Consider the following 72,089-nt stretch of genomic DNA (forward strand, 5'->3'; position numbering starts at 1 on the left):
AGCAGTGATGCATTCTCCCCTTTATCTCTATTTAAAAAAAGATCCCATCTTCCACTATCCCAAGCTACCATGTCAATTACTTGGTATCTGTTCCTTAAACCCTTGCTGTGCTAGGAAAACAAGCCTCACTCAGAGATTTGTAGCAGATGATGAGATCAGTAATACATGACAGCAGTTCTGGCTAATGAAGATGAGCTGGCAGGCTGGGGTTCAACAGGGAAAGCACACTGCAGTAAGATAACTAATGCATGACAATAGCACTACTCAAAAGTTACAGTGCAGCCTAATATCAAAACAAAGCTGGCCAATGCTAGCCAACTTCAATTGCAGTTACCCAAAAGAGTTTCTTTAACTCAAAGTACAACACAAACTCCTGAGGCCCCTGCATTTCATCACAAACAGGAAGCTTAAATGAAAGCACCTTTCAACCAAGAGTACTTATTCTATTTTACAATCACTTCCCCTGCTACTGAGAATGTGATCACCTACTGGGGAGGTCCCATTTAACATAAAACAATTTAGGACAAAGTGAACACTGCTGACCACTGGAACAGGATGGCCCACAAGTACTGGGCACTATCCTGCACTGAATTTACCTTACTCAGACTAACAAACAGGGGAAAGAGAAGAAGAGGCTGTTAGAAAGCATTGATAATTTGCTTTAATACAAGACTAGTAGGAATATGATTTCTGCATCTCTTTCAACAAGATGACCAACTATTCTGCAATTGTCCTAGGCACTGCCCAACACTTACCATGCTCAGTTCACAGACAAACAGCTAACCTTTAAGAATGGCCCTTTTCAGAGTTCCAGAGCACTTGAATTTGATTTGTTTTTCCCCTCTCATGCTTCTAATATTCTACATTTCAGCTCAACATTAGGGAAGCCAAAGACCTGTCCTCTCTGGGCTGCCAGTTGGGGAAGTTTTTGTGCTAAATAGAAACAAGATGCTCTATCTAGGTTTGAGAATTGAGTAAGGTTGTTTGACTTGGTGGCCTCTGCTGACAATTCATGAGACCAGTAAAGCAACAGCGACCTCTGTAAGAGTAATTACTGTACTAAAAGAAAATCAAGAGTCCATGCTATATTCTTAAATATGGTTTAATACTCTTCTCCATTTCTGTACATCACAACACCAAGATACCACTGCTTGGGATCCCTCTGCAGAGGCTATATAGTATGCGAAGGTTAGGATTTCTCAGCCACCTTTTAATGTGTTTGTATGTGTAAGTGTAATACATATCAGTATATATTGATATACACATCAATATATAATGCAATATATATCACCAAAGAGAACACATTGATTAAAGAAATACAAAAATTTGGCATCATTTCCAAACTTAAATAGTAAAAATAAAAACTACAAAAAGGAGCTGCATACCCTAAATGTATCATGTGAAACAACAAGCAGTATATTCAAAAATGTAAATTTACATCCCATTTTTCTGGTCTTGTCATGTCACATTAGACCCATTTACAATGGCAAAATCCAAACATACTGCTTCGAAGACCGCAAACTCACTGGCGCTTGGGTTTTGTGCAAATCTATAGCAGACCCAACTGCAAAACTTTCATAGGAGACTCCAGCTTTGATGGGAATATCTGTTGTAGACAATGGCAAACACTGCCTGTTTGCTGGGTTATAAAACAGCAGTACAGGTTATATTGCTCACATTGACAGTCATTTTGGACCTCTAGGAGTATAGTGTGACAGTCAGAAGCTACGTTAAGACAAACACTCCCCTTCATTCAAGTGAAACAGGATTATTGGAACGATATGCAAGTATGCCATTTGGAAACAAAAAGCTGCTTCCAACCAACATGCTCAAAGTGACTGAGGAAGAATCAGTGAAGGACAGCAGTTAGGCACTAAAATGTCAGAGTACTCATCAGAAAACCCACTATCCCAAGAGAACAGAAAGGTCAGCTCTGTGCATTAGGTCTCATGCCAATGCAGATTTCAACCTTTGGCTCTAGGTAAACATAACCATTTCTACAGTTTCGAAATGCATTCTATTAACAGGCATTACACAGACATTGCTTGAGGGTCTGGGTATAAATCAGAAGTTTGAACCCACTTCTAAGGCTAGACTAGAGTTCAGTCTCAGATGTACATGACCACCTGCTGATCCATTAAGAAGTCCTTGCTGCTGGGGAGCTGGGATTTCCCAATGGGGTACCTAAGTGTTCAACAGTAGCGTCAAGTTTTCCAAATCCACCAGTGCCAAGGGTTTAATCACAGTCACATCTTGTTAGTTGCTCCTGTGAAATACCTGCTTCCATTTATGGGTTCACCAACAATCAAATTCACATAATCAAGAAATTTTATGCAGTCCTAAAGCAAAAAATAAAATCTTACCAAAAAAGAGACCCAAAGGGGTTCCACTTTACTTCCCTTACATCATGTGTTTATTTCTGTCAAGACTGAAAAGAGTGAAGGCCACAACACTCAGTTCCCAAATTAAGCCTCCTAAGACTCTGGCAGCATTTCCATTGCAATCAAGGAAGCATGCTTCCTAAGTTGTACAAGTAGTGCTTTTGCAAAATGGATTAAGCTAAGAGTTTGGCTTGTCAAAGCAGCTCCCCAAGCTATCTGAATCTTCCAGCCACACCTTGTCAGCTGGCACTCAAAGAGTGCCTTTTCTCTTATTCTTCCATTAAATAGAGAAACAGTAGCTCCAATATCTCACTACATTTCTTCTGCAGTCTAAGCTGAGAATGCCATGTAAATGGGTCATGTCACTGCAAAATGCAGCAATTGATTTTCTCCAATCAAAATAAAAAGAAACAAACCAGTATGATCTTACTTCTATTAATTTTTGAAGGAAGAAGGTTTACAGCAGTTAATGTATCATGACGGTTAAAAAAATCATTTTCATAAAATACAAGAGCAACCAATTTCACCATCGAGTAAGAGTAAAAACTGGGATTCTTTTAAATTAGTCCAAAGTGGCATATAGGAACTTAGTAGTTTGCTGCTGTACTGACACTATGACAAATCAAAGTGTAGGGTTTTGTTTTTTTAAATCCAATGCTTATGGATCAAGTTCTGGAAATGTTCCAATTCTAAGGCAGGGATCTGTTGTGTTTTCCACCATTTGCTCCTTGGGTTGGATGCTGGAGGGGTGAGGCACGTTTTGCCGGACCCAGGTCGACTACCTAGTAGTCATCAAGGTCAAAAAATTCATCATCTCCTCCTTGGTATTCCATTCCCTGGAAATCCACTCGGTACCGCAAGATACCTGGTAAAAACAAGATACCTTTTAGCTTCTTCCTAATTCAGTGTACTAGAAAGGCCTTAGTACAAACTATATCTTACAATACACTGTGGACCTATTTAACGTATGTGCTAGTCAACAACTTCTGGATCACGTCATCTCAAACTTTGACTTGCACCATGGAGATGGAGACCATGATTTTTAACAACAAAGTCTAGTACTTGGTCTGTGTGGAATTAAGATGCTACAGAACAAGGGCAGTCAATAGGTGGACCACAGGCTGGACTGCCAATGGACCATGAAATCTTTTTATTTGCTGCTTATTATTTCAGTGTGAAAAATGTTTCTCTGGAGTCTGGACCTTGACCAAGACATTTTGACCTTGACAAAAACTAATTGCCAACCCCTGCTATAGAAATTTTAAATGTGTATTTTCCAAATATTCCATGTGCTTCCAAGTCACTAGACTTCCAGGAACTCTTGGCACAGAAGTGGTACAGCAGAGTGACCTTCATTGTCAGTACAGCTGGAGACCCCGTAACTGAAAGACAACTGTCAACCACTACTCCACTTAGCACCATTGCTCGCAGTTTGAGACTAATCTTCTCTCCCACCCAACGCTCAGATTATGGCTGAGGCAGACCGTACATGGCAGGGAGCCTAGTGTGGAAGTAACCCCTACTATACATTCTGCAGCTAAAAGACAGGGTACAGACAAGCTGCACCAACGTAGCTAAAGCAGTACAGCTGCTTGGCATGAATGCCGTTATACTGGGATAGTTTATTCCCATACAGAAAGGGGAAGAAGCTATACTGGGTGTAAGAAACCTTTATCCTGGTGTAAATGGGTCCACAAGGTGGAGTGCAAAGGTATAACTACCTATAAATCAAATCCTGGCAGTTATTGCAGCATGAAATCATTTAGATTAGACCATCACCTGAGAGTCACCCATCAGCTCTGAATTCATCTCCCCCGAAGGAGGGCCTAGGTAAAACGGCTGACACTGGGGATCACGAGCAGAGTTCTATTTGACAGAGTAGTTCCTTCCCCACTGTGCTCTGAAGGCCATGATCCTTATCAATGCTTCCTTAAGTGAACAATAATCAGGAAGTCCATCCTTTTAGGACTATGGGCACTGGAGCACAGCAGTCAATGGGCAATAAAATCCCACCAAGGAGTTAAGTCTTTAGGTTGTGACAAAGTTCCTCCTCTATTCTGGTGGGTCCTGCGCTTATTGGCAGATTTGCTCCTCAGTGATCTTCCCCACAGTCTGGGTCAACTCCTCCTGTGTCTGATCAGGAGTTGGGAGGTTTGGGGGAAACCCGGTCCCGTCCTCTATTCCAGGTTCCAGCCCAAGGCTCTGTGGATCGCAGCTGTCTATAGTGCCTCCTGTAACAGCTGCATGACAGCTACAACTCGTTGGGCTACTTCCTCATGGCCTCCTCCAAACACCTTCTTTATCCTCACCACAGGACCTTCCTCCTGGTGTCTGATAATGCTTGTACTCCTTAGTCCTCCAGTAGCACACACTCAGCTCCTTGTGCCTCTTGCTCCCAGCTCCTCACATGCACTTCCTCTCCTCTGGCTTCCCCCAGCCTGACTGGAGTGAGTTTCTTTTTAAACCCAGGTGCCTTGATTAGCCTGCCTTGATTGGCTGCAGGTGATCTCAGCCTGTCTGCCTTAATTGGTTCTAGCAGGTTCCTGATTACTCTAGTGCAGCCCCTGCTCTGGTCACTCAGGGAACAGAAAACTACTTATCCAGTGACCAGTATATTTGCCCTCTACCAGACTCCTGTACCCCACTGGTCTGGGTTTGTCACAGGTTCAATCAAGCTTTTAGAGCTCCTGGACTTCCACAGCACTCCAAACTTACCCAGAGAAAACCTGTCTCTTTCACACTGGAGCTGGAGGACTGGGAAGATGGATAGGGGACAGATTTTCAAAAGGAAAAAAGTGGCAGATCCCCCAAAAATGCAGGTGTGCCTTTGAAACTCTCTCCATTGTCTCAGACACCTCCCTACAGCACCAAGCGTCATGTGACCAGCCACCTCTCCGTTGAGAGCCGAAATGCGCTTTGTGGACCACCAGTTGTTCCTGGGCCACAGTCTGATATTCCCTGCTACATGATGTAGCGTATACAAAAGTTGTTCTACTGAATGGGGCCCTTCCTACATAGATAATTGAAGACAGTCACTGACTCTCAGAGCAGAAACAAACATGACACTATGGGAATGTAGCCTCTCCTATTCTGGTTTCAGAACCAGATTAACAGCAGGTTACATATGGCCAATATTTTCAGCTTAGCCTACTTTCTCCTCTTGCAATTTACCTCCAATTCCTCCAAATCCTTTCACAAATTGGGATCCTTCCTGTGACTTGTCTGTAACAATTTCCAACGTTGCTCCAAATTTCTTGTAGTTGTTAGCAAACCATTCCAGAAGGGGCATACTTTCTATCAGTTCGTGTTCCTGGCCGGTCTACAGACAAAGAAAAAAAAGAGTAAGGCCTAGTCTACAGTCAAAAGTTAGCTTAACAGCTATGGTGCTCGGGGTGAAAAATCCACACCCCCAAGTGCCACAGCTATGCAGATCTAACCAGTGATGCAGATCCAGCCTAGCTACCATCACTCGAGGAGGTGGAGTTACTACAGCGACAGAAAACCCCATCACTCTAGGAAGCACCTGCATTACAGTAGCATAGCTACAGCACCATAGCTGTGCCAGGATAGCAGGCATAGTTTAAGTGAGGTTTCTCTGACTTCAATTTTCACAGCATCTACTGAGGGGTCACTTTCTTCCCAATTCACATTAACTTTATACGCACTCTTTGGTCTCACAAAGACAAGCATTGTTGGTGCTGTAGGAGTCCTGGCTCTATGGGCACACCATTGTTTAAGCATGTAGCTGATGGGCATCCAGGCATGCTCATGGCACAGGCCTGAAGAGATGCTTTGGTGCTGAGCATGCTAGTGAGAGCAGAGAACAGAGTGTCCTAGATGAGCACTAAGGCAGAGGGATCAGTGGTTTAAAGGGGGGAAAAAAGGCGTAATGTGCTTATCCATCACTGACCACTCTCACCACAGCTGTGAGCCTTGTGCCACCATTACCATCAGGGCCCTCAGCAAGCACTCCAATCGGCAACCATAACAGCAAAACAAAGCAAGACAGAAGTGGCTACACTAGCCATGTGGTCAAACTGCAGCAGTTCAGTCTCTTTTCAGTGTTGTCTTTTCCAACGGCACAGGGTCCTGCCTGACTTTCATGACAAAAAAGGGGAAAATTATACGGAAGAGCACTTAGGGTCCTCTAGCTAAGGATGGGGAGGCATCCCCAAATGCACACACTATGGTGAATAGTTGTCCATCAACCCTAATATCTAGAGGGAGATTCTCCATTGCTCTGCACCTTGTGCAGTCATTTAGACCAGAGCAAATGCCACCCAATCAGAATGGTGATGTTTCACACTGGTGTAGACTGCTGCACCAGGTGCGGAGCAGTGAGGAACGGACCAAAAAGAGCATGTGCTCAAGGAGATGAGCCAGGTTCAGTTGTGCTCAACTAGTCCCTTTTACTTCATCTTTCAAGCTCATTTGACCTGAGAATGAAGACTGAGCAACAGGGAAATCAATTAGGAAAAAAACAACAAGGTGAGACTCTGGAGTAACACTCAAGGCCAATAGGAAAGACTGTAGCGCAGCCCATCAAATCAAGACTTTGTAAAGGAGCCAGAGCATAAATTTGGTGCGAAACGTTCAAGCATTAGCTAAGTGTGGAGCATTAAGCATAGTCAGAGTCAAAGCCCTGCACCAGTACAGCATAATCATCCTTTGAGTGTACTACAAGACCAGGAGTTGAAATACCTCTTTATCTGTGAAGTGGGATTTATCTTTCTCTTGTTCTGGTGTCAAATATAGAATCTTCTCCTCTGAGAGAGAAAAACAGTGTTAGAGATTTGATGCAACCAGCAGCAGGCTAGAAACTCTATAGAAGCCAGTGCAACGCAGAGGTCTTAAAGGTCTCTGAATCCCTTCCTTTCTGTTTGAGGTCGCACAGTCAAGGCTGCACACAGAGGCACTGAGCATGAGCTGCAAAGTCAGAAAAAGGTCTCTGGGCTTGTAATGCCCTTGCTGGGGCAGGAAGAGAATTTTGCATCTGGCCAAAAGGAGGATGGAGGAATGTGGAGGGTGGTGGTGGGAAATGGGTGGGTGGCTAGATGCTGCAGGGTCAAGTCAATCTCCCACTGTATTATGGAAGTGTAAATACAATCACAACGCAGGGATTAACACTATTTCACAAAACTACATCTTCAAGGTCTGCTTAGCCAAGCCCACTCCCAGCATTGCTATGCCACCCCACCCAGTCTCTGCTTGTTTTCAGCTTCTCCTCCCACATCATGCAAGTGGGGAAGTGACAAGCTAGTGACTGTCTATAGGATTTCTATTAAAAACTTCTTAAAGGGAGGTTTTAAAGCACAGCTCCTGTCTAACAGCAGAGTTCTCCCAAGGAGCACTGAACAGCTAATCCCCTCCAGGCTCCTAGTCCAGCTTTGAATTAGGACATACCTTCCGTGCCTTGGCAATGGAGAACGTATCTCATTATATCCAGATTTTCATAAACTATCAGTATCTCTACTGCTCCCATTTCCAAAGCTTTCAGTGTATCTTCAACGCCAAAGCAGTACTTCCCCGTGTCCTGACTGATTTCGTCGAAGTATCGGCCTGCATTCAGGAGACAGCAGAGAAACACTCGTGAACACATGTGTCACATGAAATTTTACTAAGCCTCATTTGAGGAAAAGCTACAGTAAAGTGAGACTGTTTTGTGCCTGGCTATACAGGCCACACACTTGAGCAGGGGGTTGGACTAGATGACCTCCTGAGGTCCCTTCCAATCCTGATATTCTATGATATTAACTATCCACCACCAGCTAGGGAGCTGGCAACATGTCACTCAGAGCCCTTAGCTAGGAAGTCGCAGTGCCAGCTAGGCAGCTCTTTCAGGAGCACTGCGAAGTGAGACAGAGAGGTTGACCTCTGATGCCCAGCCACCAACCACAAGCAGGCCCTAAACTTTATTCCTCTTTAGTGTAAGGCAGCTTCTGTTACTGTCCCCCAGGATGGGTGTTACTAAGCTTTCCTACAGGCATGTGACGAGAGGATCATTTCTGTTGCAATTTCAAAGAAAAGCAAAAAAAAGTCTAATCTTCATTTTCTTGGAGATGGGAGAGATCAGAGAAGAGCAGGAGTTTTCCCTGACTGCACTGGGAGGCCTGAGAAACTAAAGCTGGCCCTGATGAAAGGATAAAGTATAGGGTGGAATGATAGAAAGACTGCAATGGAGGCAAACTAGCAGGAAGGGAGAGCAATCTCCATTATCAGCTCCAGTTGTATTTCTACAGGTATTTAAGGATCCAGTCACTCCCTAGCACCCAATTCACAATATCACGATGGTTATTGAGGCAGGTAACACCCAACGAGCTGTTTAGTCTGTACAGGCCGGGACTCCTTTTTGGATGCTATGAACAATGTGTTACAGCCAGAAGAGACTGTTTTACGGATGGGCAGCTGAGGCAGAGTTGATGTGACTTTCCCCAAGTCATGAAGCAAGTCAGTAGCAGGGCCAGGAATTGAACCCAGGTCACTAGAGTTGAAGTCCAGTGCCCTAACCACTACCCTCACAATCCTCTTCAGTACTCCATATGTTGACACGCTTGGGGGTCCTTGACTAAAGCAGCAACTGATAGCACTTCAGTATATCAGTGGACCCAACCAGAAGCAGATGTAACAGAGATACCAGGCCAGCTGCTGCGATGTCTCAGTTCACACCACGAGCATTCAGAGGGCATTTTTGTGGCCAGGCAGAAAGAAGAGTGGAGGATTTATTTTAAGTGGAAAGCAGTGTTTGAGGTGGTGCTTGGAGAATGGAGGTCATCAGTGACATCCTCTTTTGCCCAACTTTCACATGAGGACTTAGCTAGGGGTGAGTAGTAAAGCAGGATGGGTATCCAATTCATGACAGGCTAGCTATGTAGATCTATTCATACCTATTAGTTTCTTCTCTTGAATGAATTTCACGTTGGAGAGAACCTCTGTTGACAACTCAATTGCTTGATTGAATCCATTTTCTCCACCATATGAGATATCAACTAGTTTCAACACTTTGGACTGCAACCGCTATATACAAAGAAAGTCCGTGTTAGCCAACCTATTGAGCAGCATTGCCATAAAACTACTTCAGAAACCCATCAGAATGAAAATGCCTGACAAGCTACACTGGTAATCTGACTTCAGAACCTCTGCACGCAACTGAAACAAAACAGTTCTGAACATTCAGTGAGTAACTACAACTTTCAGAGTGCAGGGCTAGACAGATCAAGTGTAGAGCAGTTGAATTCTACTAAAGCCTCTGCTTTTCACTTTGGAATATAACAAAAGAACATGAATTCCACTTTTAGCTAGAAGAGACAAGCATCCCATCAGGTACGCTCCATTACTAAGTGAAATCCTAGCTCCTTACAGGTCACCGGGATATAGCTCCCTTTCTAGAAAGGGCCCCCCCTATAGAATACAACAATTTTACACTTTAATTGTATTCTTAAATTAAGATACTTAAGTTGGGTTTCTCCCAAAGAGCATGCATCAGCCATGAGCCACTGCCACCACTAGCACCATGAGGATATTAGTCACAGTCCTTAAGCAGGCAGGCTTATAGGTTTCATTTAGCACAGGAAGTCCACTTTCGCTTACCTGATCAAACATGTCAGATTGACTTAGTTCAGTTTTGAAGTCAGCTGATCCAGCTAAAACGAGACCAGCCACGTTCACTTTATCACCGGAAATGAACAGCTGCACAGCTGTCTCCGCTACTTTCCTCACATAGTTGTGTCGCTTTTCCATCCTCAAACGAGCAAAACGCAAGGCAGATTGACCTCCTCTACCTTTACGAGAAAACAGATGGGATGCAGCCATTTTGAGGTCTACTGCCACAGAAACTGTTGGCATGCGGCCCCAACGGAACCCAAGATATGATGCAAATTAGTCTACCACAAGTAGAGATAAGGGCATTCGATTAAAACAGCAAGAAGTGAACATGAAGGACCCACACATCAGGTGACTTTCTACAGGTCTTCTGAAAGTATGTCACAAGGCAACATTGAAGAATGACTAAAGATCTGGAGATGTGAGGCTTACACCAATGCAGTTTACTTTGGTTTATCACCAGACCATGCTGTATTAACTTAAGCCTGCTACTTACTAGCATGGTGCCTCTGCAGTAGAGGTCTGTACAGGTTTAGCTACATTGGGGCAAATTTCCTTAATGTTGATATGATTGGGGCAAAATTAGCTGGAACAGAAATGCAGTTAACTAAGACTAGTCAACTGCCAGTTAAGTACTTAATTCACAAATATTTAGAGATAAAAGGAAGTTAAAGATCCTTGCTTACATCACAGACACCAGACTGAACATTTAGAAGTCTAGTTTACTGAACTCAGTACCATTAAACCTTTTGGCATTTCTTGTTGCTTTGACAGCGCAGGGGGCCAAGTCAGTTCCACTGTGGTTCTCATGCAATAGGTCAGTGTCTGAAATGCACATACTTTCAGGGCAAGATTCAAAGGCACTTTCCACTGCAATTTACGAACTGCTGGTCTTTGTTTTGGATAATTCATTTGTGAACACCCAAGTTTCGGGCCAAATTTGACTGGAAAGTGTCTTTTTATATGGGTCATGTTGATTTGCTAACAGTTTATGAGACTCACATAAGATGGCAGGGAAATGGACTGCAGGATCTGAACGCTACCGGTTTCATTCTTTCAAATGTACCTGTGTCTTAATATTTCATTGTCTAAGTCAGCTAGATATTTCTTCCTGAGTGTGGACTCACTGCCTCAGTATCCCTAACTGTACTTCACACTCCTCTCCCTGCCTCCACATTCCCTTTCTGCTGGAGGCTGTTAAGATCTTTGTTCCTGCATTACCATGCTTCTTTGGGAGATCCACAGTGAATTTGTGCAAGACTTCTCTTGTGTTTCCTTGTAGAGTTCCGAAGAGTGCGCCACTACCATCTATTACGATAAAACCAAACTTGCTGTCATCAGACAGTAGTGCTGTCAGAGCCTGAAATGCGAACACAACATGGTTAGCAATAACCACTATCAGCCAACATCAGCACTTTGGTCTGATTACTAAGCAGAGCAGCAGTTCATTAAGGGAAAACACCAGCCACAATACAGATCGCTGAAACAATGGTTTGGTAATCATGGATGTTTTTATGATGCAGTCAAGATGAAATTGACAAAAATACCCAAGAAAATTCTTGATTACTGTCTTGTACCCGGTACCACTGAGTGCTGAAGCAACATGCCAGTGCTTTGAGTCAGACACAAGTTGTCCCCACCATTTGCAGTGCCATTGATCAACTGTTCATTGCTTAAAGGAACAGGTTTAGCAGGAGGGTTACCTCTGTGTATCCAAATTAGCTCTCCAAGTTAAAATCCTATTCTGTTTGGATGTGTGGAGAGGAAGCTCAGATAGTTTTCCTAATACTCCTGTCTGGGGGATTATGTCTCATGTAGTCCTCTGATCTGGCTTTCAGTTAGGTTTACTATATTAATCACCACAGCAACCCAATCTTTAGCTCGGCCGCTATCAAGGAATTTCAACTTTATCACATCTACTTAGCAAGAGATTCACAGTGTTGACAGTTATGAAATCCATGACAACTGTGACAAAAGCTCAGCCTTACAGATTAAAGGGGTATTTGTAATGACAGTTCTATTGATTTATTAGCTATGGGTGGAAGAGGGACACAGACAACATCTACTGGAAGGTCAAGTATCTCAAGCCTCCTTCCTACTGCGGTGTTGGAACTCTGCACCTTCCATTTAACCCATCAAAATGAATAGCAATTGTGGCATCCAGACATCAGTGGCTATTGGCATTACAGAACAGAATACAACATGCTCTTTCATAGCTATACGGACTCTGCACCACAAGCAGCGCTAGGAAAACTGGAACTAAGCACTACTCAGTGGAGACGGGTGAAGTAGACAGGCCAAGGAACAAGGTGCTAATATGTCACTGTCTATCTGTTATAATTTTCCAAAGTAAATGACATTCTCTTGCTGACCAGTGCAATGCCAGCTAAGAAGTTATTTGCTGAGCTGCAGCTACATTTTTCTGAAGGGGTTTAGTCCACTTGAAGCCGAAGGTTCTAACTTTGCTGGAGCCCCGAGTGTCTTTGACAGATTGCAGACTACTGTTCCTGTCTCAAACTTTAGGGTCCCCACACAGTATGCTGAAACAGCTGCCATCTCCCTGTATTGGGAGAAACAGGGAAGTCCCTGCAATGAATGGTATGATGCGAGTAAGTACACCGATTGGGAGAGAGACATGCAAATTGCATGGACAGCAAGAGTGATGCCTGCTCATGTGTACCGTATGGGTTATGTAAGACAATGTTTAAAGTTGATTGGATGGTCAGATAATGTGGAAAGGTATAAATATGCTGAACTGTTAGGGGATAGAGGGACCCTCGAAGGAGAATCCATTGTGACCTGCCTATGCCTCAGGAGAAGGTAACTGATCAATACCTTTTTCTATATATTTGTCATTGATTGCTTTTACAGTAACTGTAAATACAAACCCATGCTTTTGGTTCAAACAAAGGTTTGAACTGATAAACCTGAATGGCTCGGCCCCTGAGTGCATGGTAATCTTCACCCAACATGCTGCTCCATTTCCTCCAGCAAGAAAAGCTAGGAAAGCTTGGCAGCAAGACGTGTATGAGAACTAGTGACATTAGCCCAGATGTATCTTGACTCTTTTTTTACTAAACCTCACTTCAAGCATGGCTCAAAAGGAGCACTCTGATGCTAGACAAGGCCTGCCACCAACTCCAAAGAGAAGCCTGTGGATTATACAAACTCAGCCAAGTTATCCACTTCGGTTATTAAGTTTAGCTGCAGCTCCATGACAAAACCTCAATCAGCAAATATGCATTTCTGAACACAAGCCAGTTACAAGTCACCCCACAGCATTTACACAAGGAGGCTGGTTTCCTCTGTTAAGAGCTACTGCTCTAGGGAGTCTGGATACAAGTACGATATGAATTATTTAGTGAGTCTAGCACAGCTGTTTGAAATGTATCACCATGCTTTGGCTACAGCAAGACCTGTGAGCAGTACAGGATCTCTCCTACCTCCGTATGGAATTTGTTGTCGCACAAATACAACGATGTATTGATTGGTTTGAAAGGCTCAAAGTCAATGTTCACTTTCTTTTCTTTTCCTTCTTCTGTCACAATTGTTCCACAGTAAACAACCAGACCATTTGGAGGTACTGTAAAGGACACGAAATACCATAGTTTTAGATCACCAATTATAATATTTGGTATTGCTTACAATGAACATATGGATTTAATTTCAAGTTTCCCCACACACTACTACAGGAGTTACCCTCGCTCCCCAGCCCACTAACCACCACCCATCTCACTTGTTCCTTCAGGAAACTCAAAGGACTAATTTGCGTGTTCTTATCATAGCTACACGGGGAGCAATGCACAAATGCACTTCTAAAAGGAGTAAGCTTGCCAACAGGAGAGTTATTTATTGGCAACTCAATGCATTTGAGGACAACTTCGTCCCAGGCAAGTCTTTAAGAACATGTACCCAGCTCTTAAACCAGCTAGGAGGCAAATATTTACTGTGTGGAAGAGAGTTAAACAGCATTACCCCATAAAGACTACCAATTCCTACGTGGCAGCTCTCCTACAGCTGGCCCAATCCTGCAGCTCTTCTGTGCACAGTCCTACTGGAGCCAGACTACTTGCTAGAATAAGAGCTGCACAATTAGACCCTTTGAGGGTACACCTTAATGGCAGGTTTTACTTCCTCCCCAGATTTGCACATCCGTGTCACATTTCATACACAGAGGGGCTAAAAGATAAACCAAGGCCAAGTTAAGCAGAAAAATATGGATTTAACATTGAAGAATCCACACCATTTTAAACTGTTAAAGTTTCAGAATTGGGCTCACAAAGACAAAGAAACAGGCAATCAGGAGCCCACTCATGACAGTGCTCAGAGGTCCTCGCAGTGAGGACTGGGCTCCACTGTGCTGGCCATTGTACCAATACACTGTAGATTGCATAGGTTTATAAAAGGGGCTAGGGTTTCAAAGCAGTGGATTGGAGGAGCCACACCCCTCCTCCCCACCAAAAGGGTGACTTGCTTTAAACATCTTTATGGCAGAGGGGAAGTTTACTAGGGCAGAGCAGCAGCAGGATGCTGATGAGAGGCAGCAATAGACATGTTTTAACAGCAACTTATGGTCTGCCTTGGACAGCCTGCTGCAATAGCCCAAGCAAATATCGTAGTAAGGACAGTTTGCCTTGGGAAAACGTTTAGCAAGCAAGAGTGCCACACAGGCCATGTGTTACCTTTGTTATAGAGTTTGAGTCTTTGCTGTACAGATGTAATGGCTCCCAGCACTGAAAGGCGATTCACTCGAGACTTTATGTTTGACGCGGTACCAAACTCATCCGCTAACATTTTTGCCACTCGTGAAATCTGGTCTTTGGGGGGAATGATCAACGAAATCATGCTGGTGCCATTGCTGAGGAAGGAAAAAAAATGGGGTTAATCACAGAAATTAAGACAGCGCATATTGCTTAGGGTGGGGAGAATACAGGAATGTCTTTGGTATGAATACCACCCTAGGACTGTGGTTTTCAACATTTTTTCCTGGCAACCCCATTGAAGCCCATGATCCAACAGAGCTGGGGATGAGGGGTTTGAGGTGTAGGAGGGGCTCTTTTCATTTCAGTTTTTTATACAAAAGTCTAAAGTGAGAGAGACTCAGGAAAGAACCGTTTGCAGAGTAACTACAAGCCCCATCCCATTGCACACAACCACAGAAGCCATTTTAAGATAGAGTTTTAAACAAGTAAGTATGCAATTGCAAAGCAGCTACTAGACTGTGCGAGCATGTCTGCTAGTTCAGCATTGCTAACTCCAAGTGTTCCAAAAAATCATGAAACAGGCCCCCTAAAGAATCACAGATTGTCTTTAAATGGGGTTGGGATTCCTTTTTATCTGGCTCTCTGGGGTTTACTTTGAACTTCTCTAGTCACAAGGGCTGAACATTTACTTTTAAATTAAAGTGAGATTCTCATGTAATCACAGGAATCCAGGAGCTGGGGCTTGAAGACAGATACCAAGTATCATGAGATTCAAAATCCTGAGAGTTGGTGCTAAGTACAGAGAACGCCTCTTTTCTGGAACCTCCATCCCCGTTCTTTTTTTAAACTGACCCATTAGTAATTGCCTGGGACAAACAGGAGATGCATGCAGCGTCTAAATGAGTAGACTGCCAGAAAATCTGGACATCCCTTTTATTTTATCTATAAATTAGTGTTACTACTGACTTTGCCAAGAACAGTTTAAGAGCCAGATTGGTTTTTGCAATTCAGTTTGGGAGGGAAAGCAGGCATGTCATTTTCTCATCAGCTTCCTCTTCAGGTGTCTCAAGCACTAGCACAGTCCTCCGAAGTGCTGAGCTACAAACACACGGGAAGGTTTTTAAAAAAAAGCATAATTTCCATTAGCCTTTGAATGTACAGGTGTCCTTTGCTTACAGATAGCCCCCCCCAACCTTAAGCAAATACTCACCAGCAACCAGACGCCAAACAACACACACACTAACCCAGGAACTTATCTTTGCAACAAAGCCTGATGCCAACTCTGTCCACATATCTATTCAAGTGACATCATCATAGGACCTAATCACATCAGCCATGCCATCAGGGGCTCATTCACCTGCACATCTACCAACGTGATATATGCCATCATGTGCCAGCAATGCCCCTCTGCCATGTACATTGCCCAAACCGGACAGTCTCTGTGCAAAAGAATAAATGGACAAATATCTGACATCAGGAATCATAACATTCAAAAACCTGTAGGAGAACACTTCAACCTCTCTAATCACTCAGTGACAGACCTTAAGGTGGCAATTTTGCAACAGAAAAGCTTCAAAAACAGACTCCAATGAGAAGCTGCTAAACTTGAATATGCAAACTAGATACCATTAACTTAGGTTTGAACAGAGACTGGGAATGGCTCTGTCATTACACTAATTGAATCTATTCCCCACATTAAAGTATCCTCACACCTTCATGTCAACTATCCGAAATGGGCCATCTTGAGTATCACTTCAAAAGTTTCTCCCCTGCTGATAATAGCTTCTCTTAATTAATTAGCCTCTTACAGTTGGTATGGGTACTTCCATCTTTTCATGTTCTCTTTATGTATAAATATATCTTCTTACTGTATGTTCCATTCTATGCATCCAATGAAGTGGGCCCACGAAAGCTTATGCTCAAATAAATCTGTTAGTCTCTAAGGTGCCACAAGTACTCCTGTTCTTTTTGCTGATACAGACTAACAGCTCCTGCTCTGAAAAGTGTCCGTGTGTTTTCCAAGACCTATGTTTTGGGCCAAGTTTGACCCAACAGCATAAGTTTAAACAAGTCCCCAACCTTAAAGAGGACTAGTTGGTTTTAAATATCCATAACCACCCCACACAGAATCAAACAGCTGTGAAGAGTCACTTGCAGGCAAGTTATTCCCAGAAGGGAACGTGAGCAACAGATCTGCAAGTGCAGCTTTGACTTCCACAGCAGCCACAGAGTACTTCATACCACTCTTTCAAGCAGTTAGCAACCTCACCGAATGGCATGAACCATGCGTGAGACACAATGGTCAAACACTCCCAGCTGGTTCTTTAAGAGAAAGGCTGATGAGAATGAAATCCTCCTCTTTCGGACTTGGGTAAGAGCTCACTTCAGTGAATGCTACCTTTAGAAAAAGTACAGATCTCCTCTGAAAGCACCCTGAGACACCTGGAGACTAGAAATCTCCGTAGTTCACACTATTAGTTGAAAACAATTTATTTGTGGCATGAAATAAGAATAGTCCTGCTCCAACAGGGGGAAAGGTTTTTTGCCATGTGCAGGTCCATACATTTTGTACTCTCCTTTCTAACAGCAGAGCCCTGGAGATTTCACACAAGTCTCTCTCTTCCTCCTCTACTGAGAAAAACAATGGGAAGAGATCATAGGCTGATGCAGAAAAGTGCCCTGATGTACAACAAAATATGGAGAGCACTTAGGAGGTTCCATAAGTGTGCTCCTGGCCTGGTACGAGTGGCGGAGATCAGCCTTCATATCACAACTTCATTGTTCTTTCCCATCAACCCATTGTTCCTCAAGCCCTCCCTCGCCTAGAATTTCACACGCTATCTTAGAGCATGCCATTGTTCCTACTTTAGCTTTAGACAAAGATCTGTTATACATACATACATACTGGCACAGCTTGCCCTGTTCCTGCTACCATTCCCTCACATAAGTTTGGGCAGCAAGCAGATCAGGCAATCCCGTATCTTGCAGGCTTCTCTGAGACAGGAGAAATTGCTGCATGCTGGATTACCCGTCCAAGTTCATGCTAGTGTGACAGATTGTTTGGACAACCCATGGTTAAGGGTATAGGGGAAAACTACAGTACAGTGTCAAACTACTGTGCCACCTGTAAAGCTTATCTCAACATTGCAGTAAGGAATCCTGTTGCAATGAACCACTTGTGATCACATTCAAAACAGACTAGAACATATGACACAGTGGGTATCTTCCCACTATCTTTGGCCATAATGACACAGCCGGCCTCAGAGATCCTTGTAATCTGCTACTGCAGTTAGCAATACAAGAGCAAAGGCGTCCAAAGAGGAAGGAGAAGGCACATCGAATTGCTCTGCTAAAGCCAGAGTTTGATTAGCATTAATACTCTGCTTTATACTAAGCACTTTAATGAATTCTGCCTTCCCTGTTCACGTGAAAGCATGCTAAGTGCTGTCCTCTGATTTGACATGCTTCACTACCATTCATATAGTGAAGGCCATTTCATTGTTAACGGGTTCCTGCAGAATCATGTAAGACAGCAGGCTCACAATTTGCCATTAGAAAGGCACTGCACTGTCTGAGCTTGAAGCTGGCATGGAAAGAGACTGCTCAGTTATTAAAGTGTCATTTTCCAGTTTACTAAGCCATCTCTGCTCAACACTATCACCTCTATTCAGGTCCTCTCAGTAGTTTATGCCGAGCATTCTGCTGCCATCTGCTGGGCAAGTGAGTAAAAGCAGCCAAATTATTTTTCATTCAAAAGGAAGGCATGGAAGATCAACAGCCAACCCAAATGCACTCAAAGTGTTAACATTCTGGGATCAGAGTGATTTTCTTTGCTCTGAAGTAGTTTCACTTACCCAAACTGGGATCCATGAATGCTTTTGAGAGACAGGACCACTAGTGTCTGTAACTTAATACAAAGTGGACCTACGAAACTAGAAATCCAGTAAGACACAAGCTCAAAGGAACGTGTATTAAGAGTGGTGGCTGGAGAGCTGTGGCTGTTACAGTGGTAGTAAGACCCCGATGACAGAGTTCTCAGAACTCTCACCTTCATCAGCAATAGCTTACCACAGGAAAGCAGCTTTCCTGTCTCAGAGTGATTACATATCTGTGACTCGTCATGCTGCTATATGGCCAAGCTAGTCCTGTAATCCAATATCATATCTGTGAGATAAGTCATCTTCAGATAAGCACTGTTCTTTCTACATTTTAAACACACTGAGCCCAGAGTCTAAGATGCACTGAAGACAGTGTTTCTTTCTACAGTGATATGCACTTTATCTGGGCTCAAAAAATCACATTTGCTAGCAACCCCTATATTGTCACAGCCAGACTGCCCCAGCACCAGAAGACAAATATTTCTGCATACCCTCTATCTTACTGAGCCTCTGTTATACCAATTGTGTTCTAGACAGAATTATTCTTGAAAGTATGTACAGCAAAGCGTGCCAATTGCGAATCCAGGTAGGAACACAGTCTAATCTAAACAGGGGCACAGAGTCCACCAACTACTTACATGACTATGTAACTATTACCTACCTAGATGGCATGCAGCAAGGTATGAACCCCCTATCATAGCTAGGAACAGCTGTGCTCCACCAAGTGTTTGCTACAATGAAGTTTTCAATACAGTGAAATTTAAGTCTCAATGCCCTGGCATGAGACTTAAAGTTGTTTGAATTAATGGAGTGTTCAGACTGGTTGCTAAGCATGCACTACCGTGTTAAAACTCCAGCTGACTCTCCCTGTTCCCTTCCCCTCAGCCGCCCATGAAAGGCCAAGACTGAAGAGACAGATTCCCTCCTACTTAGCTACACATGGGACTTTTCATTTAACTGAAGACAGTGATTTTAAGAATTCCCCTCTGATTTTAGTGAGCCACAACGAAAATTATACTAGATCTGCTAGAAGGAAGGTACTAAGGCCCTTTGTACCAGACATTTGTAAGCTGTTAGAGAGACAGTGTCTCCTGTTAACAGGCAGGTCAGCTTGTCTGCACAGCAGCTTTCCTGTCATCCTCTTAAGGGCATCTGTAGTCACAGTTCAGCAGTGATATCACTGCACTCAGTCTGAAGTATTCTGGGACATTTGCTTAGCAAGGAGGTGGCGCTCTCTGGAGCATACATGTAGAGAAGCAGCAGATGAGATGGTGAACTCAGGATTCCTCCAGCTCTGAGCAGCAGGGTGAGGACCAGCCAAACAGACATACTAGTGAGCTCCTGTCTACACTGCATGGAAGAAAAGCATCCATGTGCCAGCCTCTGGCAAGGAGGAAACACGTAAGACTTGATTAGTAACCATAGCATCCTGCCACCTGGTGTGCCAACCATGTCAGCAATCAAAAATTAACTCACTTAAGTGTAGCCAGGGCTTAAGTAGATGTCAGCATAAGGAGTTCCAGAGCAGAACCCAGAGAAAGGCCAGAGTTTGAAACTCTTCCCCAATCACTATAGGTTTGAGGATCCAACATGATCCTATGACACAACTGCCAGGAATTAAGTCACCAGGACAGTGTAACATGTCTTCTATTCTCCCTATACACAGCAAGCTGTTTTAAGGTTTTAAACAGTAAGCTCCAAGGGAGCTGAGAGTAACTAATCCTGGAGTCTTATTACAATCATGGAATTTCTATATGGCCACATGGTGCTATACAAGAGTCTAATAACTGTAGGAAGACATCAGGGTTAGTGTTAACACTTGCCACTCCCAGTAATGGATGTGCTCTTTTTGGTCATATTAGCCAAGCTCTGCAAAGAAAAAAAATGGAAGTGAGCAGCCCCAGTGATCAGGTACTGATGCACTCAGCAACAGCTTGCACTTAAAGATATTCCTGCTCCCCATAAAATCCTTTTGCACCTCCCAGTCGGAGTATCCCCAAGTGCCTGATCCATCCAACTGCAACCTCTGGAGGCTGTTGTGGAATCTGCAGGGCCAGAAAAAATGCCTTCTGGGCTCTTTTGTGAAGCACCTGTGGAACTTCCCAAACATCCAGAGCAGACATTTTACACAACCAGTTTGGCATGGCTGTGCTGAATGGGTCCAGTCCAGGGAGCTGCAGCTCCAAGCTGTGCTTGTTTCTCTGTCTTTTCCAGACAGTCTGAAGGAAGAGCACAGCCAGTATATGAATGTTCACAAGACAAGTGGCACATTTCATTGGAGTGAGCTACCTTCTGTTCTTGTAGAAGGTTACTTTCATTATAATTGGCATTTGAGCTTCCTATCAGAGGCGGCCATCTTGCTGAGAAGGGATTTGGTTTCTAGGTTTTCACATTTTCAAGTTTCAACGGATAAGCCAAGCTGGCAATCAGTTTAGTCTCTTCCAGAAGGGGCGCACAGCCTCCCTTCAGCAAACTGGCTGCTTCTTGCCCTAGACTCCAGTGTGGTTTGGTACCATACAGATAATTCGTAGTGACAGTGATTCTTACCTCAGGACCTTTCAGAGTGCTAGGAGAGCAAGTAGCAATCACAGGTGGAAATCTGAGGAGCTAGGCTCACTCCAGGCTGCCTTACTGACCTGATGCTGGCAAGGGAGGATAACAACTGTTTATAACCAACCTTGCTAAATAAATAGGAGTCAGTGACCTACACTGAAATATCTGAGGAACCTTTGTTAGATACATGGAAAAAGCAATTGAGCAGTAGCTGTTCCACAATAGATGATTTTACTCTAATATCAGAAGGTGTAATGAGCAGATATCAGCAAATGTAAGGAATGTCAGTCAGAGCTGGCGAAGAGCTGTGGGGAGCTTGAAAGCTTGCCCTTTTCACCAACAGAAATTGGTCCAATAGAAGATATTACCTTCACCCCCAGTGTCTCCCCAATAAGTAAATGCTGTCAGTCAAGTGCAGAGTTGGCTTGCTTTAGTTGCAGGTAGTAAAAGCTGGGAGCAATGTTCTCAAAGGGCTACTCTAAGCCCTTATTTCTTTAACTGTAAGAGCCTGCAGAAAGCCTACCACGAACAAGATATGCAAATAAGTGATCCTAGCTACATACTGTTGCTGGAAGACTTTCTATGGAGAACAGTCGAGCCCAGATACTGCCATCAAAAGAGTCACCTTCCTGGATGTACCTGTGTGTTCTCCCCCAAAAGTGATTAGAGAATACAAGCAGTCCCTCCATGTTTAATGTGCTGGCAACGGGCTGGGCAGAAGAACTCCCCACTGCCATACATAACTGACTTGCAGGTTATGCCTCACTGAGGCACATGTCCCATAGCCAAATGGGAGATGGAAGCCGTGCACTGAAAGTTTCAATCAGTCAGTACTGCAAGTTCATTCAGATGTCCACATTTCTGAATGATGAATAGGCACCACTGGCCTCCAGGTCTTTGAGGCTCAACAAGTGTCCATGAAATTCAAGAATCCAATATGGCAAAAACAAGGAATGCTATATTAGTGGGGGAGGAAGGCTCAGAAAAGGCAGGATTCTGCACATATACAAAATCTGGAAACTCACTGACTTGACACTGTCTCGCCTCTCCCATGCCACACTGCCACAGCTGCAGTGAGGCCCTTGATCCCCTTGCTCAGAAGCTGTTGGCAGTCCTGTAAGGCCGCCTCCTTTCCTTTGGAATGTTCTGGACCCCAAAGGTCTGAAATAACCTGAATTTGCTGACCTTCCTGGCACAAAGTAGAGACTGCGTGAACAAGGGTTGAGGGCTAGTCTGGTGTTTAGTGGGAAAGTACAATGCATGCTGGCCACATGGGTCAGAATCTAAGGGTTTATGGTAGGGTAGGAGGAAGAGGTGCTGCTGCTGCTCTGGCGGAGTTTTACTTTACCTCTACATTCCTATGCTCAGAGCACTGGATGGGTGCTCTTCAACGTGGATTTTGCAAAAATAAATCTCAATAAAATCATTGCAAGTCTTGGTTTTCTTGTTAAATCTGTTACACATACGCCATTTTACTGAATACCTATAGTCACCCTTAACTAGGCAATGCCCCAATTGTACTCAGTCTGTTTTCTGCACCCAGCGTTATGGGAGGAGTACCTGACAATGCTATCCTACCTGCATGGTACTCTGAATGTCATGCTTTGGGGTGCATGCAGATAGGACAAACATTTCCCCAGATAGGCACCAGCACTGCCACGGAAACAAGGAGAAGCAGTCTCAAGTAGCCACTGCACAAACCCATTCAGGGCTTGATAGACCAACATCATTTTGAAATACACCCAATAACAGAAAGCCCTGGCTCAGTCTTCAAGTAGCTGGTATAATCTGCTGCCAGAGAGTAACTAACAACCTCCACGGAGGAAAGTGAAAATGCTTTCTACAGAACTTGTCCTTCCTGAAATGGTCTCAGATAATCAGCAACAGGTAAAATGCCATGTGTTCCATTCTAAGTAATCAGAATCTTGAAATGTCCCTTGAGCAGCAGACAAACGATTCACAGATATCTAAAGAGAGCAAAGAAATTAGCTAACAGTTTGGACAGGGCCAGTTTCAAGCAACAACTGATGGGCCCCAAATGCAGGCTGAGCTCAAACCCAGGTCATCTGGAGCATTTATTCACTGTAAGTAGCAAATGTTTTGCAATTCTCAATATAGACTCACTAAGAGCCTCATGTTCTCTTGCCTCAATACACTGCCGTTTTGTGTGGGTTTCTCAAGTGCATCAAGATGCAAAGCACCACCCCATGTTCCGGACAGCGTCCTTCCAAAGGTTGCGGGAGCTGCTAGTGTTCTGTGCAGCATTTTTGTTAGGCCATGTGGAATGATCTGCTCAACTACCGAGAAAAGTGCCAGTTGCTAGGTGGAAGGAAGTTGGGATCAAGTATCCAACAGGAGATGGGAAAGAGAAGGATCATCTGCTTGGGATTGTGGTGGCAGGAGTCTGATCCATTCCTTCTCTAACTGTAGCTCTGGGTACGAGGGAGAATGGGAACTTGAAGGAAATGGAATTCCTTGCCCTGAAAGGCACTTCTGAGCTGTACAAAGCTAGTACCCCAGCTTCCCTGTAGTCCCCCACTCCACCCTGTGGCAAACTAAAGCAGCTTAACAGCACTGTGGACTGAAGTGACAGCTTGGGCCCAGTATCCCATAACATAGTTCTCATCCTCAGCCATGTAAACTAGATCTCTGCTCTTGCTCAACCCCATGTGCCAGATTAGGCAGCACTAAACAGAGATGCCACACCATGGACCAACTGGATTGTCCAAGCTCCCGTTTCCTCCGTCCCACCAAGGACTGCCTTAGGGAAGAGATGCTCCCCCTATGGAGGCAAGTTCTGGAGGGTAGCAGGGGGAACAGTCACCAGCTGCTGTACAACCCTTAGATGCAAGCTGGGGAGCCAAGCACTGAGACCGACAAGCAAGAGACACTAAGTGACAAGGCTCTTCTCCCCCCAACTCATTGTCTAGGCAGGGACCTCACTCCAGACTGTGGTTGAGTGAAGGAGCAGAGGTGAGACTGCTTAGACTCAGTAAGATATTACCCAGAGGCAATGCTTCCCCTGAGCAGTTTCTAGCCTGCTGCCAGCATTAACTCCTGCACTCAGCATGCATGGCTCATCTCTGGGGAGAGTGGAGGTGGAATGGAAGAGGCGACAGAAGAACCAGATGATGTACCTCCTCATACTTCCATCCATCAGGAACTAGGCCAGGTGCCACTGCTGGGCTCTTGTGACATGTCAGACCCACCAACTCCCCTTCACAGCCTCTAGGTTGGCTTCTTTCCTTCGCCCACCCCTCTGGAGGTCCCTAAGCTGCAACTGTTGCTCTGACAATTTCTGCCACAGTTTGTCTCCTCACTAGATCCCAGCTCAGGTAATTCCATCTTGCTGCCTTGAATGCTCTGCCATTCCAGCGGCCTATGGCATTTTTGGCTGCCCACATACTGCTGCAGAGCACTGACGTATGATAGTGAGGAACCACTGATCTGCCCGTAGTCACTGCACTTCAGTGGTGGGTAAAGTGCTCTCTCTCTATCCTATAGCTCCCATACAGGGGAGCAGAAGCTGAAATACTTACTGCCACTTTGCTGTATTCACCTTTCAGCCAAGGATTTCAAAGCACAAGGTATGGGCATGTTCTGAGTGGAACCTTGCAGGCCTGGAGCACCAGGGTTCTTCTGGGGCAGTGAGGCAGATATTGGTAACCCATGTGAACACTTTTATACTTCAGGCATTGATGACTCACTAGCAGACTTAGTTCTGCCACTATACTCTGTCACCAGTTACTGTACTTTCCAACTTTAAAAGATTTTAGCTGCACTACACTATCAGGCCAGTCGGTTTGGTGCAAGATGTACACTGAATGACTGAAGCAAGAAAACCAGATGTGCATATTCAGATGTTTAGGCCTCAGGGATACATAGGGAATAGCAAACTGATTGCAAAGCACTCACCAGTAAGCACAGAAAGTTGTCCCCTTCTCAGTTTCCCACTCCCACTGCATCTATCTTTCAGATAAAAGTCAGTTTCAGGGATGATCTGTTCATGAATGATGCTCTGTGCTAGAACCATGCTGTTTGGTAGTGACTCATGCACCGTTGTGAAGGAAGATTACAGGGCACACAGGTCACTCCAAAGGCTTCTCTTCAAATCCTTTCCTTTACATCATGTGGTGTAGTTTTCCCAAACCCTGAGGCATCAGAGCTTAGCAATCAAATGGACCCAGAGAGTTCTTTACACTGACTGCCAATGCATCAGCTATGAAAGACATGCAGCAAGGTGTCCTGGAGCACATCTGCACTGTTAGCATAGCTCAATAGGAAAGTTGAGAGCAGGGGAAGAAAAAAGCCTGAAGAAACACTTCTGAAATTGACAGGCAAGAAAGGCAATAGGCAAATGGCCAACTCCCCTTTACAGTTACAAGTTCCTGCTGGATAACACATGGCACAAGGAAAGCTGCTGTCCTGGAAGACTAGTTAGAACAGGCGTGTCAGACACCCACCCCGCAGATTTATATTTATCCAGCTCCATGATGGACTGCAGAAGGCAAGCTCTCATTTATAAAAGTGTAATGCTGCCTTAGACAGAATCAGCTCCCAGGGGTGAACGGCAGACACTCAGCTATTTGCATATTTAACTCCTAAGCCTAAGGACAACACAAGGGCCAGCATCCAAGTAACCTAGGTGCACAGCTGGGTGACAATATACATGACCAAATAAGCTAAGAGTAAGCGTAGTACTCAATATGTGTCACTTCTCCTGAGTAACTGGAGTCATTGTGGATAGTTCTCTGAAAACATCCACTCACTGTGCAGCAGCAGTCAGAAGAGTGGCCAGAATGTTGGGAATCATTAGGAAAGACAAGACGACAGAAAATATCATATTGCCTCTATAAATCCATGGCATGCCCACATCTTGAATACTATGTGCAGATGTAGTCACCCCATCTCTAAAAAGATACACTGGAATTGGAAAAGGGCAATAAAAATGATTATGGGTACAGAACGGCTGTCATATGAAGAGAGATTAATAAGATTGGGACTTTTCAGCTTGGAAAAGAGATGACTAAGGGGGGATATGATAGAGGTCTATAAAATCATGACTGGTGTGGAGAAAGTAAATAAGGAAGTGCTATTTAATCCTCATAACACAAGAACTAGGGGTCACCAAATGAAATTAATTGGCAGCAGGTTTAAAACAAACAAAAGGAAGTATTTCTTCACACAATGCATAGTCAAGCTCTGGAACTCCTTGCCAGAGGATGTTGTGAAGGTCAAGACCATAACAGAGTTCAAAAAAGAACTAGAAAATTAATGGAGGATAGGTCCATCAGTGCCTATTAGTCAGGAGGGGCAGGGATGCAAAACTTTGCTCTAACCCAGCAGTTCTCAAACTGAGTCAGGACCCCATTTTAACAGGGTTGCCTGGGTTGGTGTTAGACTTGCTGAGGCCTGGGGCCAAAGTCTGAGCCCCACTGCCCAGGGCCGAAGCCCTAGGGCTTCAGCCGGGGGCGGCAGGGTTCAGGCTATAGCTATCCCTCCCCAGCACTGAAGACCTTGGGCTTCAGCTTTGGACTACCCACCCAGGGTGGCGGAGCTCAGGCAGGCTCAGGCTTCGGTCCCCCCTCCTGGGGTCTTTTAGTAATTTTTGTTGTCAGAAGAGGGTTGCGGCACAATGAAGTTTGAGAACCCCTCCTCTAACCTGAAGTCTGGCTACCACAAAAGGGCCATATCCTACGCTGTCTTTCTGCAAACACTCCCTCTTTTCGAGAGCGGGCCAGCTCACACAACATACATTTAGCCCTCTCTTCAGCCTGGGGTAAACAGCCTAGGTTTGATGGGCTCTCTGGTCAAAGATGGCCAACATAAGGCTTCATAAAGCACTCTTTATACACTGTAACTGAAGTAGCTGTTTAGCAATCCAATTAGAACACAGAGCACAAGAGTAACCATAAAGGAAGTCTACTTTCATGGGTGCCTCTCTTAACAGATCCCTTCTGCTTCAAGTTAACAGGACAAGTTTATTAGGAACAAGGGAAACTGACATGAAGAGCACATGCTGACTGTCAGTTTTAGTCCTCTACCTTTTCTTCAAGGAGAAAGTGTCTCTTGCTAACCTGCAACACCTCACTAACAGGACAATAGCCATTGCTCTACCTCCTACAGAGCTCGTAGCAGCAGGACACTGTACACAACGGCAGAGAGATTTACAGATATGCCAAAAAGCTGACTGATCAGACAGGAATTAGCTTAATGATCATGAAACTTAAATTATGGAGTCTAAAGCTTCTCCTTAAGGTTAATAGTCATCACCGTCAATTGTACGACTTTTAATGCACTTCTCTCATCTACCAGAGCAGTAAATATTCAGAGAACTTCCTAGGAGCTAAGCAACATCTCTATTAAAGAACAGATTTAGGTGAGCCTTCAGGAGAAATAGGAAACCGAACTTCTCACATGCTGCAGACTTGACTGATGGACCCTCAGCCCAAAACAAGAGACTTATTTTCCCTTCAGTAAGGTGAATCTCATGTAGTATTCCTGGCAGAGAAATGTCAAATATTTGGGACCTAACTCAAGCCTTCTCAGGTTGAATATGGAGTCATTTACTTTGGAACTAGCCCAACCCTGATGCAAGTACAGGCAAAGGGGTTTTATTTATGGTGAACCCACCATGTTACAATTCCAGATTCCTGTTCAGTGCATGGGAGGGGTTTCAGTTAGTGAGATAACGATGCCTAAAGCCTGATGCTTGGAAGCAGACATGCTCTGAGACTGTGCAGACGGGAGTACCTTTATCTCCTTTCTGCACTCCTCTGGCCACACAGACATTCCAGAGTGTTTCCTCCCCCTAGCAAGCCTCAAGACAGATTGTGATGGGGCTGCAAATCCCTCCAGCCCAGAAAGGGAGACAGGGTTTGCAAAGTACCCTCAGCAAATGTGCACATTGCCGTACTCCTCTCTCAGAGTCTTGCTGTGAAATGACTGCAAACAGGACACAACTGTCAACTTTTTACTGCATTTTTAAAATCCAGCCTGTTTCACGCACCCCTCGCATGCTATTAGATATGCTTTTCCTTCCTGCCTTCACATCTTGGCACTATCTTTTCCTCTGCTACTTCCACTGTCCATCCTTCCTCTCCATCACCTTAAACCCCTTTTGTTCCCCACCATACGTTGCCTTCTACATCTCCCTCCCCTGAATTTTCAACCCTGCTCTAACTTTGCTAATCTCTCCTCCTCCATCTCCCACTCAAATTCACCCCTCACAGACAGTGCAGTTTGTCACCTAAACTGCACAAGGTTATATCAGAATAAGGGGCTATATAGCCCAGGGGCAGTGCCTAGGTGATAAGCCAAACCACACTGCCCTCCCGCTGGGAATCCTATCAGGGTGCCATCCCCAGACAATTTTGTAGCCTTTGTGATACAGATACCTCCCTCCCTCCTCTGGCTGCTGTTCTATGTGATCCTCTCCTGTCCCAAAGCGCTTCCACTTGCTGGTGTCTGCTCACCCAGCCGTCCCCAGTCTCAGATTCTCCTCAGTGAGCAGTCTACTGTTGGCCTCTAGTATCAGTGCGGTAGCTGTGTTAGTCTGGATCTGTAAAAAGTGACAAAGAGTCCTGTGGCACCTTATAGACTAAGACTTTTTATTCACCCACGAAAGCTTATGCTCCAAAACGTCTGTTAGTCTATAAGGTGCCACAGGACTGTCGCTGTTAGCCTCTGTTGCTCAGAGTTTGCTTTGCTACGCCTGGCAGTATGCATAGCAGCAGAACCAAGGGACAAGGCTCTGGTCAGTTTGCTCTTTGCTGCATTTTGACAGAGTTCTAAACAGCAGCACAAACACTGGAGCTGGATGGCTGCAGTGCAGGCTCAGAAAGACAGAATTGCTTACAGTCCCGCTCATAGACTCATAGGTCAGAAGGGACCTATCTGATCATCTAGTCTGACCTCCTGCACAAGGCAGGCCACAGAACCCCACCCATCCAATTTTATAACAACCCCTATCCTAGGACCGAGTTATTGAAATCCTCAAAATTGGTTTGAAGACCTCAAGCTGCAGAGAAACCACCAGCAAGCGACCCGTGCCCCACGCTGCAGGGGAAGGTGAAAAACCTCCAGGGCCCCTGCCAATCCGCCCTGGAGGAAAATTCCTTCCCGACCCCAAATATGGCGATCAGCTAAACCCTGAGCATGTGGGCAAGAGTCACCAGCCAGCTCACCTTTGGGAGCTTTGCACAACCACAAGGGATGCTAAGAGGAAAGCTGAGATTCTGCAGAAGTGGATGACATTCAGGAAAAGCTGCAGACTCAGGACTGGGAAAGTTTCCTATTCAAACTGACATAGTAAATTTTCCAGCTCCTGCTCCCCAGGATCTAGAGGTGGGGCAGCGTCAAGATGGAAATTCAGGCTGCAAGGGCTTTGGTTGTAGGAGGAGCGCTAAGTGACATTTACTTGGTGTATGACCAGAAGTGTGCATGCAAATGAGAAAGGATACTGCAGCTTGTTCCTTCTTATGCCTGGCCTCCACTTGAATGTTGATCAGTATAACTGTCAGTTGCTGGGGGTGGTTACTGAAATAGCAATACCAGTACAAACCCTCATGTTGGTGCAATTATACTGATAAAAAGGTGCCTTATACCAGTTCTCCTACCCACTCACCCAATACAGGAATAGCCAAGGGGGATCCACACTAAGGAGGGCTGTACTGCATTGACTAGATGAATGTAGCTGAGGCAGAATAGCCCAGTGTTAACAAGGCCTTATGCTATGCCTGCAATTGGTAGAGTGAACCATTTAAAGCCAGAAAGAGTTGTTTTTTCAATAAGTAGTTTAAATACTCATGCTGCTGAATTTTGATATATTCCTTATTATATTCATCAAAACAGAGACAAGACTGTCTCTCCAGTGCATGCCAACAAAATGCCAGCATGCCCCTACTGTACCTTTTCCTTTAGCTAGAGCCCTGCCCTCACATAGAATAGGAACTAGGCCAAAGTGTAAAGGGACATCTCACTCAAATTGGAGCACCCATTCATTCACACGGGAGCATAACATCAGCCGTTCACCACTTAATAGAAGTTATGGGTCATTTGTTAAGAGACCCGTCATGCCAATATCACTCCAATTATTAAATATGCCTTTTCTTCAGAGCCAGCAGGGTATGTGAACTTCCAAGGGGCCCACGAAGTTTTGCCAGCTCACAAGACTGGCATGGTACAAGCATGCACCAAAAAAATGCATGTAAACCTGATTCAAGCCCTTCCAGCTTTGACAATGTGCCCTTACCCAGAACGGATTTCAATTAGTGTCACACAGGGCTGGAAAGCGATGGCAGCCTGAGGCTACTCCTGTAACTGGGCCATTCCACATGGGTCAGTAAGTCGCCTGATGAGCCACAGGAAAATTCAGAAACACTGGCAGCTTTTTGCAACACATACTGGGTACCACCTTTGTTAAGTTATAAGTCACCCAGCTAGCGTTCAAGTATAACTAGTTTTGAAACAGGACAGCTCTTAATTGTGCTATTCTGCAGATGCTCCTGCATGCGCCTTTGAACCTCAATCTTTTTCATCTCACTTTGTATTTACCCTGTGTTTATTTTCCTACATGTAAGACACGAAGAGACCTCCTCGATAGCACGCATCTTCCTGCAAGAGCCTGCATTGCTTTGCCTTCATGGTGATGATATGATCACTAAGCCGCCCCCTCCCGTCCCATGCTTGGTTTAGTTTTTAGGATAAGGTGTAGAATTGCTTCTGAACAGGTCTATTTCTCTTCTTGCTACGAAAGGAAGTGTCTGCTTTAGTTCCCAAGTGAACCCCTCTTTTAAGGCTATTTACTTAATTTGGAAGACATGCAACTCTGATTTATCATGGGCCGGTAAGTATTCCACAGTCACTTCACCAGCTACTGGCCTCAATTCTTACCCACCTATTTGTCAGCCTTACTTGTGTTGGCAGACCATATCAGCCCCCATAACACTCCTTCCACATTTCTGCTTTTCCCCCCATTTCAACATTTAGTAAGAACTATTTCCCCTGAAAGGGAATCCCTCTACTTGGGTGCAGAGCTGCCCAGATGTTTGGCCGGAGCAGAGCTTAAGCCTTGCAGGTGCAGTTTCACTACAGCTGTCCCTCCATCACCCTTCTCTTCCAGCCCTATAAGGATGGATTCACACAAGGGCTCACAGGCTCAGCAGTCCTGAATGCGGTTGTTGAAGATGATTTGCTAGCTAGTCCAGTGTTCATCTTCACGAACATCTCCCTTCCCCCAATACCCTCAGTTTATCTGATGGTTTCAGGTGGCCATCATGCTTATGTCATCAGGCTCTGCTGTACAGGCACCATCAGAAGTGCTCCTGCTTTCTGTAGGAAGGATAGCTCCTCTATCAGCCCTCCTTGGTACCCCCTTACTCTGTGGTTGAAAATCCATTCGCCCCCCTTCCCCACAAGAGGGGATGGCTGCATCACCTTAGTTTGATAAGAGCATGATCAAGACAGTTTGCAGAAACTGAGCCATTATTCAGTTTACCATGAAGCAACAGTTGAAGTTAATGAGTCTGGCAGTTTCACAGCTGTCTAGTTCAGTGCCCTGGTCACCAAGAAAATTCAAATATCGTGTCAGCTTTATGCTGACAACGGGAAAGCTGTGAGCAGCAACAGAGGCAGGCAAGGGAAGTTTTCAAAGGAGGAGGGATGGAAGAGGATCACCCAAATAAAAAGAGGCTCGGGAGGAGTACAGTGGCCAATACCATTTCTCTTCTGCCCTCTGCACAGCCAGACCACAGAGGACAGGAATGGCTAGAGGAGCGGAGACACCATCCCACTGCTGCAGCAGCCAGGAGGCTCAAATAAATGTTAGTCTCTAAGGTGCCACAAGTACTCCTGTTCTTTTTTCAAACAAGAGAATTTCAGCACTCTCCCCTTCCCTCTTAGCTGGAGAGAACATGGGGCTGGGTTTCTCTCCAGGGTATTGCACTCACCTTACTGGCCCCCAGCCCATCTGCCACTGGCTAGTAGAAATGTAGTCACCAGGGTCACAAGTACCTAGGTTTTCAGGCCCTGCCTGCTCTCACAATAAGAAGTAGATAGCTACTCTTCTTCCTTCATCACTCCCTGAGGAGACTGCCTCATTAACTTTTACAAGACAAATCTGCAGCTCATCTAACTAATAAGACATGGCTAGTTTGGACCATCAGATACTCCCTGACCACAGCTGTTCCCTTCCAGCAGCAAAGGGAACAGAAATGTGATTCAATGGGTATTTACTATCCAGATGCTGATGAGAAAGAGCAGAGCCCAGGGACAGCACCTTGACAGGAATCCCACCACCTTCCCAGGAGCTAGTATTCTCTGGGATGTTGCCACAGACTTATCTGGCGGGACCCCTCTTTTGTACTGGCCTCTGTCTAACCAGCATCTGGTAAATCTGGAATCCTGTGTTCCATTCCCTCAGTTTTCTGCCCACATCCCTGCTGCTTACCTCATCTATTTCACATACATGATAAAAGTATTCCCTGGCATCGCACTCACATGTTAACCCTTTTGGGAACACCCTGCAGATTTCATTGAGCTGTTACAAGTGGTCAAAAAAGAGCCAGAATAGCTTTACCATCATCATGTGACTACTTATTACCTTGTGCTGTACAGACCTACACCCACCTCAGTAACACCCAGCACATGGAACTAGGACACTGCTTTTGGTTACTGTTTACCACATCTCCACCCTTTCTTACTAATGCACTTCTGAGTCCCTGCCCTTTGCATCACCCTGTTTCTCCAGAACTATGCCTGACACCCACCCATCCTAGAATTCTCAGAGCTGGTCCTCCAACTTCACAAGGAAAGGAAATGACTCCTGAGGACAGGAAAAGCCTGTTCCACTGGTTCAATTCTCTTGTGCTGAAGGACTTTGTGCTCCTAGGTGGAGAAGAGTTGCTGAGCCTATCCCCATCTGAGGGGCTGTATAAGATACAATGTATTCAGCAGGGATAAACTTATGGGTTCCTGCAACCAACACATTAGAGCATAACTTGTCTTGTCTACACTAGGCTCTTTACAACACAATGTTAGTGAACATATTTTTAAAAGACCTCTCTCAGTCTCAGATCCTCTAGTTAACATGTGGTAACACACACCAAGGGTATGCCTACACCAGTGGTTCTCAAGCTGTGGGTCGGGAACCCAAAGTGGGTCACAACCCCATTTTAATGGGGTCACAGGCAGGCTTAGATTTGGTGGGGCCTGAGGAAGAAGCCTGGAGCCCCACCTCCTAGTGCCAAAGACTGAGGACTTCAGTCCTGGGCAGCGGTGCTCAGGTTACAGGTCCCCTGCCTGGGGCTGAAGTCCCTTGGCTTCAGTCTGCCTGTGGGGTCCAGGCTATGGCCCTCCCCTACTCAGGGCAGCAGGGCTCAGGCTTTGGTCTCCCTTCCTGGGGTTGTGTAGTAATTTTTGTCAAAAGGGGGTCACGGTGCAATGAAGTTTGAGAACCCCTGGGCTACCCTATGGAACCTATGCCAGCACAGCCATCAACATACCCCTCGCACAGGTGCAGCCTACACCCAGAGAAGAGTTTGCCAGCATAGGAACAGCACCTCCCTGAACAACGTTAGCTACATTGACAGAAACTCTCTTCTACCAGCACAACTACATCTGCACTAGAGGGTTTGCTGGCATAGCTGTGTTGGTCAGAGTGTGCTTCCCCCCCCCCCACCTGCCTGACCAGCGTAACTATGACAACAGCTTTTAAGTGCAGACCAAGCCAAAGTAAAATCCTAATGAAGACATGGTAGCTGCAGTTCTAACACGTTGCAGAGCTAGATGAATGCTAGAATCCAGTGTTTCCCTGACCTGCTAGCACAAGTTTAAGACTGCCTGGTCTTCACTAGGATTTTACTATATATTAGCCAACACATAACAAGCTCCTCCTCTTCCATCCACTGTGCCCCTTATTTCTCTAGTCCACAGCCTGATGCTTTGCATCAACACTTTATTTAGAGGATATTATCCCTTGTGCAAAACTCTTTTCCTCAACTGCATTCACTCTGCTAGTTTCCACGCTGCCTTTTTTCTGAGGCTTATGGTTTCTGTGCTTAGCTGAGTTCTCTCACTCCTGACCCTTGCAACAGCCATTTACTGCAAATAAAGAAAATCCAAAGAACTGCCTTTCTGGACCAAACCTGCTTATGCCAACATACTTTGAAACTCTGAGCACCAGAATGCTAGTAGTACATGATGGCTAGTAAATGTTCCATGCAGCCCAGCTATGATCAGCATCTCTCTAAACAATGAGGAATGCTAAAGCACAGTGGCTGACTTCACAAGCAGTTTAACAGGAAACTCTAGCGCACACCTGTACCACCCCATACCCGTTTAGTTTCCTATTGCAATCTGAATTCAAAGAAACAAACTGTCTTCATTAGCTCTAATACACAAGAGCTCTAATACCCATAGCTCTCCTAACCATGAAGGGCTTGAGCTAATGTGTTAAAAACGCAGCAGACTTGGATTAGCCTGAGCTCAGACTCCGGGGGGTTTGGTGGGCTTGAGCATACAAGCTGCCTGGGCTGCAGTGTTCACACAGCTAGCACTAGTGACTCCTCCTGGGCTAGGAGGCTCGCTCCAAGCTGCAATGTAGACATAGCTCAGGCTCCTAGGGAGCCAGACTAGCTAATCAGCAAAAATATGCTGGTTAGTCACATTAATCCAGGGCCATAACAACCCCCTCCCCCAGGTAAACATCAATACAGCTCTGAATAAGAGCTCAGTATCAACTGGTGATACTGGAACAACTGGAAGGGAAAGTATCCTACAGATTCCTGAACTGGAACAGACATTCAGTGTTCTAGATGAGTGTGGGTATGTAATGGCTACTTCACTATACACACCTTAGTTTGTCTCTTCTACCAACAGTAGCTGGTCCAATAAAAGTTATTACTTCACCAACCTTGTCTCTGTAAGATCATCAGAGTCAAACAAGGGGTGAAAAACTTCTTTTCAACAACCAGGCCAATAAACTTCAAACAATTTTCCTTTTTTTTTTTTTTGCACCTAAATTGTTAAGGAAAAACAATGGAGAAAGGGCCTGAGGCACAGATGGACTCAGTGGCTTATAATACAATGTGACCATACATTTCTGAGAAGGGTTAGCTACCAGCTTTTGGAGGAGTCAAGGGTTCTTGTTCTCTCACAGGGAGTCAGTCACTTTTTGGCCATGGTAGTACAGAGGAAAGTTCCCATTAGTCACTCACATCAAAGAAAGTAGAGGCAGTATATAAAACTCTACCTAGCTGACCACAAAAGAACTGAGCAAAAGTCAAGCCCTGAGCCCCCTTTTCTCCCGACTGCCCTGGCATCTAGAATAAAACGCAACCCAGCACTAGGACTGTCTGCACAAGCCTCCACAAACCCCCCAAACTAGAAGCTGACATTCTTAAAATCCAACTGACATGACAACTGGGCCATTAGGTGTTCCAAGCTCCACCCTATTCAAGGAGGGCTGCACCCCTGGAATACTCAGCTTGATGCTCTGCAGCCACCAGGAAAGGCAGCCTTCAGATGAATCCCGGCTTCCCTTAGATGCACAGGATTAGTCTTCTGCACTGAAAAACACATAGGACCTGTGGTGTTTCCATGGGCAAACAGCTGTAGAGAGCTTTTGCTTAATGAAGCAAGTCATAGACCTACCAACTGCAACTCAAACCTATTTCCTAGGCTCACAATGGTGCCTCGAGGAAGATACTGCACTTCTTACCCCCTCCCCCACAAAATCAATTCCATGCTTCACTTTTGTAATTAAACTTTTATCATTGTCTCTCTACAGGGAGCACTGCACTCTCCCTTCCAGCCCCACTTGCTTGCATTTAAAATACTCCAGCCTTTAAAAACACAAAGATTTTTATTTTCAGCCCAAATCAACTGAAACACTGAAGGCACCTGCTTGTTTCAACAATCTGTTTAGACAGATTATTAGAGGCTGCAAAAGAAAGCTGAAGCTTCCCTGCCTCCCTTCCCCTCCCCCTCCCACCCCCTTCCCAGCTGGTGATACTGGAACAACTGCAAGGGAAAGGAAAGTATCTTACAGCTCCCTGAGCTGGAACATTCAGTTTAGCTTAGTGTGGGTATGTAATGGCTACTTCACTATATACACCTAACATTCCTCTGCATTTTAGCTCTGCTGAGAAAATGCCAGCTTTTAGGAACTTCATCTCAAACCAGGGCTGACCAAAATGCATACCACATGGCAACTGCCAGACTTACTCAGTGATATGTGCACATCTCAAGTTACAAGCTACTAATGCTAGGATAGCTTACTTTCTGCCAAGAAAGTATCCAGTTGCCATTAGTATATGCCAGCAGCCAGTTAAGGTATCAGAGCCAGCTTAAACCTCCTTTCCCCTCACTTATCAAAATGCTCTTTGTATCTGGACTCCCAAAGCATCACATGTTGCGCATTTCTGAACTCCTGGGCAATCTGGAGAGCCCACTGTCCTAGACCCCCAACTTTATCTTGACACCTATGCAAATGTTTAAGGGAGAATGCCACAACACACAGGGAATTTACACGGGATCAAACCATGGAGCCATCCAGTCCAGTATCCTGTACAGCAGCGCTCAGTATTTAGTTCTTCAGAGGAAGCTGCAGGACACCCTTAAAGGAGTATTATGGAGTCATTTGTCCGCAGGGGAAGACTCAGTGATTTAAACCCCAAGGCACAAAAATTTAATTACCCATATCAATTGCACCTCATGTTTTGTGTCCCCCTGGCCATCCTCACTCAGGGCCACCTTTGCTTTCAGAGCCCACCAAGCACTGCGGCCCTTCCAGTCAGGAAGCCGCCGGCCCGTCAGCAGGGCTCCAGCACCGATGAGCATAACACGATCGCGCCGATACTGGGCCTTGGCAGAGCTGCCACCGGCTCCTCACTCGCTGCCCGCCCTGCTCCCCGAGGCGTCAGTGCCCCTCCCAGCCCGCAGGAGCCACGCACGGGGAGAGGAAGGCGGCCCAGTAACCTGCCCCCTCCCCCATGGTCCAGGGCAGAGCAGCGTCGGGGCCCCACTGCCCAGAACGCCTGGCGCCGGCGAGGCCCCCTTCACCCGGGTGGGGCTCGCTCTGCCCCAAGGGATTCGCGCCCGAGCCGGGGTCGGTTCAAATGCTGCCCCGCGCAGGCCAGCGGCGGGGGCCGGCTCCCCAGGACCAGCGGAGCGAGGAGACCGAGCCTCCACCCCACCGGGGACACGCGGGAGCGACGGCCGCCCGCCTCCTCCCAGGCGGAACGAGGGACACCCCACCCGGGCCCGCTCAGCCACGGCCCCGCCCACTCCCCGCCGCTGCTCACCCGCGGGCCGCCTCTAGGCTCTTGATGAGCTTCTTGATCTTCCAGATCTCCACGTTCCGGTCGGCAGCGCTGGGGTCGTCCGCCATCTTCTCCTCCTCCGCCTCCTCCCTGCGGCGGCCGGGCCGGCGGACACACAGAGCAGAGCGGTTAGTCCCGGCCCGCGCGCCCCGCGACCCCGCCCGGAGCGGCGCTCACCTCAGGCCCTATCCCCCCGGCGGCGGCGGCGGCTCCTCCCTGCGCGGCGGCGGGGGCGGCTCGGGGCTCGCGGCGGCTCTGACGTCGGAAACCGGCTTCTCTCCCCCTCTCCGCGCTGCATGTGTTGCAATCCGCTCACATGGGGCCTGTGACATCACTTCCGAGGGACCCCGGAGAGGGCGGGGAGGAGAAAAGGGGGCGAGACCCTCCGGCTCCGCCAATCGGCGCCTTTCAGATCCCTCTCCGCCATTGGCTGGTCCCGCCATGCCGCGCTCTTCCCATCGCTATTGGCTGGCTACCTCGGGCCAGCCTCCGCCTCCCGTGCAGCGCATGTCGGGGTTTGTAGTTCCCCGGGCCGCGAAGGGGCAGAGCTGGTCACAGAGGGAGAGGCCTGGATCTCGCGATGTCTCAGCAATGCCGCGTCAGGCCAAGCGGTGGCTCTTAAAGGGCAAGGCGCACGTGTGGGGAAGTATCAGCTGGCTCGGGAGGGACTGGCTGCCGGGTCAGGGCGGGGATCTGCCCACGTGGCGGGAGCTGCGGGAGACGAGTCAGGACACAGCAGCCTTGCACGCCAGCCCCAGCCCCAGCCCCGCTGGGACAGTGTCACCTGGGTGCAAGCAGGGTCCGATCCTGCCCTGTGCTGCCAGAGCCAGCCTGGCCGCCCTCTGCCACAGGGTTGAGAGCAGGTGGCAGAGTCAGAGCCCCCTGCACCGTCCTGGTCTCCTCATGGGTGTGTGCCTAGCTGAGTGCAGCGAAACCATGCGGCTCAAGGGAAATCAGTGAGTGCAAGGCATCTAAATACCTTTGAGGAGCTGGGCCTATGTAGCTCTATACACTCTCACTCTCTCTCTCTGGCACAGAACACGTTCTTGTAATGCCACCTCATTCTCAGTAGTCATTATTTATCATCATTCCTTCCCAGCGGCCTCTGCATGTAAACTGGAGCTCTTGTTGCTACTTCTCCGCCTATATGGAGCTACTGTCTCCCATACATGGAGCCATAGAGCTCCATAGGTCCATCAATCGCTATTAGCCAAGATGCTTAGGGATACACCACCATGCTCTGGCTGTCTCTAGCCAGAAGCTGGTAGTGGATAACAAAAGGATGGATCACTCTGAAGCACATGGAATTGTCCACGGTCGGAGGACAGGATACTGAGTTAGATGGATCATTGATCTTACCCAGTATGACCGTTCTTATATTCATGAACATCCACAGAAGCGTGTCACACACCCACTCAGTCACTGATACTTGGAGAACAGCTAGTCTGACAGTTAATGTGGCCTGACAGGGACATAGTTGCACCAAGTTGCCTATGTCAAAATGACTACACACCAGCTGGAAAACCATTATCCTCGCACCACAGATACATTAAGGCCAGGAGGGACAATTATGATCATCTAGTTTGACAATACATCATACAGATCAGAGGGCTTCACACAATAATTCATCTCCATTGCAGGAGTAAGAGGAATATGCAGCAGGGGCCTGTATTTTCTAGCTGTGCATTTCAACTGATATATGCCCTAGCTGACCAATAAAAGGTTGTTCTACTCAAAGATTTCTTGTCCAGGATTGGCCCTTAAATTTGTTAAGTTACTGAGCAGAGCAAGAGAAAACTTGGTCTCGCAGTGAAAACACTGGACTGGGAATAAGGAAATGTTTCAGTTCCTAGCTCTGCCTTAGACAACCTGCATAACCTTGTGCAAATCAGGCTGCGTCTGCCCTGGAAAACTGCACCACTGGTAGCTGAACCAGTAAAAGAGCACTGTTGTCGGTACCAACCCTGCAGTGTACTGTCACTACATAATCGGCTTTGGGAGACAGATGGTTGCAGTTTTGACCCACATCCATCGTAACACCACACTACACTGTTGCAATCACAATGCTCTGTGAGTATTTATTCCACACATTCTGCTACAGCTCCCAGAAACAGTAGGTTTCATTTAGCCTTTTGAGGACCCAGTGAGAACTGGGAGAGAAACAGCTTAACTCTCAAAATTCCCTGGGAACTCTTATCGGTCTCTTGGTGTCAGCGTCTTTTCAAGCCATTCTCTCAAAATGGGAGCCAGGGTGAATGTTCAGTTGCTCACTAGTTGCTCAGAAAAAAAAAAGATTTCTGCTAGTTTTTTAAAAGCCATCCTGAAGTGCCTGAGGTGGCTTTTGCAAGGTGTCATAGACCCAGAGACTGAGGTCAGATGCTCGTCACACTGCTCACTAGTAGGGGCTGGTCAGGATCCCAGCACCACTGCTGGAGCCGCTGGTGTGCCACACTCATGGCTAATGTCTACCAGGTGGGGCACTGCTTTTGAGTGTGGACAGTGACCATAGACAGATGGGACCATGTTCTTCTTGAAATCTGGGATGAAGGCAGCTTGCCCTGACATTACACCCCCAGAGCATCTGGATGGGAGCCCCATGGGAAAGTGTTATGTGTGCTGCTAAGAACCTGGTACATTGAGGGTATGGCTACACTTGCAGTTGTACAGCGCTGGGAGTTAAACCTGTCTTCGTACAGCTGTGTAGGGAAAGCTCTGCAATCTGGCCACACTGACAGCTACCAGCGCACTGTCGTGGCCACATTTGCAGCATTTGCAGCGGAGTTGGGAGTGGTGCATTATGGGTAGCTATCCCACAGAGCACCTCTTCCCATTCTGGTGCCGTGGGTTGTGGGAAGGGGGCGAAAGGGGTGGGGCATTCTGGTTCCTGTCCCAATGCACCATGATGCATCACTTCACAGCCCAGTAATCCCTGTGTTTCCGTCCATATTTGGCGCCATCTTTCAATGGTTTCTGTGCAGCGCTATTCTGTGTTCCGTTTCGATCTGCGGGAAATGGAGCCCGAACTGCTGAGGAGTATGCTGACAAGTCTCGCCAACACATCACATTTGGCAGTTGAGCCATTCCTTAAGATCCAAAGTGACAGTGAGGAGTCCGACAATGATAGCGAGTCGCGTAACGTGTACGACACGAAATTGCTTGTGGCATTCACAGACATGCTCAGCACCTTGGAACGCCACTTTTGGGCTCGGGAAACAAGCACTGAGTGGTGGGATCACATCGTCACGGAAGTCTGGGATGACGTGCAGTGGCTGCAGAACTTTCGGATGAGAAAAGCCACTTTCATGGGACTGTGTGAGGAGCTTGCCCCCACCCTGCGGCGCAAGGACATGAGATTGAGAGCTGCCCTGCCAGTGGAGAAGCGGGTGGCTATTGCAATCTGGAAGCTGGCAACTCCAGACAGCTACTGATGGTCGCAAACCAGTTTAGAGTGGGAAAGTTGACCGTTGGAATCGTGTTGATGCAAGTTTGTAGGGCCATTAACCGCATCCTGCTAAGAAGAACCGTGACTCTGGGGAATGTGCAGGCCATTGTGGATGGCTTTGCACAAATGGGTTTCCCTAACTGTGGAGGGGCGATAGATGGGACACATATTCCTATTCTGGCACCACACCACCTAGCCTCCGAGTACGTTAATTGGAAGGGGTATTTCTCTATGGTTCTGCAGGCGCTTGTGGATCACCGTGGGCATTTCATTGACATTAACGCAGGCTGGCCCAGAAAGGTGCATGATGCACACATCTTTCGGAACACTGGCCTGTTCAGGAAGCTGCAGGCCAGGACTTTTTTCACGGAGCGGAAGATCACAGTAAGGGACGTTGAAATGCCCATTGTGATCCTTGGAGACCCCGCTTACCCGTTAATGCCGTGGCTCATGAAACCGTACACAGGGAGCCTTGACAGCAGCAAAGAACGGTTCAACTACAGGCTGAGCTGGTGCCGAATGACTGTGGAGTGTGCTTTTGGCCATTTAAAGGGCTGCTGGTGATCTCTGTATGGGAAGCTGGACTTGGGCGAAAACAGCTTCCCCGCGGTTATATCTGCGTGCTGTACCCTCCATAATATTTGTGAAGGGAAGGGTGAAAGATTCAGTCAAGCATGGACCTCCGAGGTTCAGCACCTGGAGGCTGAATTTGCACAGCCAGAGGGCAGGGCTACTAGAGAGGCCCAGCACATGGCTGCAGGGATTAGGGATGCCTTGAGGGAGGAATTTGAGGCTGAAAACCAACATAATATTTGGTGCCCTGCACGGGAGTGAAGTGCAGTGGTTACAATGTTAGTAGGACTCTGTGTTTGCTAAGCTGATTTGCAGTGCCTGTTTCTTTCCTGGGCTAAGGTATCTTTAACTTTATGCAATAATAAAGACTGTTTTCAAAGCCAAAAATTCATTTATTGAAAAGAAAATTACTTTATTGAAAGAAACACAACTTTTTGGGAATCTGAAAGGGCAAAGGGGTGGGTTGGGGAACTATACAATCACAGATTTGCATATGTCCTGTCTGGAGTGCTGTGCAATGAGTGCTGCACTTCAGGATGGCTATACTGCATGGTGATGGAGGTTGAGTGCAGAGGGTAAAGGTCGTAGTTCTCAGGGCTGGTTGGTGAACATACAGGAGTTGGAGGCAGCTGGTGGTGGTAAGAACCCGGATGCTGGGGAAGGGGGTGTGGAGCTAACATGGGGGCATAAGGGAAAAACGTTTGGGACAAGGACGGCGGGGGGGGGGCCGGTGGCTGTCATGCTCCACCTGCATGGCTACAAGCGCCTGGAAAGAGACTGCTTGGCGCTCCAGGAAGCTTATCAGCCGCTCCGCGCATTGCTTCCTATGCACTGCATTTTCCTAGCGGATCCTGCTTTCCCTCTCCCTCCACTCCTGTGCTGTTTGATTCTCTGTGAGAGATTGCTGCATCACTTCTTGCAGCATGTCTTCTTTGCTTTCTCGCCGTCTCTTCCAGAGGTTTTTCAGTCTCTCAGCCGGTGATAACACGGACAGCCGAGATCTCAAGGTTGCATCTGTAAAGGCAAAATGCAACACTTAACAGAGGCAGCATTGTTTATACCAGACAGAATAATTATTCCCCCGCACTTAAGGAGGGCACACACAGTCTTCACAATAGCATAGTTTTCCCATCCCAAAGAGACCACACATAACCCACGGGAGCCCCGAAATGGTGAGTAAGGAGGACTGATTGTTTCAGGGCTGTACTGTCCTCTGGGTTTCTGTGCCTTGGGGAGAGCAAACAGCTGCAGGGGGCACCTACACTGAACACTATCCCAACATTTTCCACAGAAGTTTATCCTGGAAGATATCTCGCTGCTGAGGGGACCTGGGAAGCAAGGGAGGGTCTTCTACTGCAATGCAGCTTCCGCTCTGGCCCTTATGCAGCTTTCCTGTGTGCAGCAATGGTCCCCCCACCCCTCGCGGCACAGTGGTGTGGACACCTTAGCCTGACTGGGATAAGGACCACAGTGGCTCTCCCTATAAACCTGCGCAAGCGCATTGCCCACGCTCTGGATGAGACTTTCAAAGAGATTACCGAGGCCGATTACCGCGACATGATAGACCACATCAATTCGCTATTCCACATCTAGGCATGCATGCATGCAGCCCTAACCCTCCTCTCCTGAAAAATTTCCATCCTGAAAATAAAAGCCGCTTACCGGGAACCTGCTCGTCTGTTTGTCCTCCATCAAGTACCAGCTGCTGCGACTGGCTACCTTCCTCCTGGCTTGAGAAGAGCTCCTGGCTGCATGCCTCCAGGGACTCCGGGGTGTCTCCCCCAACCCCAGTACCCTCACTCTCGCTTTCCTCCTCTTCCTTCTCCCCCTGCTCTGAAGTGTCCATGGTGGTCCTTGGAGTGGAGGTGGGGTCACCCCCAAGTATCGCGTCCAGCTCTTTGTAGAAATGGTAGGTCATGGGGGCAGCACCGGCGCGGCGGTTTCCCTCCCGGCTTTTCAGTAGGCACTCTGCAGCTCCTTCACTTTAACCCTGCACTGCAATGTGTCCCAGCCATGGCCCCTTTCCATCATGGCCCTTGATTTCTGCCCATAGGTATCGCAATTTCTACGGCTGGAGCGCAGCTGGAACTGCACAGCTTCCTCCCCCCAAATACTGATGAGGTCCAGCAACTTGCCATTGTTCCATGCTGGGGCTTGTTTGGCGCGTGGAGTCATGGTCACCTGGAAAATTCACTGATTGCACTCCACACCTGGCAGAGCAAACAGGAAGAGGATTTTTAAAATTTCCAGGGAATTTAAAGGGCAGATCTGACAGTTGGTCACCTGAGGCCAGGGCAGTAGAGTTCGAACTGATGAGCAGAGTTGCTAGAACAAGCATTCTGGGATACTGCCGAATACTTCTGGAGGCCAATCACAGCGCTTTGGGTGGCCACACTGGCGGCACCGAGCTGTAGCAGCAGCGCTATACTCTTTATTCCTCTCATGGAAGTGGAGTACAAGCAGCGCTGCAACCGCGGAGATACAGCGCTGTGTGTGCCTTGCCAGTGTGGACAGGGAGTGAGTTACAGCACTGTAAAGCCACCACCAGCGCTGCAACTCTCTAGTGTAGCCAAGGCCTTAGTAACATACCCAGTACCAGTCCTCGAAGAGGGATGCTGGACAATACAGGATACTGGAGCCAAACGTGTATCTTAATGGACTTTTTTTACTCTGTAGATCCATACAGCTGGGCCGCTATCAGTTACCAATATTCTGCTGAGCTCAGCCATTCCTACAGGCCATACTCCTGCATTCTTAGCTTAAATACTGGATGTGTATGCACTGCAATGCCACTTTTGGTGACAAAACTCCCAGTTTCGATGACAACATAAAACCACCTCAACGAGAGTCATAAGCTTTCTATGCACAAGTTTAATCGCCAAAGTGCCAGTGTAGACACCACACTTGATTTCATTGCTGTAATTGGCCCCCAGAAGGTGTCCCACAATGTTCGTCATGACTCTCTGGTCAACAGTTCCAACTCTGCTGCCCTGAAGCGAGGTAAGCAACCGTCCGCCCCCTCCTCCTTTAAAGCCCCGGTAGTTTTTGAAATTCTACTTCCTGTTTGCTCATCTTCCCAGCTGACCATGATGGCTCCATGCAGCAAACACTCTCCTGCTTGGACTAATGGGGAGCTGATGGATCTGCTCAGTATTTGGGAAGAGGAGGCTGTGCAGTCCCAGCTGTGCTCCAGCCATAGGAATTTCGATGCTTAGGGGTAGATTTCTCGAAGCTTGCGCGAAAAGGACTATGATTGGCACACACTGTAGTGCACAGCAAAGATCAAGGAGCTGAGGCAGGTGTATCAGAAGGCAAGGAAGGCAAACCATTTTTATAAGGAGTTGGACACTATCCTTGGCTGCGATCTCACCTCCACCGCCAAGAACCCTGTGGATACTTTGGCTGGGCTGGAGTGGGCAGAAGATGGACCTAGCTTTAAGGATGAAGTCATTGACAAAGAGGTGGAGGAGGATGACAATGTGGAGACCACGGCAGGATTGCCTCGTGGTTCGTCCAATCAGGAGCTGTTCTCCACCCCGGAGGTGTCTAGCCAGTCTCGGCAGTTGCAATCCAGCGAGCAAGAAGCAGGAGAGGAGACCGCCGATAAGTGGTTTTGCTTTGTGAAGTGCGGAGGTGGGTTGAGGGCATAGACATATACAAGGCTGGCTGTGTTTCTGTGTGCTGGACATTTCCCCATGCAGCTAAACACTATGGCAGAACAGGATGTTGATGCACACCGAGATTTCACTGGACTCCTCCAGAAAGATCTCTAGGAAACTTTCCTGGATGCACTTGCCAATAATCTGCCGGAGGTTCCTTGGCAGAGCTACTTAATTCCTTCGCCCTTGAAGGAAATTTTCCTGAACTGTTCTGCAATCACTTGCGCAGAGACCAAAGCAGCACATAAGTGAGCAGCATAGGGATGGAGATGGAAGCCGCAAGTGTGTAGTAGATGCACTCTTTCTTCCCTGTTACCCTCAGGAATGAGATATCTGCCATAATGACCCCCACCTGTGGAAAAGGGTGGGAAAATTTAGAATATTGTCCCTAGTCAATTGCACCACAATTCTTTCATATTGATTATCTCCCCATGTACAATGCTCCCCACCCCAGGGTAAACTCACGATGCTTGGGGTGTTCACCAGCATGTGTGCTTGTCAAGGGTCAGTGAGAAAGTGATTGATATTTTTCTAGAGGTGTATTTTATTGTGCTGTTTCAATGCTGTGCATGTGCTTAACAATCATGCTTCTGTGTATTGTTCCTTGTGCTTCTGCAGATGTGGCCTTGAAAGGGCCCCTACACACTGGTGGAGTGCCTCCACTGGATAAGAAAGTGCCCAAGATGGAGCAAGGATGACATGTTCCAGTAGGTGATGCAATGCTTGGATGCCAATAACAGGGGATGTGGACACTGGAGGGAAATTGAAAGGCAGGACAGACAAGAAAATGAGGCCTATGCTAGGGACCCAACAGAGAGGATGATTAAAGTTATGGAGAAGCAAACTGAGAAGCTACAATCTCTCATAACACTCCAAACTGAGCAGATACATGCTCGCCCTCCTCTTCAGCACATTCAAAACTCTTTCCCCTGTCCTCACCAAACTCCATCCACAAATTCCTTTCCGCTGTCTGGGACTTCTCGCTACCTCATTCACTTCACCTCCACAAATGATAGCTGGACTTACGCACGGTTCTGAAAGTCGGACCTCCCCTGGTACCTCCTCTTCTCACAAGCATTTTTCTGTGTGTGCATGTGGTGCTGTAGTTTTTTGTGCAACAAAAGCAAAGTTTTTTGAATGACAAGAAGTCTTTATATGTCTCCTGCAAATTGTGATAGCAGATGGCAGCAACTAATAAAAAAGCAGTTTAATTATTTGCTTACATTGAATCCTAAGCCACAAAAATCGCAGGTGCTTCCTTGCAAAACTCGATTTCATTAAGCATTGTAGTCCAGAGTATAGCAACCTACATGACTGATTCTCATCTTCAAAGTGTTGCCTCGGAGCCTCCTTGATTCTATAGCCTCCCGTTGCGCCCCTCTAATAGCCCTGGTGTCTGGCTGCTCAAAATCAGCTGCCAGGTGTTCTGCTGCAGCAGTCTGCCCCTGAGCAAACTTTTCACTCTTCCCTCTACAAATATTGTGCAACGTGCAACATGCGGCTATGACCATGGAAATATTATCCTCATTGAGGTCTAGCCTGCCATAAAGGCATCGCCAGTGCACCTTTAATTTGCCAAACACACATTCCACAGTCATCCTGCACCTACTTAGCCTGTTGTGGAACCAAGGGGTCTGCTGGGTCTCCCAGGATCACTATGGGCATTTCAGCATCCCCCACTCTAATCTTCTGGTCTGGAAAGAAAGCTTCCACTTTCTGTACAGGCCGATGTTCCTGAAGATACATGTGTCATGCGCCTTTCTTGATCATCCGGCATGGATGTCAGTGAAACACCCGTGGTGATCCACAAGTGCCTGAAACATCTTGCAAAAGGTACCTCTTCCTATTGATGTACTCCCTTGCAAGGCGGTCCAATGCCAAAATTGGAATATGTGTGACATTTATCGCCCCCCTCACAGTTAGGGAATCCCATTGCTACAAAGCCACCCTGTATTTCATGCACATTGTCAAGAGTCATGGTCCTTCACAGCAGGATGCAATTAATGGCCCTGCACACTTGCATTAACACAGCCCCAATGGTTGACTTCCTAACTCCAAAATGATTTGCAATCGACCAGTAGCAATCTAGAGTTGCCAGCTTCCACACTGTGATTGCCACACACTTTTTCATTGTGAGGGCAACTCTCATTTGGGTGTTCCTGCACCACAGGGCTAGGGCGAGCTTAGCACACAGTTCCAGGAAGGTGGCTTTCCACAACCAAAAATTCTGCTGCCACTGCTCATCTTTCCATAGCTGCATAATGATGCAATCCCACCACTCAGTGCTAGTTTCTCCAGCCCAAAAGTGACTTTCCATCACATTCAGCTGCTCTGTGAATGCCAGAAGTAATGTGATGTTGCTCCTATCCATGTCAGACAGCACATCAGGCAACTGAATCCTGTTGAGTTTGGAACTTCAAGCTTAACTGCACTGCCATTCGCGATGTGCCACTGACAGCTAGCAGAACACTGGAGAGTAATGCAGGATCCATTCTTTCAGACAGAGATGGCAGGGAAAACAGAAAACAAGGGACATTAAAAAATGCCACAAACCAAAGTTGGAAGTACATGGAATGCTGGAACAGAAAGCAATGCATCATGGGACATTGAGCCCAGCCCCATGATGTGCTGCAATCCCCTCTGCCTTCCCACAAGACCTAGCAGCAGAAGATGAAGAGCTGAACTGTGGGATAGCATCTCACCTGCATTGCTCTCACTGTCGATACTACTGCCCCAAGTGTGGACATGCTATGCCAACAGAGAAAGGCAGTGTGAACACGCAACAATGATTTTCTTTTTAATCATCGACCAAACTTCTGTCAAAAAAACTCTGTCAGTGTAGACATAGCCTAAGTACCCCACAATCTAGTTGTGCTAACTCCTTGGAAAAGCACATACAGTCAGGCCTGGATCCTGTGTGTTTATGGTGCTCTCCAGTACAAACAGGAGCAGAGGGCATAAATTGAGTTAAGTTTGAAATTTCCAGGCCCTCTGGGGTTTGCTTGCTCCCAAAGAGCTAAAATAATCAACAATGAAATAATTAAAGTGTCAGCATCAGGCTTTAGAGTTGCCATCCTGACGAGATTAATAGCGGTAGGGCCACTCACACTGCTGTGTCTTCATTGCAGAGTGAATTGGGTGACTGGCAGTCGGCTCTGAGTGCCAGGTTAGCCAAGCCTGGGTGCAAGCAGCCACATTGCAAAGCCCTGCAACTATGTGTTACTGGGTATGTCTACACTGCAAAAAACCCAACAACCCAGCAGTAAGCCTTAGAGTCCGGGTTAACTGACTCTATAAAAATAGCAGCATAGATGTTCCTGCCCACAGAATAAAGTTGGGAGAAAAAACTCCCCCGAGTGTCCAGCCATTCTCTCAATGGAGACATAAGCAACTCATGCGACTTAATTCAGCTCCATTGAGTCCAAACTCTCCCAGGCTGCTCAGCCACCAGGCACATTAATGACAGCTCGGCTGCCTTCTGACACTGGGCCCCTCAGCATCAAATGACTGCCGTCCCCTCCCGAATTGCTGGCTGGAAAACAATTCCGTCACCCCCAGAAACTGGCTCTGGAGCATGAGGCCATACCAGTCACGCTGCCAGGCCAAAGGAGGTAAAATCAATTCTGTTCACATTCGGAAGCTTCCTCTGCAGAACAGCAGAGGTTTCGCCCCGGAATGGTAGTAATGGATCCCAGGCTGTCCCAGGGCTGGTGGCATACAGAGAAGTAGGAAATCTAACACATTCCTGTCTGTCTCCTGGCTGGCAGCTTGCCAGGAGCCACACAACTCTTTCGCTCCCGCCACAGTTTACAATGCTGCATCAGAAGGAGAAGAAATGGCTTTTGGGAACATAGGATCTGGCATAAAAACTGACTGGGCCAGTCCATTGTTCTGCTTCCAGCAGTGATGCCTCAAACACCAGAGTGGAGGGAGGGGCTCATTAAGTACATGGAGAGAGAGATGAGCAGAGAGATGCCAGTTCTTAATGCTTCAGAGAAGGCCATAAAAGCAACCCCCCTGCAGACCTAGCACATGCTGCCTAGAGGGGGAACACCCTCCTGCGTCTCTCAGCTGGGAATTGCAGGGGCTGAGAGGGTAGTTCACCTCACACCCCAGCTAATCCTGGGCTTCTTGGCTGAAATTGCCAACAAGTGGGCCAGTTAGTGCCACTGCTCATGGCATGTTGTGTGTGGCAGACACCAGCCCATGGCAAACAAAGTAGAAGACATTTCATGTGTTTTATTTATTTGAATTTCTGCCCTTGTTCCATCAACAGGCCACTGAGCAACCACAAGCCGGTGACCATTTACTTCAGTGTTGCCCTGGGCTGGCTTTGAACCAGTGACGCACAGGCTGGATGTAGAAGACTGCAAAAGGGGAAGGAGATCCTGATGGTTAAAGCATTACACTGGGCCTCAGGAGATCTGGCTTCAATTTGCAGCTCTGATGTAGACTCTCTGTGTACCTTGGGTAAGTCACTTTGGTCCAGCTCCACAAAGCTATTTTGGCTCTTAACTCCCATTGGCGGCTTTGTGGATCTGGGCCTTACCTCTCTCTGTGCCTCACTTCCCCATCCTTTGTTTAGCTTGTCTATTCAGACGGTAACATCTTTGGGGCAGGGACCATCTCTGTGTAACAGCACCTCGTACAGTGGGAGCCCACTCTCAAGTCCTAACAATGGTGTCCAACCAGAGAGTCCTAGAGCTAGATCAACTATTGTCTCACCTGCAGTTAAGGCCTCTGCCCTAATAGGAAAGGACAGCATTAGAAACATTGCCTCAAGGATATTAGAGCTGGAGAAGATCTCCTTGGTCATTTAGTTCCTGCTCCTTGGCAGTACGGGACCATTCTCTCCAGATTAAACTAGGCTGTTCTAGCAGGTCTATCTCGCCATTCCTCTAATGGCACGGTCTCCATCACATGCCTGGATAAGAGTCTTCCATGGTCTGACAGATGTTACATGTAGGGAAGTGTCCTCTGCGTAATTCCATTCTCTTTTTTTCTTCATTCCAATAGCCCCAGCACACATGTGTTATGCATTGTGGGTGCACCTGGCACAAACACAAGCATTTGGTATTGAATCAGCTCCCAGCACTACCTGGCCCTAGCTTGGGTTAATGCGAACGAAAGATAAGCCTTGGGACTTTCTGGCAGCGTTCCAAGCAGCTGAGTGCCTAGAGTAGGGAAGCTCTCTGTCCAGAGCACAGAGCGCTCCGACTGTGTCTATGGGCCCCCAGACAGTGCTATCAGAACAGCCCATTCAGCTCACCCCACCCACCCACTTTTAAAGCTGCCCTTTTCATCTGATAGCTTTTTAAATTTCCAGGGCGGTTCCTTCACCTGGCAGCTAAGTAGGGGCAGAGCTGAGAGAAGAGAGACCTTCTGACCCTAAAGACAACAGCCCTAACCCCCCTGCCACTTTTATATTATGTAAAGCCCATCATTTTCCCCAGCTGCGTGCTGGGCCAGGGACACAGATCTGGGGTTACTATTGATAGTTGTCAGCTGGTGTTGAGGAGCAATGTGGGTACCTTGGTATTTAAATTAATATTTTAAAATGCTGGCATGGCACTGGTGGCCCCAATCCAGCAAAGCACCTAAGTATGTGCTTAATGTAAGCCCTGAATAATCCCCCCAGCCTCACATGATTACAGTTATGTTCTTATGCTTCACTAGATGGAAGCTTTCGGTTCTATAAGTGCCTAGGTCCCAATTCCCTGGTATAAAACAGGAGTGATGCTGCCCAAGCCCATGCAGTTGGCAGCTTCACTTGAACCAGTTAAAACTAAATATACTTTCCACAGATGATAGTAAATAACTTGGTGTTTTTTAGTATGGATAATTATATTCTGCCTCCCTCATTTCCCCAGGTGGATTCAATAGGATACAGTCGTCTTTACTTCTTGCTCTAAGAAGTTGCTTGGTGTTGCTGTGCACTGGTAAACAATTGATATGTTCCACCCCAAGGCTGACTGCATTTTAAAGGGGGAGAAAGTGATGCCTCTGTGGAATTCATCTATCAGCTTAAGGGCTTGATTCTGGTGCATGGAACTCCTATGGATGTCAATGCACGTAGAGGGCTGTTCAGATCAGCTCCTGGCTTTGGAAGTCTTCATGATGAAGGACGGGTGATATTAAGTTAACTGCTTTCCTGTTAAAAACCCAAATATAAAGAGGAAACTGGGTGGAGAGTATTTGCACTAGATTCTACCCTAGTTCTTAAAAAAAAAGAAAAGAAAAAGTCACCTTCGAAGAGGCAGGACAGTACACCAGCCATTCTTTAGTGAAATCTTTCATCTTATTCCCAGGCACACCTTCCCTAGCGAAGTACTAGATAATGCCTACATCATGTATACCCAAAGCATCTCAGCTCATCACACTACCTCACTTCTCTCCACGGACAGGTAGGGGAATCAGAGGTGGCTTCTGAAATTTTTGGCACCCATAATGCGTTTTGTCTGCTTCTGTGCATATAACCCTAGGCAGTAGCTATGCACCTAAGAAATCATTTCAGACACAGAGACTAAGGCAGTAAGAAGCCTTTTTACTGATGGTCTGCCCAGCTTCCAGAAAGAATTGCACCACAACCCATCAACAGCATTCCTCCAATGTCTTATTGCCTGGATAAATAGACTACTTGCAATAGCACCATCTAGTGATAGAAAGACAATATCACTGCTTATTCCCCTCGCCTGCAAAGGGGAGCCAGAAAAAACCCACCCCGCTAAGTCCAATTTCTCAGTGTTCCCTATCACACCTGAATGAGTGAGGCCTATTACAGTGACTGGCACTCCAAGTGCTCTCCCCGATTGGCATGCTTCTTCCACAGGTCCCACCAAGCTAGGTGGGACACAGCCCTGGAATAGGGAGGGGCTGCCCCTCTTGCTCCTCTGCTGCAGCATAAATCCTACCTGAGGTGCAAGCATTCTCTCCCCCCCACCTGCCTTTTTTTTGAGTTTAGCTGCAGTGATTCAGTGGCACTGTTACACCCCGAGAAACAAAAATTAGGACTGAAGTCTGAGTCTCCCCTTTGGAAAGCGTAGTATATTAAGGCTACGTTATGCTTCTTCATGAAGGTCACTGCAATATACAAAGCTCACCCAAATTGGCCAGTGTATTTTGTTTGCAAACACATCCACAAATCTGCTCGGCAGTGGCAGCTGTGCCGGAAAACACATTGAATTAATTAGCTTAAAACCATACCAGTCTCATCGACATAGATACAAGAACCTGGACCATTAACTTTTCCAGAGCAAAACATTCTGCATCTCCTCATGGTTTGGTACCGGGGCAGTCAGCCGAGTCACTCGTCATCCCTCATCCTGACTCCATACAGGGCTGAGTCTAACTTTGGCAGCTCTCCATGCATGATAACACGTGAGCAGCCTATAACTGGGTCAGCCACCTCCCAAGCACCCACTCGTGGCCAAGGGTGGCTCTGCAGCACCCTGCATCAGTTTCCCCTTCACTCAAGCTCCTCACTTACACCACAAAGGTTTGCAGCCAATAACAACACCCCTTCTTGGGGGCCAGTTTAGTAACAAAAAATAAACTCAAAACCAAAGTCTCCTCTGCAGGAGACTCATGTTGGACAAAACGCCTCTTCCCTGAGGGTGTCTGTCTTTCGGAAGTTCCTTCTTTCACCCTGTCCCAAGCTAAGCACAACCTGTGGTCCCAGAGGGTGGGTGGAACAGTCTGTCTGCCTGTCTGTCTTCCTGCTCACTCAGCATTTCTTGCCTGGTATATAGCCTTCTCTACCAGCCTCCAGCCCCACCGGCATCTTCTGCCAGCTGAATCAGGGCCCTGCGGAAATCTTCCTGCTGTCTGCAGCCATCTGCCACCCTTTCTCTGACCCAGTGGTTCCTTATCTACTGCAGGCCAGCTTCACTCACCTGACCCATCAGTCACATGAACGTCATCCTCCGTACCTGGGGAGGTGAGTTAAGCATGTGGCAGGTGGATTGAGGCCCATCTCTACTGAAGGGGCCCAGCCACCCTATGCCAGAGCCCTGTCCAGTACCCCATACTCACCACCACACTCCCCCACTGACCATTCACTGCTTAGCAGCAAGCCTGTGGCAACCCCTCCAACACCATCTGTTTGTGAAGCTCCGCTGCCTCTGGGGGCACTCTCCCTACCTGGAGCATGGACTGGAAGCTAAGAGCCAGCGCTGAAGGACACATTGCCATGGAGACTGTAGGAGAGAGACAGTGCAGGGTTGAGTTCCTTGCTGCTGCTTGTTGACACAGGGCAGGGTCAGGAGTCAGGGAAGCAGGGCTGGTACTGTGGTGAGCTGGACATCAGCAGAGTCACTGTGTAGCCCTGGGCCTCAGTGGAGAAAAAATAAGAGTGCAAGGAACACAGGACTTTTCACCGTGGTCCTTCCTCAGTGGCTTGTCCTTGTACTTGGAGCAGCACTTAGAAAGAGCCCATTTGGAGCAGACGAAGGAAATTCACCACAAGGAATGAGCTGTTTCTGTTCTCCAGGTGAATGCCACTCTGTGTAACCTGCTGCACATCCGACTTAGGCACATCATGCTCTGAAACTACTTCTCCGGTGCTCGGAAACAAACACAGCCAGAAGCTTAAGGCTTAAGGAAGTAGTTTCTTGCATTTCAGATCCCCGTTACCTAGCTTGTCTCTTCTGATGAGAAGGGAAGGTTTGGTGCTCAGAACAATAACCCTTAGCACTAGGGCTGAATGAATAATTCCTAACAAATCAGTCCTTGATGAATTGTGGGGGGAGAAGCAGCAAAGAATCCTATGGCATCTTATAGACTAACAGACGTTTTGGAGCATGAGCTTTCGTGGGTGAATACTCACTTCGTCAGATGCATGAAGTGGGTATTCACCCACGAAAGCTCATGCTCCAAAATGTCTGTTAGTCTATAAGGTGCCACAGGATTCTTTGCTGCTTTGACAGATCCAGACTAACACAGCTGATACTTGTGGTGGGAGAGGAGGTTGTGTTAACAGACTCCTGTGAGCAGATCTGATTTTCTCAGATTCATTCATTCTCTGAAATGATTCACCAAAGAATTCTGGGACTCTAGATTGCTGGTGAGCAAATCTTTTTGAGTATTTGCCAGTCAACACTCAAAATTCCAGCAGCACTGGTGACTTTTGCCTGGTTGTGCAAATCACAAGGCATGCATTGGTTCCCCAGCTGGCTGAGTCTAAGCCAAAGACTGAATATTCACCTATGAAAACGTAAAACGTGCTCACTTTGAACATTCTTTATTAATCACTGAAACTGGTTTCAGACTAGCAGCCGTGTTAGTCTGTATCCGCAAAAAGAACAGAAGTACTTGTGGCACCTTAGAGACAAACAAATTTATTTCAGCATGAGCTTTCGTGAGCTACAGCTCACTTCTTCGGATGCATAGAATGGAACACACAGCATGTCATGCTGAAATAAATTTTTTAGTCTCTAAGGTGCCACAAGTACTCCTGTTCTTTTTGTGAAACTGGTTTGTTTCCACACTCAGTCCTGCTAGTAACTCACCCACATTCGAGCGTCCACAAACCATGAACATGCAAAAAGCCATGAACCCAGCCAAGGCTCATTTGAACAGCTTCTCAAAGACAATTTTTCCACAGCGTTCATCCAGCTCTGCATAGAGCTTCCATCCTGCTTTACATTTTCAACATAATGTGCAGCCGTTAATCAATTCTTTCTCAGTCATTAGGAAGCTTTATTCCTGTCCGTTGTGCCTCTCAAGAGTCCCTCAGAAACTAATACCTGAAGCTGTTGCCCAAAGCAACACAATTGCAGAAGCAGGCGTAGAATTCAGACATCCAGCGCTGCGGTTAGGATATAGGCCTGACCATATTGCTACAGATAGGAGTTTGTCTCCCCCATCTGATGGGTGCAGACTGCTGAATTCAATTATTTGACCATCATTTCCCAGGCTGGTTCATCAACAGCGTTAATCCCAGCTCCTGCAGTGATTTAATACTATTTTTAAACAGGAGTGAAGCAGTCTCTGTATGTTAATGAAATGATTATTATACTGCTGCCAAAAGCAGCCCTGGAACGAGACACTGCAGTTTCTCTGCCTCCTGTCCTGGTTTCTCTCTTGTTCTCCTCTCAGTGTAGCTGCTGGGTAGCCAGTTTTAGCCTGTCAGCATCAGGGGTTTTTTTTTGTTGTTGTTCTCTTTGCCAGTTATGGGTAGAACTGTCTTTTGGGCTAGGAGCAGTTCTCCAGATTATATATACAGTGTAAGTATGTAGATTATGGTACAATTACCACAGTATTAATATATCATCCTTGTCATCACAATACATTTGCAGAGGGGCTTGTTTTCCACAGCGGGCGCTCGGGAATGGGCATTCTCTGCTCCCAGACCTAGCAGCGCAATCCACCTCACCGGGCTCGAGGAATGAAATGGAGACTAATGTGGACACCTGCAATATCTTGTGGTACGGACCCAATTAACGGTGTAAGCAAGGGAATTTTTTTGCACATGCCCAGCGTTAAGATGATCACCATGTTCAGGAGGAATTTCTCTTCAGGGCTAGGGATACTTCCCTCTCTCTGGAGCTGTGTTGGTATTACTGAGTAATGACAATTAGATTGTGTCCAGAATACTAATTATTCTTTGCACGAAATTTAAAAAAAATGTTTTTACTTTTCACAGAGCAAGTCCTGGGAAATTCTCCTCGTGCGAGGAAGATGGAAGGGCAGATTTCAGAGACATGCACCAACAAGGAGGCTAAGCATGGGAGAGAAGGAGTTTGCAGCATCAGCTCTGTTCCTGAGACCATGAATGCATGTAACCCACCGGTCAGTGTGTGTTATAGGTCTCCCTCTGAGCCTGATCCAAAAAGATCATGAGCCAGCCCCGTCTGGAGAGCCTGACTCTTTAGCCCAAGCTGTAGCAGCTCATGCTTTCAGCACTGGAGGTCCTTGACTGAATGCCAGGTGGTTGGCCAAAGTGACAGCAGTCACACATGAATGACATTGCTAATGGGGGATAGGGGAGAGGAAGGGCACAAGAGAAAGATGTGGAGCTCCAGTTCTACTGTGTAGACTATCAGCAGGCAGTGGGACCTCCAGGATGGGAGGAGAGGAAGAGATGTGAGGTGGAGAGGAGTGATTGTGTGGTGGGTCCTGTGCTCTTGCAGGGGTGGATACTGGGAGGCTCTAGTCCTGTTCAGCTCCTCTCCCTCTGGGATGGTGCTTCAATGATGCTGTATCTCAAGGATTTGTTAATTGGCACCTAGCCACAACTTGTAACATTGGCACTGAGGGAATCTGACAGGCAGAAAAATATCTCCATCTGTTGGCCAGCTCTCTTTGTCCATGGGAGCTAGCAAATGTGGCACGTTCTCAGTTCAGGAGGTAGAAAAGCTTCCAGGGTAGCTTTAGGAGCTGGCAATGTCACACTGGCCTGCTGGGGCAAAGAGGGACACTTTCGACTTCTTCTGTTTTCGTGTATCAGCGTTTCGACTTTGCAAACACAATCCAGCTCTCTGTGTGTGGAGCGCCACGGAACACAAAGCATGCTGAGGCTCTCTTCTCTTGGGCTGAATACACAGCCATGGGCTCCATCATATCTGATAGCCTGTCTGGGGCTGCGGCCGCCTCAGCTGTCCCTCAGAGGCATCTTGGTGAGGAAAACTGGGTCAGTGGTGCAATGCTGTGCATTATGGGAAATTCCATCCTGACCCCCACAGTGATGGAAATGTGAATAAGAACCTGAACCCACATGTGCTTACTCATGTCAGTAGGGTTTTGCAGGCTCAGGCCTTAAGAGACTCAACTGGGCAAACAAGCTATGAAACACTGGTTGGAGGGAGTGTTTATGTATTGGAATGTCCTCTGTGAGGGGGGCGAATTCATCACAGGGGTAAATCCAGTGACCATATTGTGCACTGTTAAACAGCTCATATGTTCCATTCCAGAGGTGGCAGCCATTCAGTGGCAGTTTGTTTCCTGTATAACTTTAGGCCCTGGGGTATACTCTGTGCAGGACCTAAGGGGTTGTGGAGGCAGGCAAAGGTGGCTGTATGCTATTTGGAGCTCCCTTCACAAATGCTAGCTGGTCACAACCCCCAAAGGGCCATTATGCCAGTGGGGGTTTGCCAGAGCACAGCAGCTCACCAGCCGCCCCCTCCCCCCCTTCTCCCAGCACAGCCCATGGCAGGGTGGGACTGAGAAGCAGAGTAGAGTTGGCTGTGTGATCTCTACACCTAGCAGTGCTGCTTCTATGCCTGGAAATCCTCAGCCCACTGTGCTGCAGGACCAGGGCAAGGGGCCTAGGGTGGGCTGAGTCCTGGCATGTAGTTTGTAAGGTCCTCTGGGATGAAAGGTGGCAGAGCAATGTAAGATATTCTCATTCACACACTGCCTGGAGGATGGGAAGGGGCTGGAGAATGGAAGGCCAAAGGCATGACAATAAATATGTGGCACATGCAAAACAGAGTAGAGGCAAGCGGGGGCTAGAGGGAGGACACACTGTGTGCTGGAGGCAAGTACCTTCATGCACAAGGCGCTACAGAAAAAGAGTGCGTAGCATGCTGCCCTATGAAAGACTTTCTCCAGTCGCAATGCCAAGGTCACTGAAAATGCTGGCTGTCTGCCACAGAAGTGCTGGCAGCTAGATTGATGCCTGCTGTCCAGAGATTGCTGCCTGTGTCTCCCCACCGCCCACATGCTCTAGGGGTTGGACAGCCAGGATTCTTTGGCTCCCCGCTGCTAGTTCTGCCCAGTTTCTTACCTACACCCTAAGCCACAAAGCGGCAGTTTTGCCTTGAGTGGTAACCCCCTCTGAGGAGCATATGTGAGGATTTATGTGCAATTTACAAGGGGAAAGCGCTAAACGTGGTCAGTTTTCGTCTCGTTGAGTAAATGACAGGAGAGCAAGGTTCTGCTCTCAGTTATAGCAGTGTAAATCCAGCCAGATTCCACTGGAGTTACTCCCCATTTACTTGAGTGTAACTAAAGCCAGACTCTGGCGTGGCATCTGGAATGATGAAGGAGGTTCTGGTCCAACAATTCCCTCTCACTGAGCTATCCTTTGTGTAGCTGAAGCTAATGGCAGCACGCTGCTCTCTGCTAAAGGTGGAATACTGTCTAGGTCCAGCCCCCCGGCTGGCATAGGTCATCATAGCTCTGGCAATGTCCAACTCTCGCCAGCTGAGGGAGCTGAGTCTGCCAGGTTGTTGGGGGCAGTGTGTGTTCAGATGAGAAGCAGGATGAAGTGATGTCAATGAGGTCAAGCAGGTAGAATCCATCCCCTGTGGCATGCCAGTCACAGGGTGCATTATCAAAGACTGGGCTGAAGAGAGCTGGCACAGCATGGCTTTGCGTGACAGCTGGAGTCCACGCATGGTATTTTGGTGAAGCCAGTGCTGGTGAAGTGTGCCGGGGGTGGGGGGGAGCCTGGAATGCGCTGTCTGATCAGTGAATAAGTACAGCCGCATTGCCAATTTCCTCCCATAGGCCCCCCCCCCAATGTAGCAGGACCATTGCAAGGGCTGAGAGTGGAGTTGAGTCACGATGATCCATTCAGTTCTTGGCAGCTCTACGGAGACTAGCAAGGTGCCAAGAAGCAATGGCAGTTTTTGTGGTGTAAACACCTTTATTCAAGGAGACCTGAAGTGACACAGCCATTGCATGTCATTTGGTGTATCTATCATCTATGCGTTGATCACTTATACAATCCCCATCACCACAAGAGTCTGAGCAGCTGAGCAATGTGGTCACCTGAACAGAACTCAGACCATAGTAACCACTGGTCACTGACAAGGTGGGCTGAATTTGAAATGGTGACTTATGGGTGGAAGGCTACATTATTCAGTGTCAGCCCTAGATCCACCAGTTCCTGCTCCAGATGATGATGGTGAGGTGCAGCTCAGTAGAGTTGCCCACTATGACTACAAGAGATGAGACATGAAGCAATTCCTTACTTCTCTGATGTGCACACAAGCCTACCATCAACATGAGCAAATCTCATGGGCTCAGCACCTCAGCTGGTATGAATCCACGTAGTTTCCCCAAAGCTAATGGAGCTACGTCAGCTGGCACTAGCTGAGGTTCTGTCCCTCTATGTCTTGATCATTTCTGAGTGTGGAGATGTCAGTTTGAGCTGTTTGAGTAATGCGGCTTCACTCAAGCATCTGCCTATATCTAAAGTGCTGCTTCAGCCTTGGGGAAGAGGGAGTAAAAATTTTCAGCCTTCTAAGCATTTTGATTCTCCCCTCCCGAAAAACCAAATGAAACCAAACCAAAACAACAGCCCGTGGTTACATATGGCCTGTCATAATCCCCTCTCCAAACAGTAGGAACGCGGATTACACACAGCTTTACAGTAATCGTCCAATGAGAAGCCAGTTTATGCATGCGATAGCATGGAGATGAGAGCAAGGAGATAGATAGATAGATGTGTCTGGGGATAGAGAGATAGATAGATAGATAGATAGAGGAGAAAGAGGAGAAAGAGAGAGAGGAGATGTATGGGGAATCTTGTAGATAGATAGATAGATAGATAGATAGATAGATAGAAAGAATGGGGATACCATTTATTTAAATATTTTTGGATGTTTTACATTTTCAAATATATTGATTTAAATTATAACATAGAATACAACATGTACTTTATATTTATTTTTTATTACAAGTATTTGCACTACAAAAAAACAAAAGAAATAGTATTTTTCAATTCACCTAATACAAGTACTGTAATGCAATCTCTTTGCCATGAAAGTTGAAGTTACAAATGTATAATTATGTACAAAAAAAACTGCATTCAAAAATAAAACTTAATATTTTAGAGCCTGCAAATCCACTCAGTCCTACTTCCTGTTCAGCCAATCACTCAGACAAACAAGTTTGTTTACATTTTCAGGAGATAATGCTGCCTGCTTCTTGTTTACAATGTCACCTGAAAGTGAGAACAGGCATTCTTGTGGCACTGTTATAGCCAGCGTCCCAAGATATTTATGTGACAGATGAGCTCAAGATTCATATGTCCTTTCATGCTTCAACTGCCATTCCAGGGAACATGTGTCCATGCTGATGACAGGCTCTGCCTGATAACAATCCCAAGAAGTGCAGACCGATGCATGTTCATTTTCATTATCTGAGTCAGGTGTCACCAGCAGAAGGTTGATTTTCTGTTTTGGTGGTTTGGGTTCCAGAGTTTCTGCATCGAAGTTTTGCTCTTTTTAGACTTCTGAAAGCATGATCCACACCTCATCCCTCTTAGATTTTGGAAGGTGCTTCAGATTCTTAAACCTTGGGTTGAGTGCTGTACCTATCATTAGAAATCTCACATTGGTACCTTCTTTGCATTTTGCCAAATCTGCAGTGAAAGTGTTCTTAAAATGGACAAAATGTGCTGGGTCATCATCCGAGACTGCTTTAACAGGAAATATATGGCAGAATGTGGGTAAAACAGAGCAGGGGACATACAATTCTCCCCCAGGAAGTTCAGCACAAATTTAATTAATGCATTATTTTTTTAATGAGTATCATCAGCATGGAAGCATGTCCTCTGGAATGGTGGCCAAAGCATGAAGGGGCATACAAAGGTTTAGCATATCTGGCATGTAAATACCTTGCAATACCGGCTACAAAAGTGCCATGCAAATGCCTGTTTTCACTTTCAGGTGACATTGTAAATAAGAAGAGGGCAGCATTATCGCCTGTAAGTGTTCATAAACTTATTTGTCTTAGCAATTGGCTGAACAAGAAGTAGGACTGAGTGGACTTGTAAGCGCTGAAGTTTTACATTGTTTTGCTTTTGAGTGCAGTTATGTAACAAAAAAAAATCTACATTTATAAGTTGCACTTTCATGACAAAGGGATTGCACTACAGTGCTTATATAAAAATTGAATTGAAAAATACTTATAATTTTTACAGTGCAAATATTTGTAATAAAAATAATATACACTTTTATTTCAATTACAAGACAGAAAACAATATATATGAAAATGTAGAAAAACATCCAAAATGTTTAATAAATTTCAATTGATATTCTATTGTTTAACAGTGCAATTAAAACTGCAATTAATCGCAATTAATTTTTTGAGTTAATTGTGTGAGTTAACTATGATTAATCAACAGCCCTAATGGGGCTAGATAGATAGATAACTGGACACCTTCAATTTTCTCTGGCAGTTCAGTCACATCCCTCCATCTTAGGTTAGTACTTCAAGGAATGGTTCTACTCTGAAGAGTGAATGTGCAAAAATATCATCATGGGTTTCCATGTTCATCTTTCCATCATTCCAGATCAGATCTGCTCAGTTTACAGTATAAAAGTAGATAGTTTTGTTTCTAACTACCAGCCATAAAAAACTCACCCTGGGACCTGAGGGTCAAACTGGGCTTTTTCTTAACTCATGCATCACAACGATCAATAAGGCCACTGCACTCAGAGACAAATTAACAACTCACTGATAATGCAAGAGCCAGATTACAATCCATCTCATTTTCTCAGAGTTATGCTGGGACACAGCCCCCAGGGAGAAGGCCTGTTGAATTAAAAGGCATCCTTTCACACTAGGTCCTGTTTCAGCATAGAAATGCACTTTACAAAAGGACACAGCTGCGTAACATGAATGTGCTTGCACCGCTGGAAAAAGGAGAGAGAGAGTCACATTCCTCTCAGTTATAGCTGTGAAATATTGCTGCAGAACGTTACAAAACTGCATTTCAGCCAAGGATAGTTACAGCAGCTGTGTGCACATGAATCAGCCTTGAACTATGTTGGTCAATGTGCTTGCACTGCCCAAGGCAAATGAAACAATCGCTAGAAATGTGTCCAAGACACAGAGATTTAGCTCGATTTTGAAGCTCCCAAAGTACAAGCACCTAGGAACTGAGGTTTGGCTCACTCCTGTAGCCAGAGAAGGGCCAACTGCAGAACTGACTCAGATTGGGATTCTGAGTCTTCCAGTAGCTGAGGGTTATGTGGACCTGGGGTATTGGCGCACGCCTGTCTTTAATGTTTAATGAACAAAGCTGATCAGTATCCAGAGCATTTTATTGGATGAAACCATTCCTTTCATTGCAAACCTCTAGGCCCTTGGTAGCTTTTTCTGCATTTTCCTCCTTTGGTTCAAATGGCACATTCCTCAAGTTTATACGATTTGAAAATGTAGGAACTACCAGACTCCCTAAGCCCCCTAGTCAGTCTGGTGCAGTGTGCTGCCTACACCAGCATTCATTCTCCAGAGTAAGGTGCAAGGACCTCACAGCAGGCAAATGTGGGCTAATCTGCCCCTCACAATAGGTCTCTTTCTAAAATGTAATCATTTGAGATTGGTTTAAGCCTGGAAGCAAGTGTTTTAATAGCCCAAATCTTGTCAGCATTATCTATTACTTAAAACAATCAGATTTTCCAAAGTTCCCCCACAGAACCTTCAGCTTCTAGTGACCAGTTTAGCTTCATGTTTTCGGTCCCTAGACTTTACATCATATGTATCACCCAGCCCTAAGCTCTGGATGAGGAATTCTTTCATGCACCCAGATGAATGCACATGGCACAGATGTTGGCCAGTAAACTACCCCACTGAAGCTGTGCAAAAGGTGCTGAATTATTATGCAGGGATCAGCACATATTATTAAAAAACCTTAGCATTGCACAGGACATAGGCTTTGCAAGATGAATATCAGCTTATATTAAGAATGGCGGAACACAATGAATCTAAAACACCCCCTTCTATTAACAGATGTCTTCACAGGAGCATGTTGCTAAAGCAGGAACTCTTTAGGACCAGAACCACTCCTTTTATGAGCGATAATAGCCATTTGTCTAGCTGCAATGCTGTATCTCTTGCCAGCTCAGCAGTTTTTTGCAGCAGGAAGCTGTTCTCACCATGAAAGAGAAATTCCTTGATTCCACCCCTTTTGGCTCTTTCAATAATCTAGTTTTCCAAAGAAAAAGCAGAGCTAATGATAAGCATTAAAAATAGCATCGTTCTATGCAACAGACTTAAGCAGCTGGGAGCCCAAGCAGTAAAAGAAAAGATCCATTCATAAGTAAAGGTCAGCTGTGATCAATAATTGAAATCCCTGGAGGCAGTTTAGGAGCAGAGACTTCTTCAGACAATACTTTTGTCCTGATGGTCTGACAACTGCAGACTAAATCCAAAAGCAAGAGATTGGCATTTAGGACTCCAGGATTCTCTTCCTGGCTCTGCCACTGAGACAGTGTGTAATACTGTGCATACTGCTTGCCTGTGGGTTAAGGCAGGAAGTAGCCAAAACCATCAGAGATTCTATTTAAACAATTTCTGGGAACCACCCAAAACACCCCTTAGCCAAGGAAAGTCTCTCCCTCCTCTTTTGACTTATGAGCAGAGGCTGAGGGAACTGGGGTTGTTTAGAAGAGAAGAATGAGGGGGATTTGATAGCTGCTTTCAACTACCTGAAAGGGGGTTCTAAAGAGGTTGGATCTAGACTGTTCTCAGTGATACCAGATGACATAACAAGGAGTAATGGTCTCATATTGCAGTGGGGGAGGTTTAGATTGGATATTAGGAAAACCTTTTTCACTAGGAGGGTGGTGAAGCACTGGAATGGGTTAGCTAAGGAGGTGATGGAATCTCCTTCCTTAGAGGTTTTTAAGGTCAGGCTTGGCAAAGCCCTGCCTGGGATGATTTAGTTTGGGATTGGTCCTGCTTTGAGCAGGGGGTTGGACTAGATGACCTCCTGAGGTCCCTTCCAACCCTGATATTCTATGATTCTTTTCCAGACAATCAGTAACTTTAGTTGGAGAATCCCTTTTTGATGAGGCCAACAAATTGTGGGGAAAACCAACTAGATGGTCACATTGGTATGCAGTCTAGGTTTGTAAAGGAGATTGTTCTCATCAGGAGATACAGTCCTAAGCAGTGCCTGCCATAAACAGATCTTGCATATAGGACCATGATCAAGTGCCACATTGTGCAAATGTTAAGCATACAGTTGGATGTGCAAAATGCATGCACACCTGCATGTCTAAATAGCATATGCAATCACAAGTGCCACTCCAAAGTGGACAATGTTGTGCACACATTTCCACAGCCAGACATTTGCCCATGTAGCTGTGTTCTAAGTTTCTGAGAAGTCCAACCCTTTCTTACCGACAGTCCTTTTTACACCAGGTGATTACTAGTTCTAGAAGAAAACCTGGAAAAGTTGCAGCACAATAGCCCTTGAAGATCAGTCACAGCAGATTGTATCAAAAAGCTTATAGCTTCTAGGTTTAAACAATCCAAACCTCGCCCGTGATGCGAGTTGGGGGTCTCAGTCTAGCTCTTAAGCAGAGAAGTGTCTACATTACAGAAATTTCTATTGCTGCTAGGACCTTTCTGTCATAAACAGATAGCTAAGGGTTAATGTCTCTTTCACCTGAAACACCTGACCAGAGAACCAATCAGGAAACCGGATTTTTTCAACTTTGGGTGGAGGGAATTGTGTGTCTGAGTCTTTTGTGTCTGTCTGCCTGCTGTCTCTGAGCTTTGGAGAAGTAGTTCTATTTTCTAATCTTCTGTTTCTAAGTGTAAGGACAAAGAGATCAGATAGTAAGTTATATGGTTTCTTTTCTTTGGTATTTGCATGAATATAAGTGCTGGAGTGCTTTGATTTGTATTCTTTTTGAATAAGGCTGTTTATTCAATATTCTTTTAAGCAATTGACCCTGTGTTGTATCATCTTAATACAGAGAGAACATTTGTATTTTTTCTTTCTTTTTTATATAAAGTTTTCTTTTAAGACCTGTTGGAGTTTTTCTTTACTTCAGGGAAATTAAGTCTGTACTCACCAGGGAATTGGTGGGAGGAAGAAATCAAGGGGAGAGCTGTGTGTTGAATTGCTAGCCTGATTTTGCATTTCCTCTGGGTGAAGAGGAAAGGGCTTTTGTTCCAGGATTGGGAACGGAGAGGGGGAATCACTCTGCGTAGTTTCACAGAGCTTGTGTCTGTGTATCTCTCCAGGAGCACCTGGAGGGGGGAAGGGAATCAGGATTATTTCCCTTTGTTGTGAGACTCAAGGGATTTGGGTCTTGGGGTCCCCAGGGAAGGTTTTTCAGGGGGACCAGAGTGCCCCAAAACACTCTAATTTTTTGGGTGGTGGCAGCAGGTACCAGGTCCAAGCTGGTAACTAAGCTTGGAGGTTTTCATGCTAACCCCCATATTTTGGACGCTAAGGTCCAAATCTGGGACTAAGGTTATAACATGAGTGGCAGTGGCGGGATATAGACAGAATCCAGAAGCCAGTAGGAATATTATATTTTTCTTTTCTCTGCTAAGGGCTTTTTAGCAGAGAGAAACAGTTTGGGTTTAAAAGGGAACCAGAGAGAATTTTTTTTTTCTGCTCTATCTGGCAGTTTGGGGCTTGCAATATAAGCAAGAAGCCATTACCAAACTGTTAAGGGTCTTTTGTCGTGCAACAGCCCTCCCATTAGGAGGCAAGTACCAGCACTTATATGCATGCAAATAAAGTGGTTTTTCTGGTTTCCCTTCATTGAACATTAGCTAGAGAGAGAAAGGGAAAAAAGCACTGTTGCTAGGCAGACTCCAGGAGGGAACCGAGCCTGCAGTGCAGAAGACAAACACCGGAGGGCACCCCAACACAAGAAAACAGGAATCATGACTTCTAAGGCAAAAATGGAGGCCGAAGACCAAATCAAAGAAGCTGAACACAGGCGACAACTAGAAATAAAACAAAAAGAGATGGAGCTGAAAGAAAAGAAAGAAAGCATCAAACAGGCAGCCCAAGAGGCAGCACACAAAAGAAAACTAGAAGAAGAAGAGGTAGCCTACCGAAGGAAACAAGCAGAAGATGAGTTGGCCCACAGAAGGAAGCAAGAAGAAGAAGAGGCGGCCCACCGCCGAGAAATGGAAAAACAACAAAGAGACATGGAAAAACAACAAAAACAAATGGAAAAAGAAAATGAAGAGAAGGAAAAACAGAGAAAACATGAACTGGAGTTGGCAAAAGCTGGGCTGCATGTGCCAGCCAACCCTAACAACCCGGCGCCAATTATTGCTCCACAGCACAGGAAATTTCCCACCTACAAGGCAGGTGATGACACCGAGGCCTTCTTGGAAAATTTTGAAAGAGCCTGTCTTGGGTACAGCATCCCCGAAGACCAGTACATGGTAGAATTAAGGCCACACCTCAGTGGACCTTTAGAAGAGGTGACAGCTGAAATGCCTAAGCAGCAAATGAATGACTATAAACTTTTTCAAACCAAGGCCAGATACAGGATGGGGATAACCCCAGATCATGCCCGTCGGCGCTTCAGAACCCAAAAGTGGAAACCAGAGGTGTCATTTCCCAAACACGCCTACTACATTGCAAAAAACTATGAGGCCTGGCTAACAGGAAACAACATTCAAACCCTGGAAGAACTGAACCTCCTCATACAAATGGAGCAGTTCTTGGATGGTGTTCCTGAAGACATCACACGGTACATACAAGATAGAAATCCCAAAAATATCGCTGAGGCGGGGGAGATTGGAGCCAAATGGATGGAACTGGCAGAAAGCAAGAAAGCTACTGTCAAGGGGAACGATTACCACAGAGGACACACAGACCATAAACCCTACAACCGAGGACAGCCAAAGACCCCACATACCACCCAAGTAAAGCCACAGATACCCTACCCTTCAACCTCACCAGTCTCCAGTAACTCACCTCGGCCCAGTGACCCATCAGATGGAAGATGCTTTAAGTGTAATGAACTGGGACATATCAAGGCCAACTGTCCCAAGAACACCATGCGAGTGCAATTCATTACACCACCATCACACCAAAGATCCCCAGGCCCGGATGCCTCTCAAATACCCGTGGAGCGAAGGGAAAATTTAAAAGTGGGCGGAAAGAAGGTTACTGCGTGGAGAGACACGGGGGCACAAGTGTCAGCTATCCACCAATCCTTCGTTGACCCCAAATTCATCAACCCAAAGGCCAAAGTTACAATTTACCCCTTCATGTCACAAGCTGTAGACTTGCCTACAGCTGAACTGCCTGTCCAGTACAAAGGCTGGTCAGGAATGTGGACTTTTGCAGTCTATGACAATTATCCTATCCCCATGCTACTGGGGGAAGACTTGGCCAACCAGGTGAGGCGGGCCAAGAGAGTGGGAATGGTTACCCGTAGCCAAACCAGGCAAGCTTCCAGACCCATTCCTGTTCCTGAGCCGTCCACAGAGGCCCCGTCTGTGTTACCAGAGACCCAGACAGAGGCAGTGGACCCGGATTCCATGCCTACCACCGAAACAGCCACAGCATCTCCAGTCCCAGGCCCGGAACTGGAACAGCAACCAGCACCAGCAAGTGCAACCACATCTTCAAACTCAACGCCAGAGGGCGCCAGCGAGCCAGAACTGGCAGAAGCAAAAGACAGCCATACCCAAAAGGCTCAGCCAGAGCCTGAAATACCCTCAGGTGCACCAGCGGAGAGCGGTTCACCAGCAACGGAAACAACCCCATCACCTACATCGCTTCCAGAGGGACCAACCGCAAGTCCACAGTCTGAGGAAGAACTGGTGACCCCAGCCTCAAGGGAACAGTTCCAGGCTGAGCAGGAAGCAGATGACAGCCTTCAGAAAGCGTGGGCGGCGGCACGGAGCGCCCCACCGCCTCTCAGCTCTTCTAATCGATCCCGGTTTGTTATAGACCAAGGACTTTTATACAAGGAAATTCTTTCTGGTGGACACCGGGAAGAATGGCAGCCGCAAAAACAGTTGGTGGTTCCAACTAAGTACCGGGGGAAGCTCTTAAGCTTAGCCCATGATCATCCCAGTGGCCATGCTGGGGTGAACAGAACCAAGGACCGGTTGGGGAAGTCCTTCCACTGGGAGGGGATGGGCAAGGACGTTGCCAAGTATGTCCGGTCTTGTGAGGTATGCCAAAGAGTGGGAAAGCCTCAAGACCAGGTCAAGGCCCCTCTCCAGCCACTCCCCATAATTGAGGTCCCATTTCAGCGAGTAGCTGTGGATATTCTGGGCCCTTTCCCAAAAAAGACGCCCAGAGGAAAGCAGTACGTACTGACTTTAGTGGACTTTGCTACCCGATGGCCAGAAGCAGTAGCTCTAGGCAACACCAGGGCTAACACTGTGTGCCTGGCCCTAACAGACATCTTTGCCAGGGTAGGTTGGCCCTCTGACATCCTTACAGATTCAGGGTCTAATTTCCTGGCAGGGACCATGGAAAAACTGTGGGAAACTCATGGGGTGAATCACTTGGTTGCCACCCCGTACCACCATCAAACCAATGGCCTGGTGGAAAGGTTCAATGGAACTTTGGGGGCCATGATGCGAAAATTCATCAACGAATTCTCCAATAATTGGGACCTAGTGTTGCAGCAGTTGCTGTTTGCCTACAGGGCTGTACCACATCCCAGTTTAGGGTTTTCACCATTTGAACTTGTGTATGGTCACGAGGTTAAGGGGCCATTACAGTTGGTGAAGCAGCAATGGGAGGGGTTTACGCCTTCTCCAGGAACTAACATTCTGGACTTTGTAAGCAACCTACAAAGCACCCTCCAACGCTCTTTAGCCCTTGCTAGAGAGAACCTAAAGGATGCTCAAGAAGAGCAAAAGGCCTGGTATGACAGACATGCCAGAGAACGTTCCTTCAAGGTAGGAGACCAGGTTATGGTCTTGAAGGCGCAACAGGCCCATAAGATGGAAGCATCATGGGAAGGACCATTCACGGTCCAAGAGCGCCTGGGAGCTGTGAACTACCTCATAGCATTTCCCAATTCCTCACTAAAGCCTAAAGTGTACCATGTTAATTCTCTCAAGCCTTTCTATTCCAGAGACTTACAGGTTTGTCAGTTTACAGTCCAGGGAGATGATGCTGAGTGGCCTGACGGTGTCTACTACGACGGGAAAAAAGACGGTGGCGTGGAAGAGGTGAACCTCTCAACCACCCTGGAACGTCTGCAGCGGCAACAAATCAAGGAGCTGTGCACTAGCTTCGCCACATTGTTCTCAGCCACCCCAGGACGGACTGAACGGACATACCACTCCATTGATACAGGTAATGCTCCCCCAATCAGAACCCCACCCTACCGGGTGTCTCCTCATGCCCAAGCTGCTATAGAACGGGAGATCCAGAACATGCTACAAATGGGTATAATCCACCCATCTACCAGTGCATGGGCATCTCCAGTGGTTCTGGTACCCAAACCAGATGGGGAAATACGCTTTTGCGTGGACTACCGTAAGCTAAATGCGGTAACTCGTCCGGACAACTATCCAATGCCACGCACTGATGAGCTATTGGAAAAGTTGGGACGTGCCCAGTTCATCTCTACAATAGACTTAACCAAGGGGTACTGGCAAGTACCGCTAGATGAACCTGCCAAGGAGAGGTCAGCATTCGTCACCCATGCGGGGGTGTATGAATTCAATGTCCTTCCTTTCGGCCTTCAAAATGCACCCGCCACCTTCCAGAGGCTGGTAGACGGTCTACTAGCTGGACTGGGAGAATTTGCAGTTGCCTACCTCGATGATGTGGCCATTTTTTCAGACTCCTGGCCCGAACACCTACTACACCTGGAAAAGGTCTTTGAGCGCATCAGGCAGGCAGGACTAACTGTTAAGGCCAAAAAGTGTCAAATAGGCCAAAACAGAGTGACTTACCTGGGGCACCAGGTGGGTCGAGGAACCATAAACCCCCTACAGGCCAAGGTGGATGCTATCCAAAAGTGGCCAGTCCCACGGTCCAAAAAGCAAGTCCAATCCTTCTTAGGCTTGGCCGGATACTACAGGCGATTTGTACCACACTACAGCCAAATCGCTGCCCCATTAACCGACCTAACCAAAAAGACCCAGCCAAATGCCGTTAAGTGGACTGATGAGTGTCAAAAAGCCTTTACCCAGCTTAAGGCAACGCTCATGTCTGACCCTGTACTCAGGGCCCCGGATTTTGACAAACCATTCCTAGTAACCACAGATGCATCTGAGCGTGGTATAGGAGCAGTGCTCATGCAGGAAGCAACAGATCACAACTTCCATCCTGTCGTGTTTCTCAGCAAGAAACTGTCTGAGAGGGAAAGTCACTGGTCAGTCAGTGAAAAGGAATGCTATGCCATTGTGTACGCCCTGGAAAAGCTACGCCCATATGTTTGGGGACGGCGGTTCCAACTACAAACTGACCATGCTGCACTAAAGTGGCTTCATACTGCCAAGGGGAACAACAAGAAACTTCTTCGTTGGAGTTTAGCTCTCCAAGATTTTGATTTTGACATTCAACACATCACAGGAGCTTCTAACAAAGTTGCTGATGCACTCTCCCGTGAGAGTTTCCCAGAATCCAGTAGTTAAAAAGTGTTCTTAACATGTAAAAGTCTGTTAGTTATATACTTAGTAGTATATGTAAAGATGCATGTGTTGTATTGATCTGTTTATTTTCAAGTTCTAGAAGGAAATTGCCGCCAGTGAGCTTCCCCACTGTCTGCAATTTGGGGGGCGTGTCATAAACAGATAGCTAAGGGTTAATGTCTCTTTCACCTGAAACACCTGACCAGAGAACCAATCAGGAAACCGGATTTTTTCAACTTTGGGTGGAGGGAATTGTGTGTCTGAGTCTTTTGTGTCTGTCTGCCTGCTGTCTCTGAGCTTTGGAGAAGTAGTTCTATTTTCTAATCTTCTGTTTCTAAGTGTAAGGACAGAGATCAGATAGTAAGTTATATGGTTTCTTTTCTTTGGTATTTGCATGAATATAAGTGCTGGAGTGCTTTGATTTGTATTCTTTTTGAATAAGGCTGTTTATTCAATATTCTTTTAAGCAATTGACCCTGTGTTGTATCATCTTAATACAGAGAGAACATTTGTATTTTTTCTTTCTTTTTATATAAAGTTTTCTTTTAAGACCTGTTGGAGTTTTAACACTTTCATGTTGCCAATGTCAGAATGGGCCATGGAGACTAAACCTCCCCATCCCTGTGGGCTGCTATGCCAAGGTAAAGCCTACACGTTACAGTCCTTGTAACAGCTGCAAACAGAAAGGCCCTTAAGTCACCAGTAGCCTGATTACCCTCATCCCAGGATAGAAACAAATACCCAACTGAAGCCACCAGAAAAATCAGAGACAGAGTATCACAGCAGCAACTTTCACTGCCACAAAACTCATTCAGATCAAAGAGCAGCCACCTTGCAAGTGAGACACCCCTTTTGCATTCCTCCACGTCATCGCTCCCCAGCCCCATGACAATCCTGAGTCTGCTCTGGAAACTCCTGGCTCAAAGCTGTGATTCCAACTACTGTACCTTTTTCTGCAGTGATGCGTTTCTGGCCTCTCTCCCCATTGACTATGTTTGATTAGTTTTCTCCCAGGGCTCTAAGCTTAAATTTTTCCAAGTTCAAATTCATTTCATTCTTTGATACCCATCTTTTTCCCCCTCTAGGTCCCTCTCTGTCCTCCCTGGAATTTGCATCCCTTTTGATACCACTAGAGCCCTGTTTAGCCCAACCCCCCACCACTTTTGGATCACTGATATTGTTCAACACCAGATCAACCTCTGATGTTAGGGGCACCACTGTATACCTTGATACACCATCATGTTAGCCTTTGTACCAGCCTTCTGCCAAGGGCTCCTATTCAAGCCGTTTATTTTCCAAGCAGACTTTTGAAAGAGCACAGTAGGCACTTTACTCAAATTCATTTCCTTTTCACTAATTAGAATGGGGACTTTAGTATGTCCCAGCCCACGGTGTTCAGCTCAAACATAGGTGTCATCACTAGACTATTTCAGGCAAGAGGTAGAACATATAGACCAGATCTATTTGGTGGGGATATGAATGACTGCCTTTCCACATAGATCACCCACTGAGTTTTACAAAGCCCCCCTTTGAATGGATTTAACAGAGTAGGCATGTTCTCAATTCCTCAAGAATAATCTTCGAAAACCTGTATAGGCTTTTACACGAGCCTACTTGGAGATGAAAGTAGTGGCTGACCTGACTGCTCACATTAACTCACCCAATAGTGCCAAAGCTCCATGCTGGAAATTGGCAGCACGTAGG

The 72,089-nt window shown here is 46.5% G+C and overlaps 1 protein-coding gene across 2 annotated transcripts; it reads right to left on the minus strand.

Annotated features, from left to right (window-relative positions):
• Positions 1–1,084: 1,084 nt before the first annotated feature.
• On the minus strand, positions 1,085–37,658 carry ETF1 (eukaryotic translation termination factor 1). Of its 2 annotated transcripts, XM_030572047.1 has the most exons (11): positions 37,614–37,658; positions 37,419–37,526; positions 14,663–14,838; positions 13,424–13,563; positions 11,202–11,340; positions 9,969–10,159; positions 9,266–9,395; positions 7,785–7,940; positions 7,083–7,147; positions 5,553–5,700; positions 1,085–3,246 (listed from the first exon to the last, which is right to left on the minus strand). In XM_030572047.1, exons 2-11 carry the CDS (start codon positions 37,502–37,504, stop codon positions 3,164–3,166), a joined length of 1,314 nt encoding a protein of 437 aa, XP_030427907.1. In that variant the 5' UTR covers positions 37,505–37,526; positions 37,614–37,658; the 3' UTR covers positions 1,085–3,163. The 2 variants fall into 2 exon arrangements, with proteins under 2 accessions (XP_030427907.1, XP_030427906.1); XM_030572046.1 differs by lacking the exon at positions 37,614–37,658 and having other exon boundaries at positions 37,419–37,603.
• Positions 37,659–72,089: the final 34,431 nt, after the last annotated feature.

Source organism: Gopherus evgoodei, chromosome 8, assembly GCF_007399415.2.
Source record: "Gopherus evgoodei ecotype Sinaloan lineage chromosome 8, rGopEvg1_v1.p, whole genome shotgun sequence".
In the NCBI taxonomy this organism is placed as follows: Eukaryota; Metazoa; Chordata; order Testudines; family Testudinidae; genus Gopherus; species Gopherus evgoodei.

Coding starts and splice junctions, on each gene's coding strand:
- ETF1 (XM_030572047.1), bottom strand. CDS start 37,504: ATGGCGGACGACCCCAGCGCTGCCGACCGGAACGTGGAGATCTGGAAG. Junction 13,564..14,662: donor ACTCAAACTCTATAACAAAG/GTAACACATGGC, acceptor TGTCCTTTACAG/TACCTCCAAATGGTCTGGTT. Junction 11,341..13,423: donor ACAACAAATTCCATACGGAG/GTAGGAGAGATC, acceptor TTCGCATTTCAG/GCTCTGACAGCACTACTGTC.